Source organism: Bufo bufo, chromosome 3 (assembly GCF_905171765.1).
Source record: "Bufo bufo chromosome 3, aBufBuf1.1, whole genome shotgun sequence".
NCBI lineage: Eukaryota > Metazoa > Chordata > Amphibia > Anura > Bufonidae > Bufo > Bufo bufo.
The window spans coordinates 226,122,825-226,194,913 of record NC_053391.1 but is presented as its reverse complement, the minus strand read 5'-3'; the positions used below and the strand labels follow the sequence as shown (position 1 = coordinate 226,194,913).

The 72,089-nt window shown below is 44.4% G+C and overlaps 1 protein-coding gene and 1 long non-coding RNA gene across 2 annotated transcripts; one reads left to right on the top strand and one right to left on the bottom strand.

Annotated features, from left to right (window-relative positions):
- Positions 1-18,894: 18,894 nt before the first annotated feature.
- Positions 18,895-40,972, bottom strand: LOC120995048. The gene is made up of 3 exons (XR_005777520.1): positions 40,697-40,972; positions 32,970-32,986; positions 18,895-18,904 (listed from the first exon to the last, which is right to left on the bottom strand). It is a non-coding gene; the product is annotated as an uncharacterized LOC120995048 (long non-coding RNA).
- SNRPE (small nuclear ribonucleoprotein polypeptide E) lies at positions 35,419-40,671 on the top strand. The gene is made up of 5 exons (XM_040424013.1): positions 35,419-35,556; positions 35,859-35,885; positions 38,412-38,474; positions 38,836-38,914; positions 40,584-40,671. Exons 1-5 carry the CDS (start codon positions 35,503-35,505, stop codon positions 40,637-40,639), a joined length of 279 nt encoding a protein of 92 aa, XP_040279947.1. The 5' UTR covers positions 35,419-35,502; the 3' UTR covers positions 40,640-40,671.
- Positions 40,973-72,089: the final 31,117 nt, after the last annotated feature.

Genomic DNA, 72,089 nt, shown 5'->3' with positions numbered 1-72,089 from the left:
GTATCATTTTGGGGTACATAACACTTTTTGATCACTTTTTGTTTGTTTTTTGGGTGGCAAATAAGCAAAAAGTAGCAATTCTTGCACTGTAAAGTAACTTAATTTTTGAAAAACTGCATTTAGGCTGCAAGCTGTGACCCAACCAGAACCCAAACCTATACATATAACCAGAGTTTAAGGCCTCTTTCAGTTGCGGGAAAATGTGCCGGTGCGTTACGGGAACACCCGCGATTTTTCCGCGCGAGTGCAAAACATTGTAATGCGTTTTGCACTCGCGTGAGAAAAATTGCGCATGTTTGGTACCCAAACCCGAACTTCTTCACAGAAGTTCGGGCTTGGGATCGGTGTTCTGTAGATTGCTATTATTTTCCCTTATAAACATGTTATAAGGGAAAATAATACATTCTGAATACAGAATGCATAGTAAAACATCGCTGGAGGGGTTAAAAAAAAAAATTATAATAAAAAATAATTTGACTCACCTTAGTCCACTTGATCGCGTAGCCCAGCATCTCCTTCTGTCTTCATCTGATCTCTGTGCAGCAACAGGACCTGTGGTGACGTCATTCCGGTCATCACATGATCCATCAATATGGTAAAAGATCATGTCCTATTGCTGCACAGAGATCAGATGAAGACAGAAGGAGATGCTGGGCTACAAGATCAAGTGGACTAAGGGGAGTTAAAAAAAATTTTTTTAACCCCTCCAGCCCTATTGTACTATGCATTCTGTATTCAGAATGCTCCTATTTTCCCTTATAACCATGTTATAAGGGAAAATAATAATGATCGGGTCTCCATCCCGATAGTCTCCTAGCAACCGTGCGTGAAAATCGCACCGCATCCGCACTTGCTTGCAGATGCTTGCGATTTTCACGCAACCCTATTCACTTCTATGGAGCCTGCGTTGCGTGAAAAACGCAGAATATAGAACATGCTGGGATTTTTACGCAACGCACAGCGTGAAAATCACCGCTCATGTGAACAGCCCTATAGAAATGAATGGGTCGGTATTCAGTGCGGGTGCAATGCGTTCAACTCACGCATCGCATCCGCGTGAAAGGGGCCTAAATCAGGGATGGATTGGCTAAAGACCTAACAGGGAAATTTCCCGGTAAGCCGATGCCCAGGGGGCCGCCTGAGCCCTCCTAACGGCTGGCCAGTGGAAGTTTTTGGGATGTATTTTGTGCTGCTTGCAGTATTTTGTGATGGACTGTGGTATTTGACTATGTTGGGGTCAGAAGTCCATGGTAAAAGATCATGTGCTGACCGGAGTGACGTCACCACAGGTCAGGCTGTGCGAGCAAGTGGATTAAGGTGAGTTAAATTATTTTTATTTTATTTTTTTAACCCCTCCAGTACTATATTACTATGCATTCTGTATTCAGAATGCTATTTTTTTCCCTTATAACCATATTATAAGGGAAAATAATACAATCTACAGAACACCAATCCCAGGCCCGAACTTCTGTGAAGAAGTTCGGGTTTGGGTACCAAACATGAGCGATTTTTCTCACGCGAGTGCAAAACGCATTACAATGTTTTGCACTCGCGCGGAAAAATCACGCATTTTCCCACAACGCACCAGCCTCTTATCCAGGCCAAAAATATGACGCCCGTGTGAAAGAGGCCTAACAGACGCCTCAGACAGATGCAATACTGTGGCATTCGTCACCATAGAGTTCCATTGTAAAAAACAAAAAAGTATAATTTTTTTTTTTGCAGAACTCTGCAGGATGGTAAAGTGTAGTGTACCACGTTTTTCCATCCTGCAAAATCCAGCAAAAAACATGGTGGCTAACGTATATATATATATTTTTTTTACAATGGAAATCTATGGTGACGGATGCCATAGTATAGCATCTGTCTGAGGCATCTTTTTACATAAATACGTTTTTTTCTGTACATTAAATGTATGACAAAAACGTGATGTGAAACCACCTAGCATAAGGCCTCATGCACACAACTGTTTTTTTTTTTAAGGTCCGCAAAAACAGGGTCCGTAGGTCCGTGATCCGTGACCGTTTTTTCGTCCGTGGGTCTTCTTTGATTTTTGGAGGATCCACGGACATGAAAAAAAAGTCGTTTTGGTGTCCGCCTGGCCGTGCGGAGCCAAACGGATCCGTCCTGAATTACAATGCAAGTCAATGGGGACGGATCCGTTTGACGTTGACACAATATGTTGCAATTGCAAACGGATCCGTCCCCCATTGACTTTCAATGTAAAGTCAGGAGTCCCTTTTATACCATCGGATCTGAGTTTTCTCCAATCCGATGGTATATTTTAACTTGAAGCGTCCCCATCACCATGGGAACGCATCTATGTTAGAATATACCATCGGATTTGAGTTAGATCGTGAAACTCAGATCCGACAGTATATTCTAACACAGAGGCGTTCCCATGGTGATGGGGACGCTTCAGGTTAGAATATACTAAAAGAACTGTGTACATGACTGCCCCCTGCTGCCTGGCAGGTGCTGCCAGGCAGCAGGGGGCAGACCCCCCCTGTATTTAACTTATTGGTGGCCAGTGCGGCCCCCCTCCCTCCCCTGTATTTAACACATTGGTGGCCGGTGCGGCCGCCCCCCCCTCCCTCCCTCCCCTGTATTTAACACATTGGTGGCCGGTGCGGCCGGCCCCCCCTCCCTCCCCTGTAGTACTGTAGATTCATTGGTGGCCAGTGGCCCCCCCCCCCTCCCAATTAAAATCCCCCCCCTATCATTGGTGGCAGCGGAGAGTACCGATCGGAGTCCCAGTTTAATCGCTGGGGCTCCGATCGGTAACCATGGCAACCAGGACGCTACTGCAGTCCTGGTTGCCATGGTTACTTAGCAATTTTGGGAAGCATTATACTTACCTGCGAGCTGCGATGTCTGTGACCGGCCGGGCGCTCCTCCTATTAGTAAGTGAAAGGTCTGTGCGGCGCATTGCTTATAGCACAGACCTGTCACTTACCAGTAGGAGCGCCCGGCCGGACACAGACATTGCAGCTCGCAGGTAAGTATAATGCTTCTAAAAATTGCTAAGTAACCATGGCAACCAGGACTGCAGTAGCGTCCTGGTTTCCATGGTTACCGATCGGAGCCCCAGCGATTAAACTGGGACTCCGATCGGTACTCTCCGCTGCCACCAATGATAGGGGGGGAGATTTTAATTAGGAGGGGGGGGGGGGCCACTGGCCACCAATGAATCTACAGTACTACAGGGGAGGGAGGGGGGGGCAGCCGCACTGGCCACTAATGTGTTAACTACAGGGGAGGGAGGGGGGGCCGGCCGCACTGGCCACCAATTAATTTAAAACGGAGGTGGGAGGGGGATATGCCCCCTCCTGCCTGGCAGCACATGATCTCTTACAGGGGGCTATGATCGGCTTTTCAGCCACACTAAGAATAAACAGTGTCAGCAAGCACTAGCTGCGGCTGACACATAAAATAACCGGTTCTTATCTCACCGAGGCCAGGAACCTCGGTGACACGTACCTTCCGTCAATGACGGACCCTTGCGCCTTCCTACACTATCAAGGAGTCCGTTCGGGATCTGTCTTTTTACCAGACAAAAAAAAAAAGCTGCATTTGAGGCTTTTTTGTCTGGCCTTTCAACAGAATCTGCAACAGAGACTCCAAACGCAGCCTCCAATACAGATGTAGGCAAGTGTAGGCCTATATATTATGTATTTGAATTACCGCAACTTTCATACTCCTCCTCGGGTAAAAATACTCCTCAAAAATGGTCGAAGGAGTATTTTTACTCTTCCAGAAAAAATGTAGTGCGACCACTGGTTGAGGTGGTATAATGAGCCACAATATGGTATTGCTGGCCCTGCCTTCCATCAATTTGGACCCAACTACAAAATGGGGCCACTTTTAGTATTTTTCCAGGGCCACTTTAAGTTCCCAGTCCGCCCCTGGTTTCAATTTACCTTTCAATCCATTTGTCTAGCTCCTATGTGAGGCGGCAACACACTGAGAGTATCATGGTGCCTGATCTTCCCTCACAAAACTGAAATCCCCACAATCCCTAGCTTTCCTGCTATATAGAAGAGAAGAAGGGAAAAGGAGGCAGCGCCTCGTGTGTAGAACCTTACAGACAAATAATAATGTAAATACACTGATTGTGCTTACCATGTAGGTTTGTGACGAGTCACAACACCTATAAATCGCTTTGCTGGAATATTCCCGTCCAGCTTCAGGGGAAGAATCTGCATCTGCTGCCCAGGTCTGTGCCCTTTTTCCGTGGCTCACGGTCAATGGGATAGACAAGGATTAGTTGGGAGAGGAATTCAGACCATTTTCAATCGGCGCTGATGCAGAAAAGGACTCCGTGCTAAAACGTTACCATGGAAGGTAATCTTTTATTCAAAAGCTCAACGCGTTTCAGGGGCGAACTGCCCCCTTCATCAGGACAATAAAACTTTTACAGGTGAACATATGTTATGTCATTCTTTCTTAAACACACTTCGTTTGGGCGCGATGTGCAGAGATACAGGGGGCGGGGATGGGGCGGGTTTGGGGGCGGGAAAGAGTGGGGTGTTGCTGGGATACCGTGAAATCCCTCCCAATGGGAGTTAGCCAATGCTCGTGTTGCGAGGGCGGGAAGGAGGTGTCGCTAGGATGCAGTGACCTCCTTCCAAATCGGGGTTAGCCAATGATCATGTTTTGTGGGCGGGACGGGTCGTCAGCTGGTTGCCGGGTATGTGGTGAGCGGTGTTTATCTCAGATGTCATGACTCCGAGTGGCATGTAAGGGGCGTGTGTTAGCGCGATCACGTGGTTCTCTATTGTGACGTATGGTGGGGCGTGTCTGTTGGATCCACAAGGGGCGGTCATGTGCCTCCGATCACATGACCGGCGTTCCCTTGATTTGTTTATAGCTGCTATTGGGGAGGAGAATACACCCAGGATGATGTGACTGGTGTATTCGCTGTGGGAGGGACGTACATGCCGTCTCATAAGTTCAGTAACTGTCACTAGGAGAAATAGAAGTTAGGCCTCTTTCACACTTGCGTTGTCCGGATCCGGCGTGTACTCCATTTGCCGGAGGTGCCCGCCGGATCCGTAACACCGCAAGTGAACTGAAAGCATTTGAAGACGGATCCGTCTTCAAAATGCGTTCAGTGTTACTACGGCACCCAGGACGCTATTAAAGTCCTGGTTGCCATAGTAGTAGTGGGGAGCGGGGGAGAAGTATACTTACAGTCCGTGCGGCTCCCGGGGCGCTCCAGAATGACGTCAGAGCGCCCCATGCGCATGGATGACGTGATCCATGCGATCACGTCATCCATGCCCGTGGGGCGCCCTGACGTCACTCTGAAGCGCCCCGGGAGCCGCACGGACGGTAAGTATACTGCTCCCCCGCTCCCCATTACACTTTACCATGGCAAACAGGACTTTAGTATCCTGGCAGCCATGGTAACCATTCAGAAAAAGCTAAACGTCGGATCCGGTAATGCGCCGAAACGACGTTTAGCTTAAGGCCGGATCCGGATTAATGCCTTTCAATGGGCATTAATTCCGGATCCGGCCTTGCGGCAAGTGTTCAGGATTTTTGACCGGAGCAAAAAGCGCAGCATGCTGCGGTATTTTCTCAGGCCAAAAAACGTTCCGTTCCGGAACTGAAGACATCCTGATGCATCCTGAACGGATTTCTCTCCATTCAGAATGCATAGGGATAATCCTGATCAGGATTCTTCCGGCATAGAGCCCCGACGACGGACCTCTATCCCGGAACACAACAACGCAAATGTTGAAGAGCCCTAAGTCAACCCAATTTTCAAAATGTAGCATGTATCAATGAGATCTGGTTATGTAGTATAAAATACTATATTACAGACGCTGTGCATGCGCAGAGACAAATGGGATATAAGGCTCAACACTTCTATTTTTGACTGTATCTGATAATATAGTGGGATTAGTATTAATACATTAAAAGCAGAGACCTATAAAGAATACTTGCGTCTCAGATAAAATAGATGAATACAATAATAATAATAGTAAAAATATATATTGATAAAAATAAGAATAAAAATATTACTAATAATAATACTAAAAATAGTACTAAAAAAACAATAGATGGGGGGAATATATATATATCTACTGAAATAATAAATTGTCATATAGAGGTACATGAAAACCCCTATGTATATATACATACATGTGTATAAAAACAGTGTTTGGCCACTGAGTCTATCCAGGTGTTTCTATAGAGGCATCCATTAAAGTATAGTCTCACTCATCTCGCTTAGTCCGTATGGGCTCAAAGTGTCCAATTGTTAGATCCAATAGACCTCTCTTCTCTGTAGGATACTGAATCTGTTATATGGGTTATCCGGTATATAGTCAATGGGAGTATTCGTTAGTTTATGTTAGTTTTTTTCAGGTGTGGTTGCGCAGTGTCGGGAAATACTATGTTTTGGGCATAGTTTTTGTATGTTAAGTCTATGTTGGTTGACCCTGCAATGTAATGCTTGTGTTGTATGGCCTACATACTGGAGGCCGCATTCACATTCAATTAGGTATATCACGTAGCTGCTCTTACAGGTTAGGTGGTGTTTTATTGGGAAAGTAGTACCATTTTTTGTGGAACTGAAAATTTTTATTGTGGGTGCTCTGCTCTACATCTACAGAAGAGCACCCACAATAAAAAGCGCCTTAGCCCCAAGCAAACAAAAAAACACACAAAAACTAGAAATACAACTATTAAGGAATCTGCAGGCAGTTTTAAATGCGCCACAAGACGCTGTCTGTGCTGCAATATGATCACGCATAATAAGAACATTTTCAGTTCCACAAAAAATGGCGCTACTTTCCCAATAAAACACCACCTAACCTATAAGAGCAGCTACGTGATATACCTAATTGAATGCGAATGCAGCCTCCAGTATGTAGGCCGTACAACACAAGCATTACATTGCAGGGTCAACCAACATAGACATAACATACAAAAACTATGCCCAAAACATAGTATTTCCCGACACTGCGCAACTACACCTGAAAAAAAAACCCATAAACTAACGATTACTCCCATTGACTATATACCGGATAACCCATATAACAGATTCAGTATCCTACAGAGAAGAGAGGTCTATTGGATCTAACAATTGGACACTTTGAATCCATACGGACTAAGCGAGATGAGTGAGACTATACTTTAATGCATGCCTCTATAGAAACACCCGGATAGACTCAGTGGCCAAACACTGTTTTTATACACATGTATGTACACTCACCTAAAGAATTATTAGGAACACCTGTTCTATTTCTCATTAATGCAATTATCTAGTCAACCAATCACATGGCAGTTGCTTCAATGCATTTATGAGTGTGGTCCTGGTCAAGACAATCTCCTGAACTCCAAACTGAATGTCAGAATGGGAAAGAAAGGTGATTTAAGCAATTTTGAGCGTGGCATGGTTGTTGGTGCTAGACGGGCCGGTCTGAGTATTTCACAATCTGCTCAGTTACCAGGATTTTCACGCACAACCATTGCTAGGGTTTACAAAGAATGGTGTGAAAAGGGAAAAACATCCAGTATGCGGCAGTCCTGTGGGCAAAAATGCCTTGTGGATGCTAGAGGTCAGAGGAGAATGGGCCGACTGATTCAAGCTGATAGAAGAGCAACGTTGACTGAAATAACCACTCGTTACAACCGAGGTATGCAGCAAAGCATTTGTGAAGCCACAACACGCACAACCTTGAGGTGAATGGGCTACAACAGCAGAAGACCCCACCGGGTACCACTCATCTCCATTACAAATAGGAAAAAGAGGCTACAATTTGCACGAGCTCACCAAAATTGGACTGTTGAAGACTGGAAAAATGTTGCCTGGTCTGATGAGTCTCGATTTCTGTTGAGACATTCAAATGGTAGAGTCCGAATTTGGCGTAAACAGAATGAGAACATGTATCCATCCTCTGATGGCTACTTCCAGCAGGATAATGCACCATGTCACAAAGCTCGAATCATTTCAAATTGGTTTCTTGAACATGACAATGAGTTCACTGTACTAAAATGGCCCCCACAGTCACCAGATCTCAACCCAATAGAGCATCTTTGGGATGTGGTGGAACGGGAGCTTCGTGCCCTGGATGTGCATCCCTCAAATCTCCATCAACTGCAAGATGCTATCCTATCAATATGGGCCAACATTTCTAAAGAATGCTATCAGCGCCTTGTTGAATCAATGCCACGTAAAATTAAGGTAGTTCTGAAGGCAAAAGGGGGTACAACACCGTATTAGTATGGTGTTCCTAATAATTCTTTAGGTGAGTGTAGATTGTAAGCTCTTGTGAGCAGAGACCTCACGCCAATTATTTGAATTGTTCATTAGTGTGTTACTCTGTAATGTCTCTTTGTTTATGTGTCTGATTGTGAAGTGATGTAGGTGCTATATACAGTATCTCACAAAAGGGAGTACACCCCTCACATTTCTGTAAATACTTTATTACGGTATATCTTTACATGGGACAACACTGAAGATCTGACACTTTGATGCAATGTAAAGTAGTCCGTGTACAGCTTGTATAACAGTTTTAAGGGCACACCAAATTTAAAGAGGACCTTTCACCGATTATTACACTATGAACTAACTATACAGACATGTAGAGCGGCGCCCGGGGATCTCACTGCACTTACTATTATCCCCGGGCGCCGCTCCGTTCTCCCGCTATGTCCTCCAGTATCTCCGCTCACTAAGTTATAGTAGGCGGAGATTCCAGTCACTAAGTTATGGTAGGCGGAGTCTGCGCTTGTTCTGCTCTAGCGATGGCCAATCGCAGCGCAGAGCTCACAGCCTGGGAGGTTATTTTCTCCCAGGCTGTGAGCTCTGCAATGCGATTGGCCAGCGCTACAGAAGAATATGGACAGACTCCGCCTACCATAACTTAGGGAACGGAGATACCGGAGGGCATAGCAGGAGAACGGAGCGGCGCCTGGGGATAATAGTAAGTGCAGTGAGATCCCCGGGCGCCGCTCTACATGTCTGTATAGTTAGTTCATAGTGTAATAATCGGTGAAAGGTTCTCTTTAAATAACTCAACACACAACCATTACTGACTAAACCGCTGGCAACAAAAGTTAGTACACCCGTTAATGAAAATGGCAAAATTGTGCCCAATTAGCCATTTTCCCTCCCTGATGTCATGTGACTCGTTAGTGTTACAAGGTCTCAGGTTTGAATGGGGTGCAGGTGTGTTATCGCTCTCACACTCTCTGATACTGGTCACTGGAAGTCTAACATGGCACCTCACGGAAAAGAACTCTCTGAGGATCTGAAAAAAGGAACTGTTGCTCTACTTAAAGATGGCCTTTGCCAGAGGTGCACAACCCGTGGGCCGCATGCAGCCCCCATCCTCCTGGAGAGAAACACAGCTGATTGTGCGATCAGCTGTGTTTCTGCCCGCAGAGCTGCACGATGGAGCATTACAGCTCCTGCTCCTGCACTGTATTAGGAGCAGGAAGGGTCCCGAATGTTAATTAGAACAGGCGAGCCGAGGAGAAGGCAGAAGCAGTGTATCAGCGCTTCTGCCTTCTCCTCAAATAGGTGAGCAGCGCACTATGCAGTTTGGACCCGGCTTGGGGGCAGAGGAGTGCAGAGCTGCAGGGTCAGGAGACCCTGATCAGGGGACCTACTAAAAGGAATGACTGAATGGAATGTCCATAGACTTTAACAAGAAAGTGGAATGCCCATAGAGAATAATGGACCAGAGTGGAATGCCCATAGAGAATAATGGAAATTTAATATTTGAATTAGAGACAAAACCATTTGACATATCTAATAATTATTTAGCAGGTTTACTCTCCAAGTTCAGTGGGATTATTTAATGTTCAGATTAAGTGGAATTATCACTGTTTTCTGCAGAATGACGAGGGTGAATGACACAAAGGAATGCCCATAGACTATAATGGGAAATAAACTCATTTGCAGGTAAATCTGTGTTATGTAGAACATTAACCTTTACCGCAAGTGTTCCCTGGGTAGAGTAGCATATTGTAAAATGAAAATTACCTTGGATTATAGCTGTTTTCTATAGAATGCAAAGGTGAATGACATAATGGAATGCCCATAGACTATAATGGGAAGCAAAATTTGATTTGCAGTCTGAACCATTTAACATATCAAGTAAATCTTTAGCAGGCTTACCCTTCAAATTCAGTGGGATTATTTAAAATTGAGATTAAGTGGGATTATCATTGGTTTCTATGAAATGACAAGGGGAATGACACAATGGAATGGCCATAGACTATAATGGGAAATAAACTATGAGCTCATTTGCAGTTAAATCTGTGTTATGTAGGAAATTAACCTCTACCGCAAGTGTTCCCTGGGTAGAGTAGCATATTGTAAAATGAAAATTACCTTGGATTATTGCTGTTTTCTATAGAATGCAAAGGTGAATGACATAATGGAATGCCCATAGACTATAATGGGAAGCAAAATTTGATTTGGAGTCTGAACCATTTAACATATCAAGTGAATCTTTAGCAGGCTTACTTTTCAAGTTCAGTGGGATTATTTAAAATTGAGATTAAGTGGGATTATTATTGGTTTCTATGAAATGACAAGGGGAATGAAACAATGGAATGCCCATAGACTATAATGGGAAGTAAACTCTGAGCTCATTTGCAGGTAAGGCCGAATGCACACGGCCGTGTTCCGCGGCCGAGAGCGGTCCGTGGTATCCCGGGCTGGATTCCTGTTCAGAGCAGGAGCGCACGGCGTCATTGGTTGCTATGACGCCATGCGCTTCATGCCGCCGCTGCACTACAGTAATACACTATACGAGTGAATTACTGTACAGCAGCGGCGACATGAAGCGCACGGCGTCATAGCAACCAATGACGCCGTGCACTCCTGCTCTGCACAGGAATCCAGCCCGGCATACCACAGACCGCTCTCGGCCACAGAACACGGCCGTGTGCATTTGGCCTAAATCTGTGTTATGTAGGACATTAACATGATAATCTCAATTTTAAATAATCCCACTGAATTTAAAGAGTAAGCCTGCTACAGATGCATTTGATATGTTGAATGTTTCAGACACCAAGTCACGTTTTACTTCCCATTATAGTCTATGGGCATTCCATTGTGTCACTCCCCTTCTCATATCATAGAAACCAATGATAATCCCACTTAATCTCAATTTTAAATAATGCCACTGAACTTGAAGAGTAAGCCTGCTACAGATTTTTTTTGGATATGTGGAATGTTTCAGACACCAAGTCACGTTTTACTTCCCATTATAGTCTTGTGGCATTCCATTGTGTCATTCCCCTTCTCATATCATAGAAACCAATGATAATCCCACTTAATCTCAATTTTAAATAATCCCACTGAATTTGAAGAGTAAACCTGCTACAGATTTATTTGATATGTTGAACGGTTCAGGCACCAAGTCACGTTTTACTTCCCATTCTAGTCTATGGGCATTCCATTGTGTCAATGCCCTTGTCATATCAAAGAAACCAACAATAATCCCACTTAATCTTAATTTTAAATAATCCCACTGAATTTGAAGAGTAAGCCTTCTACAGATTTATTTGATATGTTGAATGATTCAGACACCAAGTCACGTTTTACCTCCCATTATAGCCTATGGGCATTCCATTGTGTCATTCCCCTTCTCGTATCATAGAAACCAATGATAATGCCACTTAATTTCAATTTTAAATAATCCCACTGAGCTTGAAGAGTAAGCCTGCTACAGATTTATTTGATATGTTGAATGGTTCAGGCACCAAGTCACGTTTTACTTCCCATTATAGTCTATAGGCATTCCATCACCGTTGCATTCTATAGAAAACTGTTATAATCCAAGGTAATTTTCATTTTACAATATGCTACTCTACCCAGGGAACACTTGCGGTAAAGGTTAATGTCCTACATAACACAGATTTACCTGCAAATGAGCTCATAGTTTGCTTCCCATTATAGTCTATAGGCATTCCTTTGTGTCATTCACCCTCGTCATTCTGCAGAAAACAGTGATAATTCCACTTAATCTGAACATCAAATAATCCCACTGAACTTGGAGAGTAAGCTTGCTAAATAATTATTAGATATGTCAAATGGTTTTGTCTCTAATTCAAATATTAAATTTCCATTATTCTCTATGGGCATTCCACTCTGGTCCATTATTCTCTATGGGCATTCCACTTTCCTGTTAAAGTCTATGGACATTCCATTCTGTCATTCCTTTTAGTAGGTCCCTGGGAATGTCATGGTTTGGGGCTGCATGAATGCTGCCGGCCATGGGGAGCTACAGTTCATTGAGGGAACCATGAATACCAACATGTACTGTGACATACTGAAGTAGAGCATGATCCCCTCCCTTCGGAATCTGGACCACAGGGCAGTATTCAAACAAGATAATGAACCCAAACACACCCCTAAGACAACCACTGCCTTGCTAAAGAAACTGAGGGTAACGGTGCTGGACTGGCCAAGCATGTCTCCAGACCTAAACCCTATTGAACATCTGTGGGGCATCCTCAAACGGAAGATCGAGGAGCGCAAGGTCTCTAACATCCACCAGCTCTGTGATATTATGGACGAGTGGAAGAGGATTCCAGTGGTAATCTGTGAAGGTCTAGTGAACTCCATGCCCAAGAGAGTTAAGGAAGTGCTGGAAAAATAGGAAGGTCACACAAAATATTGACTCTTTGGGCACTATTTGGCCATTTTCACTTGGGGTGTACTCACTTTTGTTCCCAGTGGTTTAGAAATTAATGGCTGTGTGTTCAGTTATTTTGAGGGCACACCAAATTTACACTGTTATACAAGCTGTACGCTGACTACTTTACATTGTATCAAAGTGTCAGATCTTCAGTGTTGTCCCATGAAAAGATAGAATAAAATATTTACAAAAATGTGAGGGGTGTACTCACTTTTGTGAGATGCTGTACTATATATATTTACACACACACACAGTCGAGTCACATTATTCTCACCACCAGCTAATATCCAGAGTAACTGCCATATGCAGCCAGACAAGATGGGAGTGAGTCAGTGAGGTCCTGGTAGGTTGTCACAGGTATCTGGAGCCATGCTGACTGCAGTGCATTCCACACCTGCTGGAGGGTGCGTGGGGGAGAAGCCATATAGCGAACATGACATACCTCCCAACTTTTGAAAATCGCAAAGAGGGATAATATGCGCAGCATGCATCATGACCCTTTTTTTCATACTAGGCGATGCCTCTAACTCCACCCAAAGCAAAATCGTGTCTCCGTCACAACTGCAGCAGCTGGGGATCGGTTAGAGGAGTGTAAGTTTCTTTATTTTTTTTACAGCACGTGGAGCCCCAGGGACAATTTTTTTTCTTGCGCTTCAATATCCATTTAAATATTAGCTCATAAATCACTGGATTGTAGATAATTTAAGGTCCAAATTGCACCAAATAATGAAGTTATGGTCTAATATACTGTTAGAAACCATACAGATTTGATACATATGCAAATTAACCTGAGATGTGTCCTGTACGTGAGATGAGTCAGGGACAGGACTCATCTCAGGTTAATTTGCATATGCATCAAATTAGTGATTTTCCTAGTCTTATGACGGAAAATATTGATTTTATAAAGACGGGAGGCTCGTATCATTGCATTAACCTTCTTTAATGCTCAAATAGCAATATATAACGTACATATATAATAGGATACTTTAGGAGAAAAAAAATGTATGTGTATATATCATATTCTGCATAGCAACAGATATTCAAATGAGGAGCTGAGTAGGGATCGACCGATTATCAGTTTTACCGATATTATCGGCCGATATTCAGGATTTTGACCGTTATCGGTATCGGCATCTATTTTGCCGATATTCCGATAACGTATGGGGAACACAGATCGTGCTGCTCTCAGCGCTCTGTGTTCCCTCAGCAGCACAGGGGAGAAGGAAGCAGTGTCTCCCTCCCCCTGTGATGCTGCTGCTGCTGCCGCCAATGAGAGGAGAGAAGACAAGAGGAGGGGAGGGGCTGTGGCCACTGCGCCACCAATGATGTTGACTTACTCATTCATTCAAATTGAACAGGAGGCGGGAGCTGGCTGCAGAATCACATAGCCGGCTCCCGACCTCTATGAGCGGTAGCTGCGATCCGCGGTAGTTAACCTCTCAGGTGCCGCAGATCGCAGCTACCGCTCATAGAGGTCGGGAGCCGGCTATGTGATTCTGCAGCCAGCTCCCGCCTCCTGTATATGAATAAATGAGAGATTTATCTTCATTGGTGGCGCAGTGTGGCCCCCCAGTATTAATCATTGGTGGCGCAGTGTGCCCCCCACCCCCGTATTAAAAACATTGGTGGCGCAGTGCGCCCCCCACAGTTTTAATCATTGGTGGCAGTGGCCACAGGGTCCCCTCTCCCCTCCTCCTCCGATCGGAGCCCCAGCAGTGTAAGCCTGGGGCTCCGATCAGTTACCATGGCAGCCAGGACGCTATTGAAGCCCTGGCTGCCATGGTAAGCTCCATGCTGTTGTGTGCACAAAGCACAGAGCAGCAGGGACAGTGTGAGGTCCTATTCACCCTGATACAGATCTATCAGGGTGAATAGGACAAGGGTTCTAGTCCCTAAGGGGGTTAAAAGTTAGTAAAAAAATAAACACCAAAATATTAAGTATAAATAAAAAAGAAATATTTACAAAAAAAATAAAAATACACATTAAGAATAAAAATATTCATTTTCAGCAGATGTGTGAAAGAATTTATTTTTTTCAAAAATGAAATTTCACAGAATATCGGTATAAATTATCGGCTATCGGCCTGAAAGTTCACAAATTATCGGTATCGGTCCTAAAAAATCTATATCGGTCGATCCCTAGAGCTGAGGTATCCAATCATGTCTTAATCCTTAGTCTATATAAACTGCTGCGCTGTGTAACTCCTCCTCTTTCAACAAGCGAATCAGAAAGAACACAAAAAACTTGGAGATAATAATCCAATTGAGGAGAACTTTAGGGACTGGAAACCATGAAATGAGAAAAGACGATCGGTCGACCATAGGAAATAAACAGGAATCTTCTTTGAAATGTAAATTTTTAGTATCCTGTAATGATAGAAAAAATAAGTGTAGGGTGGGGTAATTGGGGAGGGATGATACTCGACTCCCGTCTTTATAAAATCAATATTTTTCGACATAAGACTAAGAAAATCACTAATTTTATGGCAGACGGGAGGCTCGTATCATTGCAATTTTAAAGCTACAAGACAATATATATGACAAGCTAAATATTATTATGATATCACCGACATAGAAATGTGAGGTTGAGGTCTATAATAGAAATTTTAAAAGTAGTATCAGATGACCAGTCTGCTGTCTTAAGTATTTCAGTTAAAGAACCTCCTGATTGGGCGGCTTTAGTTGTCATTGCGCTCCGAGTAGAGTGGGCGTCTGATATAGAAGTGTCGATGCCAGCTAGTGACATGGTTTGTTTAACACATCTGGCCAGAGTGGCTGAGGATACTGGCAAATAAGGGTGGCAAAAGGAAATCAGTTGAGAAGAAAAAGAAGAACGGTAAGGTTCAGTCATTAGTTCGTAAGCCTTCAGACATCTGACTACACATCATTTTGGTTGAAGAGGAAAAGCTGGGTAAAAAATAGAGTGAAGACCAGTTTTGGTACGGCGAGAAATGGAAAAAAGAATTCCTTGCGGTGAGTATTGTCTATGTGATATATCTAATTCCCGACTGTCGGACATTTGTTTAAAAGATATAAGACATAAAAGGACAGTCGGTTTAAAAGAAAGAAATTTGAGAGAAAGATCGTTATTATCATCCCAAGATGAAATAAAATTAAGTAAAACAGACACATCCCATGTAGTCTGATATCTGGGCAAAGGAGGTCTTTTGAAACGAATACCCTTCATGAGACGGCATATTAATGGGTGTTTACCCACAGGGATAGAATCAACGGGTAAGTAGGTAGAAGAGATGGCTGAACGATAAACGTTTATCGTTCGATAAGCCTTGCCGGATTCAAAAGACTCGGAAAGGAAATTTAAGATGTGGGATAAAGCGGTAGACTGGGATCCAGATGCCGTTGTGAGCACCAGTGAACCCAAATTTTCCAGGCTGATCTGTAAGCAGATCTGGTACCTGGAGCCCAAGCTTCTGTGAGGAGATCTTTAGCAGATTGTGAAAGTTCTGAACAAGATGTTGTTGGCCGGATATCAACCAAACCACTAGAGAAAGAAGACCCGACAGAAGGAGAGGGTGGTAATTCCCCGATGGGTCTGTAAGAGTGGATTGGTGGGTTGGAAAGATCCTCGGAATGTCTATTGTCATTCCCAGTTATTGAGGAAACCATGATTGAGTGTAGCCTCCTGGTGTAGGACCTGAAAAAGAACTCTCGGTATGAGAGAAAAAGGAGGGAAAGCATATGGAATTCCTTGAGGTCATGATTGACGAAATGCATCCACCCCTAGAGCGTCCGGATCCGGACGCCAACTAAAGAAATGAGGGAGCTGGCAATTGAGTCGGGACGCAAATAGATCTATTTGGAGAGGAACCCAAAGAGCGTCTATCTCTTTGAAAATCAGTGGATCTAATCACCAATCGCTGGAGTCAGATGGATAACGGGAATTCCAATCCGCCACTGAATTGGAAATTCCTGGAATATATTCCGCCCTCAGGACAATGTTCTTGTCCAAACAAAAATGTCAAAAGTCTCTGGCAATATCCGCTAATATTTTGGATTTGGGCGCCCCCAGACGGTTGATGTATTGAACTGCCGATATGTTGTCCAATCTGAGAAGAACACAACAGTTGGATTTGTGTTTTGTGAAACACTTCAAGGCGAAAGAGCTTGCTAAAAGCTCTAGGCAATTGATATGGAGTGAAGATTCGGTTTCTGACCATCTCCCTCCTGTGGATAATGGGCCGCAACAAGCACCCCAGCCGAGAAGACTCGAATCCGATTCTATCACTAAGTCTGGATTGGAAGCGAAAAATCGCTTTCCCGTTCCATTCTTGAACATGATGGAGCCACCAAGTTAATTCTTCCTTGGCGTCTGCAGATAACGGAATCTGATCTGAATAATTCAGACATTCTCTGAGATGTTGAGACTTTAGTGTCTGGAGAGCTCTGTAGTGGAGAGGTGCAGGGAAAATTGCTTGGATTGAGGCAGAAAGTAACTGTCACGAGGGTGTCAAGAGCCACGTCTGACTCAGTTATACCCGGGGTCAGGAAGTCGCAGCGGGTGGCTGCGCGCTCTATGTATAAAGATAGTGCTGTTTCTTAATGGTAGCTTTCTGGGTTTGCCTTGCAACCCTTTTTGGCTCACTCAGGGATCCGTAGCTTCTTCTCCTCAGCTGTTTCTTGTCCAGCACTCCCAACCTCCTTATATTCCCCTCTCCCACTTCTCTGGTTGCCAGATATAGAGCTTCCTGCCTGGACTTCTATACGGACCCACTGGAGCTGAGTCGCTGTGATTCCTGATTGTTGTTCCAGAGCGTTACCCTCCGGATCCCTGTTGGGCTTTTGTTGTCTGCTGTTTTCGCCCACCTGGGATTATATGTTTTGTCTGTATTGTCTGTCCTCTCTTTGGTGTTTTCCTTTAGTGTCAGTGGTGCGGACTAGTGATCCCACCGCCCTGTTCACTACGTAGGGCTCATTTTAGGGAAAGCCAGGGTTTAGGCACGTGATCGGCGTACGGGTGAGGAACCCGTTTAGGGACGTCAGGGCAGTCAGGTGCCAGCCTCAAGGTGAGTCAGGGGTCACCACCTTTCTCTCTCCCTTGGACAGGCCTTCCCATTTCCCACCCTTTGCGTGACGCCGGTCATGACATTATATCTGGCCCTTATTTTGTGTAGGTAGAAAAAAAAATAATAATAATAAAATACTTTTTTCTTTTTCTGCCTATTTAGAATCCAGTATGGATACAATTGCTGCTTTGACAAAGCAACTTCAAGGCCTGTCTTTGGAGGTGGCAGGATTGAAGGCGTCGGTCCTCCAGCAACAGCAGCAATTGCAACAGACCGCAAGCCCAGCGGTTGCTACGGGTGACCAGGTTGTTCCGGAACCCAAGGTTGTTCTTCCTGACAGATTTTCTGGGGGAAGGGACTGTAATGACCGGCGTCACGCACAGGGAGGGAAAAGGGAAAGCCCTGCCCAAGGGAGAGGGTAAGGTGGTGATCCCTGACTCACCTTGCGGCTGGCACCTGACTGCCCTGACGTCCCTAGACAGGTTCCTCACCCGTGCGGTGATCACGTGCCTAAACCCTGGCTTTCCCTAAAATGAGCCCTAGATAGTGAACGGGCCAGTGGAATCGCTAGTCCGCACCACTGACACTAAGAGGGAAACACCAGGGAGAGGACAGACAATACAGACAAACACATACACCCAGGTGGGCGACCACAGCAGACCACAAAGGTCCAACAGGGATCCGGAGGGTAGCGTTCTGGACCAACAACCAGAGAACGCAGCAACACAGCTCCAGAGGGTCAGAATAGGTGTCCAGGCAGGAAGCTCTATATCTGGCAACCAGAGAAGTGTGAGAGGGGAATATAAGGAGGTTGGGAGTGCTGGACAAGGAACAGCTGAGGAGAAGGAGCTACGGATCCCTGAGTGAGCCAAAAGGGTTTGCAAAGCAAACCCAGAAAGCTACCATAAGGAAACAGCCCTATCTTACATAGAGCGCGCAGCCAACCGCTGCGACTTCCTGACCCCGGGTATAACGGAGTCAGGCGTGGTTCTTGACACCCTCGTGACAGTACCCCCCTCTCTACGAGAGGCCTCCGGACACTCAGGACCAGGACTCTCAGGATGAGAGGCATGAAAAACCCGAACTAACCTGTCGGCGTTTACCTCAGACGCAGGAACCCACATTCTTTCCTCGGGACCGTAACCTCTCCAATGCACCAGATATTGAAGAGAGCGGCGGACCCGATGGAGAATTAACAATTTTGGATATCTGAAATTCTAGATTACCATCCACAACAACAGGAGGGGGTGGCAGCGGTGACGGTTCTAGAGGTGGAACATATTTTTTGAGTAACGACTTATGAAAGACATTATGGATTTTAAAAGTCTGAGGTAACTCCAGGCGAAAAGCCACGGGGTTGATGATGGCTACAATTTTGTAAGGACCAATAAACCTAGGACCCAGTTTCCAAGAGGGAACCTTCAATTTAATATTCCTAGTAGACAACCACACATCGTCATTCACTCCTAGGTCCGGACCTGGCGACCATCTCTTATCAGCCATGCATTTGTATTTACCTCCCATATTTTTCAAGTTAGCTTGCACCTTCTGCCATACCGATGAAAGAGATGACGAAAACCGTTCCTCTTCAGGAACCCCAGAAGACCCCCCCTCTTTGAAAGTACAGAATTGGGGATGAAAACCATATGCACCAAGAAATGGTGACTTGCCAGTGGATTCCTGACGACGATTATTTATGGCAAACTCAGCTAACGGTAAATATGATGACCACAACTCTTGGTTTTCAGACACAAAACATCTTAGATATGTCTCCAGGTTTTGGTTGGTACGCTCAGTCTGTCCATTCGACTGAGGATGGAAAGCTGAGGAAAAGGACAAGTGTACCCCCAAACGGGAACAAAAAGCTTTCCAAAATTTAGAAATAAACTGGGTACCCCGATCCGAAACAACATCGGAGGGGACCCCGTGAAGCTTCACGATTTCACTGACGAATACCTGAGCAAGAGACTTAGCATTAGGTAGTGCGGGTAACGCAATGAAGTGTACCATTTTGCTAAACCTGTCCACTACTACCAAAATAACTGTTTCACCCGCAGACAAAGGTAAGTCAGTGATAAAATCCATTGACAGATGTGTCAATGGTCTATTGGGAATAACGAGTGGTAATAGAGACCCTGCAGGACGTGTATGTGAAACTTTTGCGCGCGCACAGGTAGAACAAGAAGACACAAAATCCAATACATCCTGACGCAACCTTGGCCACCAAAAACGACGAGACAATAGCTCCAAGGTTGCTTTACTACCCGGGTGCCCAGCAAGTGCCGAATTATGATGTTCCTTTAATAATTCGAAACGTAGGTTCAACGGTACAAACAATTTCTCTGAGGGGCAAGAGACCGGGGCGTCTCCCTGGGCCTCTAACACCTTCCCCTCCAGAACAGAGTGTACCACAGAAACAACCACTCCTCTTTGAAGAATGGGCACCGGATCACTCACATTACCCACTCCAGGGAAACAACGAGATAGTGCATCCGCCTTGGTATTCTTTGCCCCAGGACGATAGGTAATAACAAAGTTAAACCTGGTAAAAAATAGCGACCACCTAGCCTGTCTAGGGGTGAGACGCTTAGCTGATTCGAGGTACAGAAGATTTTTGTGGTCCGTAATCACAGTGACGGGGTGGACTGCCCCCTCTAAAAAGTGACGCCACTCCTCAAACGCAAGTTTAATAGCTAATAGTTCCCTATTGCCAATATCGTAGTTCTTTTCTGCTGCAGATAGTTTTTTAGAAAAGAAAGCACAAGGACGCCATTTGCCAGGAGACGGACCCTGAGACAGCACCGCCCCCACTCCTACCTCTGACGCATCGACTTCAACAATAAAAGGCTGAGAGACATCAGGTTGGACTAGTACAGGTGCCGAGGTAAACCTCTCTTTTAGAGAGGAAAAAGCAACTTTAGCAGCGTCAGACCATTTAGAAAAATCAGTCCCCTTCCTAGTCATGTCAGTAAGGGGTTTTACAATAAGTGAATAATTTTTTATGAATTTCCCTTTAGAAATTCGCGAAGCCCAAGAACCGTTGTAGTGCTTTGAGGTTCTCAGGAAGATCCCAATCTAAAATTGCCTGGACCTTCCTAGGATCCATACGGAAACCTGCAGCAGATAAAAAATAACCTAGGAATTGTATCTCCTGAACGGCGAAGACACATTTTTCAATTTTAGCATATAATTTATTCGTCCGTAGGACCTGCAGTACTTGTCTGACATGCACCTCATGTGTTCTCGGATCAGACGAATAAATTAAAATATCATCTAGGTATATTACCACAAACCTGCCGATTAGATGACTAAAAATGTCATTAACGAAATGTTGAAAGACGGCAGGAGCATTGGTCAGACCGAAAGGCATGACTAGATTTTCATAATGCCCCTCAGGGGTGTTAAAAGCTGTCTTCCACTCATCCCCCTCCTTAATACGAATCAGATTGTAGGCCCCTAAGATCAAGTTTGGAGAACCACCTTGCACCCGCAATCTGGTTAAACAGGTCAGGAATGAGAGGAAGAGGGTATGGGTCTCGGATGGTTATCCGATTTAATTCGCGAAAATCTAGGCAAGGACGCAGGCCCCCATCTTTCTTTTTAACGAAGAAAAACCCTGCAGCCACGGGTGAAGAAGAGGGTCTGATGTGTCCCTTAGCCAAGCTCTCGGAGATATAATCTTTCATGGCTTGTCTCTCTGGACCTGAAAGATTATATAACCTGGTCTTGGGTAATTTTGTGCCGGGAATAAGGTTAACCGGGCAATCATAAGGACGACCCTTTTCAGAAAAAACGTCCTCAAAATCCGAAATAAATGTAGGTAGGGTAGTTATGGAGGCGACTAAGCAATTGCTATTTATCTCCCTGGCCTGCCAATCCACCACTGGTTTGTGCGCTACCAACCAGGGAAGACCCAGCACTACCGGAGTGGGAAGCCCCTCCAGAACATAACATGAAAGCATCTCGTTATGGTGGTCCCCTACCCGAAGTTGTAAATTATGAACAATGTGGGTGAGGTTTCTCTGAGACAGAGGAGCAGAATCAATAGCGAATATGGGAATAGGTCTCTGTAGCGTACAGAGAGACAAACCCATAGTGTGGGCAAAATGGGCATCTATCAAATTTACCCCTGCTCCACTGTCTAGAAAGAAAGAAATAGTCTCCGTCTTATCACCAAAAACAATAACCGCTGGCAACACAAATTGCGATGTTCGTATGGAGGAAACGTATACCCCCCGGCTGACATCCTCCACACAGTCTGGGGTTAGTAGTTTTCCGACGGTCTTTTGTTTCTGAGGAAAGAAGGACAGACATTAATGAAATGACCCCTCTCCCCACAAAAAAAACAAACCCCAAGCCTACGGCGAGCCTCAGGAGGACGGACCTGACGAGTAGTTCCTCCTAGCTGCATAGGCTCGTCTAAGTCCGTACAGACTAACTGCTGCTTGGGAGGGGTTACCAATGGCTCCGGTTTTTCAACCTGTCCCTAAGGCGTCTATGTATTCGGATAGAAAGGGACATAACTGCATCAAGGGAAAAGGGGGTCTCATATAATGCAAGCGCATCCTTAACCCTTTCGGATAACCCAGAGCAGAACTGACTCCTGAGAGCCGGGTCGTTCCATTGGGTATCCGTAGCCCACCTACGGAAGTCAGAGCAATACTCCTCTACCGGCCACTCTCCTTGTAGGATTCTCCGTAATCTTGATTCAGCCAGTGCGACTCGGTCAGGGTCGTCATATATGAGACCCAAGGCCCCGAAAAACTCATCTACTGACCGAAGAGCCTGGGAATCAGTAGGTAAAGAGAACGCCCAGGACTGCGGGTCCCCCTGCAGCAGGGAAATAACAACCCCCACCCGCTGTTCTTCATTACCAGAGGAGTAAGGGCGCAGTTTAAAGTATAATTTACAGGCCTCACGGAATGTCAAAAACTTGTCCCTTCCCCCAGAAAATCTGTCAGGCAACAACCTGGTTACCAGTAGCAACCGCTGGGCTTGCGGTCTGTTGTAATTGCTGCTGTTGCTGGAGGACCGACGCCTTCAATCCTGCCACCTCCAAAGACAGGCCATGAAATTGTTTGGACAGAGCAGCAATTTGATCCATACTGGATTCTAAGTAGGTAAAAAACAAATTTATATTTTTTTTATTTTTTTTTACCTACAAAAAATAAGGGCCAGATATAATGTAATGACCGGCGTCACGCACAGGGAGGGAAAAGGGAAAACCCTGCCCAAGGGAGAGGGTAAGGTGGTGATCCCTGACTCACCTTGCGGCTGGCACCTGACTGCCCTGACGTCCCTAGACGGGTTCCTCACCCGTGCAGCGATCACGTGCCTAAACCCTGGCTTTCCCTAAAATGAGCCCTAGATAGTGAACGGGCCGGTGGGATCGCTAGTCCGCACCACTAACACTAAGAGGGAAACACCAGGGAGAGGACAGACAATACAGACAAACACATACACCCAGGTGGGCGACCACAGCAGACCACAAAGGTCCAACAGGGATCCGGAGGGTAGCGTTCTGGACCAACAACCAGAGAACGCAGCAACACAGCTCCAGAGGGTCAGAAAAGATGTCCAGGCAGGAAGCTCTATATCTGGCAACCAGAGAAGTGTGAGAGGGGAATATAAGGAGGTTGGGAGTGCTGGACAAGGAACAGCTGAGGAGAAGGAGCTACGGATCCCTGAGTGAGCCAAAAGGGTTGGCAAAGCAAACCCAGAAAGCTACCATAAGGAAACAGCCCTATCTTACATAGAGCGCGCAGCCAACCGCTGCGACTTCCTGACCCCGGGTATAACGGAGTCAGGCGTGGTTCTTGACACCCTCGTGACAGGGACAAATTTGTGACATTCCGTGAGGCCTGTAAGTTATATTTTAAGCTGCGCCCTTACTCCTCTGGTAATGAAGAACAGCGGGTGGGGATTGTTATTTCCCTGCTTCAGGGGGACCCGCAATCCTGGGCGTTCTCTTTACCCACTGATTCCCAGGCTCTCCGGTCAGTGGATGAATTTTTTGGGGCTTTGGGTCTCATATATGATGACCCTGACCGAGTCGCTCTGGCTGAATCAAAATTACGGAGACTCCTACAGGGAGAGCGGCCAGCAGAGGAGTATTGCTCGGAGTTCCGTAGGTGGGCTACGGATACCCAGTGGAACGACCCGGCTCTCAGGAGTCAGTTCTGCTCTGGGTTATCCGAAAGGATTAAGGATGCACTTGACTGTATGAGACTCCCTTTTCCCTTGATGCTGTTATGTCCCTTTCTATCAGAATAGATAGATGTCTGAGGGACAGATTGAAAAATCCTGAGCAATTGGTAACCCCTCCCAAGCAGCAGTTAGTCTGTACGAACTTAGATGAGCCTATGCAGCTAGGAGGAACTACTCGTCAGGTCCGTCCTCCTGAGGCTCGCCGTAGGCGTGGGGTTTGTTTTTTCTGTGGGGGGAGGGGTCATTTCATTAATGTCTGTCCTTCCTTTCCCAAAAACAAGAGACCGTCGGAAAACTACTAACCCCAGGCTGTGTGGAGGATGTCAGCCGGGGGGTATACGTTTCCTCCGTACGAACATCTCAATTTGTGTTGCCAGCGGTTGTTGTTTTTGGTGTTAAGACGGAGACTATTTCTTTCTTTCTAGACAGTGGAGCAGGGGTAAATTTGATAGATGCCCATTTTGCCCACACTATGGGTTTGTCTCTCTGTACGCTAGAGACCTATTCCCATATTCGCTATTGATTCTGCTCCTCTGTCTCAGAGAAACCTCACTCACATTGTCCATAACTTACACCTTCGGGTAGGGGACCACCATAACGAGTGTCTTTCATGTTATGTTCTGGAGGGGCTTCCCACTCCTGTGGTATTGGGTCTTCCCTGGTTGGTAGCGCACAATCCAGTGGTGGATTGGCAGGCCAGGGAGATATTGGAGTGGAGTGAGCATTGCAGAGAAAATTGCTTAAATAGCAATTGCTTAGTCGCCTCCATAGCTACTCTACCTAAATTTGTTTCGGACTTTGAGGACGTTTTTTCTGGAAAAAGGGTTGCCAGAAGTTACCACCTCACCGTCCTTATGATTGCCCGGTTAATCTGATTCCCGGTGCAAAATTACCCAAGACCAGATTATATAATCTTTCGGGTCCGGAGAGACAAGCCATGAAAGATTATATCTCCGAGAGCTTGGCTAAGGGACACATCAGACCCTCTTCTTCACCCGTGGCTGCAGGGTTTTTCTTTGTTAAAAAGAAAGATGGGGGCCTGCGTCCTTGCCTAGATTTCCGCGAACTAAACCGGATAACCATCCGAGACCCTTACCCTCTTCCTCTCATTCCTGACCTGTTTAATCAGATTGCGGGTGCTAGGTGGTTCTCCAAACTTGATCTTAGGGGGGCCTACAATCTGATTCGTATCAAGGAAGGGGATGAGTGGAAGACAGCTTTTAACACCCCTGAGGGGCATTATGAAAATCTAGTCATGCCTTTCGGTCTGACCAATGCTCCTGCTGTCTTCCAACATTTCGTTAATGACATTTTTAGTCATCTTATCGGCAGGTTTGTGGTGATATACCTAGATGATATTTTAATTTATTCGTCTGATCTGAAAACACACGAGGTGCATGTCAGACAGGTACTGCAGGTCCTACGGACGAATAAATTATATGCGAAAATTGAAAAGTGTCTTCTCCGTTCAGGAAATACAGTTCCTAGGTTATTTATTATCTGCTTCAGGTTTCCGTATGGATCCTAGGAAGGTCCAGGCAATCTTAGATTGGGATCTTCCTGAGAACCTCAAAGCACTGCAACGGTTCTTGGGCTTCGCAAATTTCTACAGAAAGTTCATTAAAAATTATTCGGCGATTGTCAAACCCCTTACTGACATGACTAGGAAGGGGACTGATTTTTCTAAATGGTCTGACGCCGCTAAAATTGCTTTTTCCTCTCTAAAAGAGAGGTTTACCTCGGCACCTGTACTAATCCAACCTGATGTCTCCCAGCCTTTTATTGTTGAAGTAGATGCGTCAGAGGTGGGAGTGGGGGCTGTACTGTCTCAGGGTCCGTCTCCCGGCAAATGACGTCCTTGTGCTTTCTTTTCTAAAAAACTATCTGCAGCGGAGAAGAACTATGATATTGGCAATAGGGAACTATTAGCTATTAAACTAGCGTTTGAAGAATGGCGTCACTTTTTAGAGGGGCAGTCCACCCCGTCATGGTGATTACAGACCACAAAAACCTTCTGTACCTCGAATCAGCTAAGCGTCTCACCCCTAGACAAGCTAGGTGGTCGCCATTTTTTTACCAGGTTTAACTTTTTTATTACCTATCGTCCTGGGGCAAAAAATACCAAGGCAGATGCATTATCTAATTGTTTCCCTGGAGGGGGTAATGTGAGTGATCCGGTACCCATTCTACAAAGAGGAGTGGTTGTCTCTGCGGTACACTCTGTTCTGGAGGGGAAGGTGTTAGAGGCCTAGGGGGACGCCCCGGTCTCTTGCCCCTCAGAGAAATTGTTTGTACCGTTAAACCTGCGTCTCGAATTATTAAAGGAACATCATAATTCGGCACTTGCTGGGCACCCGGGTAGAAAAGCAACCTTGGAACTATTGTCTCGTCGTTTTTGGTGGCCAAGGTTGCGTCAGGATGTAATGGATTTTGTGTCTACTTGTTCTACTTGTGCGCGCGCGAAAGTCTCTCATACACGTCCTGCAGGGTCTTTATTGACACTTGTCATTCCCTATAGGCCATGGACACATCTGTCAATGGATTTTATTACTGACTTACCTTTGTCTGCGGGTAAAACAGTTATCTTGGTAGTAGTAGACAGGTTTAGCAAGATGGTACACTTCATTGCGTTACCCGCACTACCTAATGCTAAGACTCTTGCTCAGGTATTCATCAGTGAAATCGTGAAGCTTCACGAGGGCCCTTCCGATGTTGTTTCGGATCGGGGAACCCAGTTTATTTCTAAGTTTTGGAAAGCTTTTTGTTCCCGTTTGGGGGTACACTTGTCCTTTTCCTCAGCTTTCCATCCTCAGTCGAATGGACAAACTGAGCGTACCAACCAAAACCTTGAGACATATCTAAGGTGTTTTGTGTCTGAAAACCAAGAGGTGTGGTCATCATATTTACCGTTAGCCGAGTTTGCCATAAATAATCGCCGTCAGGAATCCACTGGCAAGTCACCATTTCTTGGTGCATATGGTTTTCATCCCCAATTCTGCACTTTCAAAGAGGGGGGGTCTTCTGGGGTTCCCGAAGAGGAACGGTTTTCGTCATCTCTTTAATCTGTATGGCAGAAAGTGCAAGCTAATTAGAAAAATATGGGAGGTAAATATAAATGCATGGCTGATAAGAAACGGTCGCTAGGTCCGGACCTAGGTGTGAATGACTATGTGTGGTTATCTACTAGGAATATTAAATTAAAGGTTCCCTCTTGGAAACTGGGTCCTAGGTTCATTGGTCCTTACAAAATAGTAGCCATCATTAACCCCGTGGCTTTTCGCCTGGAGCTACCTCAGACTTTTAAAATTCATAACGTCTTCCATAAGTCGTTACTCAAAAAGTATGTTCCACCTCTAGAACCATCACCGCTGCCACCCCCTCCTGTTATTGTGGATGGTAATCTAGAGTTTCAAATATCCAAAATTGTTGATTCTCGTCGGGTCCGCAGCTCTCTTCAATATCTGGTGTATTGGAGGGGTTACGGTCCCGAGGAAAGAATGTGGGTTCCAGCGTCTGAGGTAAACGCCGACAGGTTAGTTCGGGCTTTTCATGCCTCTCATCCTGAGAGACCTAGTCCTGAGTGTCCGGAGGCCCCTCGTGGAAAGGGGGGGTACTGTCACGAGGGTGTCAAGAGCCACGTCTGACTCAGTTATACCCGGGGTCAGGAAGTCGCAGCGGGTGGCAGCGCGCTCTATGTATAAAGATAGTGCTGTTTCTTAATGGTAGCTTTCTGGGTTTGCCTTGCAACCCTTTTTGGTTCACTCAGGGATCCGTAGCTTCTTCTCCTCAGCTGTTTCTTGTCCAGCACTCCCAACCTCCTTATATTCCCCTCTCCCACTTCTCTGGTTGCCAGATATAGAGCTTCCTGCCTGGACTTCTTTACTGACCCACTGGAGCTGAGTCGCTGTGATCCCTGGTTGTTGTTCCAGAGCGTTACCCTCCGGATCCCTGTTGGGCTTTTGTTGTCTGCTGTTTTCGCCCACCTGGGATTATATGTTTTGTCTGTCCTCTCCTTGGTGTTTTCCTTTAGTGTCAGTGGTGCGGACCAGTGATCCCACCGCCCTGTTCACTACGTAGGGCTCATCTTAGGGAAAGCCAGGGTTTAGGCACGTGATCGGCGTACGGGTGAGGAACCCGTCTAGGGACGTCAGGGCAGTCAGGTGCCAGCCTCAAGGTGAGTCAGGGGTCACCACCTTTCCCTCTCCCTTGGACAGGGCCTTCCCATTTCCCTCCCTTTGCGTGACGCCGGTCATGACAGTAACCCTACAATGCGAGCAAGTTTTCTTAAAGATATTAGTTCTTTGGACAGTATAGCACGAATTTCTTTGCGAATCGTATGCAACTTCAGAGCTGGAAGGCTTAATAGATCTAAACCGAGTATTTATAAGGAATCCTAAGAATTCCAGTTCTTTTGAAGGAATCAGAACAGATTTTTTGTGGTTTATAAGGAAACCCAAATCTGTAAGGAGAGTTATGGTCCAATGTAGGTGTCGGTGAATGAGTTTGAGGGAAGAGGCCATGATCAATATATCGTCCAGATATATGATTAGTCAAACCCCTAGACTTCTGAGAAGTGCCACCACAGGCTTCATCAATTTGGTGAAGCACCATGGGGCTGAAGAAAGGCCAAAAGGGAGGCAAGTAAATTGCCATTTTTGGTCCTTCCATAGAAACTGGGGAAAATGGTGGAAAGAAGGGTGAATGGGGACAGTAAGATATGCATCTTTTAAGTCTATCTTCACTAGCCAGTCGTTGTGAAGTAGAAGGTCCCGTAGAAGATGGATACCTTCCATCTTGAAATGTTGAAATGTAAGGAAATTGTTGAGATTTCGTAAATTTATCACCGGTCTGTGACCACCATCTTTTTTCTTGACTAGGAATATGTTGCTTATAAAACCTGGTGTTCGGTATGGGACAGGAATTATTGCTTGTTTTTTTTTAATAATTCCTCTATTTCTGTTTGAACCAGTTGTTCGTCTATTTTGGAAAAACGTATCTGGTGAGGCAGATGTATCTGTATTGGATTTGTAATGAAATCCAGTTGATATCACATTACAGTATTGAGTACCCATTGGTCGGATGTTATTTTGGACCAGACGTGGGAAAAATATTGGGTCCTGCCCCCTAGTGGTATCATATAGATGAGAAATCTTGAGGCTTACCTGTGGGAGGGCGAGATCTGGGAAATCCTCTGTTACCACGTGCTCTCCAAGGTCTTCCTCTGGGTGGGAAGAATGGGGGAGGCTGGTAGGGTGTTGGTTGGTATTGAACCCTCTCTTGAGGCACATTGGGGCCTTTGTTGTATGAACGGCGGACTTGAGTCCAGCCGGGCTAGCGGCCCTTTCCAAAAACACGAGGATTAAAAATCCTTTTAAGAGATGTCTGGGCCTTGTCAAGGGAATTAAAAAGCCCTACATATTTATTGAGATCTTTTAAAAAAGAATCTCCAAATAAAACACCCTCACTTGAAGGATCTGGGTCATTATGTGCCAGGTGGACTAGCTGTGGATCTAGGCGCATCAATACAGACTTACGCCTTTCAGAGCATGTTGCTGCATTGGTATTCCCTAGAATACACATACAGTAGCTCTCTGTGCCCAGCCACGTAACACTTCTGTGTTAACTGGTTCACCAGTAGATGTAGATTGTTCTGCCATGTTCATTATTTTGGTCAGTGGACCTAATAAATCCAATAATTTATCTTGGATAGATTTGAAAGATCTATCTATCCCCTTTAGTGGGTGTTTTCCTGTTTTCAATAAATACTTAGAGAGTCCCGGATCAATATCTGGCGTAACGGCTGCTTTAGAAGGCAAAGAGGGGCGAGGGCACTCTGCCCTAAGTTTGTTGCGATCAACCTTATCCAAAGGTTTATTTACTAGGGATGCAACGTACTTTGCTACTTGGGGTAGCGGAGCCCAATCCCCTGATCTGGGATGTTTTATTTGGCTTGGTGTAAAAAAAAGGGTAAACCCTGAGTATCTAATATAACTGAACCAGAATTTTCTGGTATAGGGGATTCATCCAAACAATCATATTTAGCCTCCTCACTATCATAAGCATATTCCGCATCTGAGGAATTAGACGCTGCGGATGATTCCTGGCTAGAGTAATCTACATATGAATCCGGCTTATTGCGTCTAGAAGATGTATGTGCCCGCTTAAGACTATTCTTCCTCTGGAGCCAAGGGTCTAGAACGTGAGGGGAGAGATTGGTTGGACAACCATGGTGAGACGGCGTCTTAGAAATATTTATACTTTCTCCTGCCATACATTTAGTAGGAGAGTCATCATTGTCCGTAATTTTACGCTTTCGGGTGGAATTCCCCGGTCTGTGTGTGGTCGAATCGTCTGCTGACCAAAAATGTTCGGAAGGCGTCGAAGGATGGATGTTGGGTTCAGAGACCTGTTTAGCTTTTGACATCGCCATGGCCACGGATTTTTTGATATTATCATTAAGCGATGATATAGCCGATCCAAGGGCCTGTTTTATAGACTTGTCAACTAACTCTTTAATAGTATTAGCTGAAATTCCTTCAAATGCAGGTGTATGTATTTCCTGCTCCATCCTCGTTTCCACACCCTCATCAGACATGTTCTGAAGAGGTATATATAGTGTTATTTATATATATTAATGAGGTAAATTATATCTATTATAAGTATATAATGACATTTTTTTTATAAATATGAGGTAAATAATAAACCTACCGTAATCTAATAAGTGTTAAAAATCAACCCTTATGTTGTAATTAACACTAAATATTAGTTTTAGTTGGAGTAATACTATTTGGGTACTCTAGGTGGCAGGCTAGGATAGGATAGGGCGAGATAGTTATGTTTCTCCTGTCAGAATGTCCAGCCTCTGACAGGAGAGAATGCCCGCGAATAGCAGTATTATAACTGCATTGCGGTCAAAATCTCGTGAGATTTCGGGGGGGGGGGACCCGAGACGTGGAAAAATGCGCTGCCGGTATTCCTTGTGAAGCGGAGAAGGGACCGGAGGGCACTGGAAATACAGAGATAAGTAGGAAAGAGAAGAAATATATATATATATATACAGTACAAACCAAAAGTTTGGACACACCTTCTCATTCAAAGAGTTTTCTTTATTTTCATGACTATGAAAATTGTAGATTCACACTGAAGGCATCAAAACTATGAATTAACACATGTGGAATTATATACATAACAAACAAGTGTGAAACAACTAAAAATATGTCATTTTCTAGGTTCTTCAAAGTAGCCACCTTTTGCTTTGATTACTGCTTTGCACACTCTTGGCATTCTCTTGATGAGCTTTAAGAGGTAGTCCCCTGAAATGGTTTGCACTTCACAGGTGTGCCCTGTCAGGTTTAATAAGTGGGATTTCTTGCCTTATAAATGGGGTTGGGACCATCAGTTGCGTTGAGGAGAAGTCAGGTGGATACACAGCTGATAGTCCTACTGAATAGACTGTTACAATTTGTATTATGGCAAGAAAAAAGCAGCTAAGTAAAGAAGAAAAATCATTACTTTAAGAAATGAAGGTCAGTCAGTCAGCCGAAAAATTGGGAAAACTTTGAAAGTAAGGGCTATTTGACCATGAAGGAGAGTGATGGGGTGCTGCGCCAGATGACCTGGCCTCCACAGTCACCGGACCTGAACCCAATCGAGATGGTTTGGGGTGAGCTGGACCGCAGAGTGAAGGCAAAAGGGCCAACAAGTGCTAAGCATCTCTGGGAACTCCTTCAAGACTGTTGGAAGACCATTTCAGGGGACTACCTCTTGAAGCTCATCAAGAGAATGCCAAGAGTGTGCAAAGCAGTAATCAAAGTAAAAGGTGGCTACTTTGAAGAACCTAGAATATGACATATTTTCTGTTGTTTCACACTTGTTTGTTATGTATATAATTCCACATGTGTTAATTCATAGTTTTGATGCCTTCATAGTCATGAAAATAAAGAAAACTCTTTGAATGAGAAGGTGTGTCCAAACTTTTGGTCTGTACTGTATATAGGGAGTACAATTATACATATATGAGAGGACACAGTATTGTACTTAGCTGTCTTCTGATGAGCAATAAAGAAAGAGGAGGAGTTACACTGCACAACAGTTTATATTGACTAAGGATCAAGACATGATTGAATACCTCAGTACCTCATTTGAATATCTGTTGCTATGCAGAATATGATATATACACATAAAAAAAAAATTCTCCTAAAGTATACTATTATATATGTATGTTAATATTGCTATTTGAGCATTAAAGAAGGTTAATGCAATGATACGAGCCTCCCGTCTGCCATAAAATTGTTTTTTTTACACAATAAAAGCACACAGAGCTATAGGGACTGAATATTGCGGATGTGCTAGCGGCCATCTAGCAACCCATGTCCTCAGCTCTATACCCAAAATCCCGGTGACAGGTTCTCTTCAACCTGTTCTGGACATAGGGCGTACCGGTACGTCCTATGTATTTCCGATCACCGCCGCTCGGCGGGCGGTGATCGGAACCCGGGGCCTGCTCAAATCATTGAGCAGGCACCTTGGCTTAATGTGAGGAGGGGTCCAGTGAGCCCCCCGTGTCAGGGATCGCCGCAAACCGCAGGTCAATTCAGACCTGCGGTTTGCGGCTTTTACCTTATGTGGCGATCGGCGGTGCCATCGGGTCCCCATGCGGCTGTAGGGGGGACCCGATGGCATGGAAGGCAGCGCGATGCCTTCCTTAGGCATCGCGCTGCCTTCCGGTGACGAGCCTGTGAGATCCAGCCCCCTGGATCTCACAGGCCGGAAGCTGTATGAGTAATACACACAGTATTACTCATACAGCCAATGCATTCCAATAAAGAAGTATTGGAATGCATTGTAAAAGAGATTAGACCCCCAAAAGTTGAAGTCCCAAAGTGGGGCAAAAAATAAAGTAAAAGAAAAGTTGAAAAAATAAAGTTTCCCCCCCCCAAAAAAATTAAAAGTTTCAAGTAAATACAAAAAAGTCATTTTCCCCAAATAAAGTTAAAAAAAAGTTTACATATTAGGTATCGACCGGCTCTATAAAAATATCACATGACTTAACCCCTCAGGTGAACACCGAAAAAAAAAAAAAAACTGTGCTAAATAAGCCAGTTTTTTGTCACCTTACATCACAAAAAGTACAACAGTAAGCGATCAAAAAGGCGTATGCCCACCAAAATAGTACCAATCTAACTGTCACCTCATCCCGCAAAAAATGAGACCCTACCTAAGACAATCGCCCAAAAAAAAAAAACTATGGCTCAGAATATGGAGACACTAAAACATCATTTTTTTTGTTTTAAAAAAGCTGTTATTGTGTAAAACTTAAGTAAATAAAAAAAAGTATACATATTAGGTATCACCGCGTCCGTATCGACTGTCTCTATAAACATATCACATGACCTAACCCCTCAGATGAACACCGTAAAAAAATAAAAACGGTGTAAAAAAAGCCATTTTTTGTCGCCTTACATCACAAAAAGTGTAATAGCAAGCGTTCAAAACGTCATATGCACCCCAAAATAGTGCCAATCAAACCGTCATCTCATCTCCAAAAAAATTTGCCCCCACCAAAGATAATCGCCCAAAAACTGAAAAAACTATGGCTCTCAGACTATGGAGACACTAAAACATGATTTTTTTTTGTTTCAAAAATGAAATCATTGTGTAAAACTTACATAAATAAAAAAATTGTATACATATTAGGTATCGCTGCGTCCGTGACAACCTGCTCTATAAAAATACCACATGATCAAACCTGTCAGATGAATGTTGTAAATAACAAAAAAAAAACGGTGCCAAAACAGCTATTTCTTGTTACCTTGCCTCACAAAAAGTGTAATATAGAGCAACCAAAAATCATATGTACCCTAAACTAGTACCAACAAAACTGCCACCCTATCCCGTAGTTTCTAAAATGGGGTCACTTTTTTGGAGTTTCTACTCTAGGGGTGCATCACGGGGGCTTCAAATGGGACATGGTGTCCAAAAAAAACAGTCCAGCAAAATCTGCCTTCCAAAAACCGTATGGCATTCCTTTCCTTCTGCGCCCTGCCGTGTGCCCGTACAGCAGTTTACGACCACATATGGGGTGTTTCTGTAAACTACAGAATCAGGGCCATAAATAATGAGTTTTGTTTGGCTGTTAACCCTTGATTTGAAACTGGAAAAAAAAATATTAAAATGGAAAATCTGCCAAAAAAGTAAAATTTTGAAATTGTATCTCTATTTTCCATTAATTCTTGTGGAACACCTAAAGGGTTAACGACGTTTGTAAAATCAGTTTTGAATACCTTGGGGGTTTCTAGAATGGGGTCATTTTTGGGTGGTTTCTATTATGTAAGCCTCACAAAGTGACTTCAGACCTGAACTGGTCCTTAAAAAGTTGGTTTTTGAAAATTTCTGAGAAATTTCAAGATTTTCTTCTAAACTTCTAAGCCTTGTAACATCCCCCAAAAATAAAATGTCATTCCCAAAATGATCCTAACATGAAGTAGACATATGGGGAATGTAAAGTAATAATTATTTTTATAGGTATTACTATGTATGATAGTAGAGAAATTGAAACTTGGAAAAAATTTTGACTCCATTTTACCAGTGTCATGAAGTACAATATGTGACGAAAAAACAGTCTCAGAATGGCCTGGATAAGTAAAAGCGCTTTAAAGTTAAGGAGTTAAGAAAAAAAAAACTCACGTCATCCATTTGGTGGCACCAGGGTCAGGACCTGCGCTTCAGCGTGATGACGTTTCACAGCAGAATCGGCGAAACGTCATCACTCTGGAGCGCAGGTCCGGAGCTTTCAGTCAGCAGCGAGTGTTCACTGCAGCGCCATGACATGGATGAGTTTTTTTTTTTTTTTGCACAAATAGAGAAGGGGGCATTATTAATATTGGGAGGCACTAATATTACTGGGGGGCTCTAATGAGGCATTAACATTATTGGGGGGCATTATCCGAGACTAACAAATGCTCCCCCATAAGCCGTGCCCCTCACAATGAAACTACTTACATGGCTCCCCGCACCACTGCTTCTCCCCATCCGGTGTCAGGGGAGCAGCCAATGGCAGGCAGGGACGAGCCTCCACAGTATCGTGCATTTTATAGTCTTGGATAACCCCTTTAATACTAGGAGCCACATTATGACATAGCGACTTAACACCCTGTGTTGGCCACCTTCGAGGTGTGGATTAACTTGGCCAGGATTGCCCTTTACCGTTAGGAAAGGTAGCAGCCCTAACCTCAGGCATGAGAGTTTCTCGCATTGAACTCCTGTGTGTCTGACCTAAAGGGCAAGAATACGTGTTCACTGGTGACAATAAACAGTCCCAATTAAGATCATGAGAGTACGTAGCGATAACGTCGCTCCAAAAGAATCCTGGTGTCACATGACAGGATAACATGACGAACCTGTCCCATACCGATGACGTCATGAGAAATCCCTCACTTGCTGGGACGGACTGGCCAGAAAAAGGAGGGAAAAGCGTACTTCCGGGGTGTACGTCACGTGACTTCCTGTCCGCCTGTTCCGGCGCTTTTCTGACGTCACGGCGACTGGTTGGGCGCTTTCTTTGTTTCCGGTTTCTTCCAGGCGGTTGTTCTGTAGTGAAGATGGCGTACCGCGGACAGGGCCCAAAAGTGCAGAAAGTGATGGTCCAGCCCATCGTATCCTTCTCTGTTCTGGGGGATTTTGTCTGGGACTCGGGGAGCTGCTCTCTTGCTGTAGAGGGGCAGCGCCTAACGCATGTGCGGGTGTGAACGCGCTCACGTGTTAGCTGCGCTTTGTACTGGGCGGCCAGTAATAGATTGCCCGTGTATGTGCTGATTGTACAGCTGCTGGGTGTGACTGGCTGGGCACAGCAGAGTTGTGTTTGTAATCATGGAGCACTGTAGGTGTTGGGCGCTCTCTGGTGTGAGGAGCCTTGTATTATGCATCTCCGGTTTTTACCTTAACCTGTTGTGTTCAGAATCTGATCTTCAGGTATCTACAGAATGTAAGTACACACAGAATATTCATCTCTTCTCTTCCATTAAAGGGCTGTCCAGTTTTTAGATACCGATGACCAGGTTATCAATATGAGTTCAGTAGGGAGCTGACACCCCCCTGATCAGCTGGGACGATGTACATGAATGGGAGCTGGGACTGTGTACATGAATGGGAGCTGAGCTGCAGTACGCTGGGACTGTGTACATGAATGGGAGCTGGGACGGTGTACATGAATGGGAGCTGGGACGGTGTACATGAATGGGAGCTGGGACGGTGTACATGAATGGGAGCTGGGACGGTGTACATGAATGGGAGCTGGGACGGTGTACATGAATGGGAGCTGGCTGCAGGACGCTAGCACAGCCACTGCATAGTGGACAGAGCTTTCTGGTGCGTCCACTGTTTAGTTTCCTTTTCACATATTGGTTATCTGTGTGGAGGATATATCAATATCTAAAAGCTGGACAACCCCTTTAAGGCCGCCTTTACCTTGTGTTTAGGAGGTGTGTGGAGTACAAGATCATCTTGTTCTACTATTGATGCAGATCTAGGTGACCATACACATTAGGTAGAAGCGGGTTATTGGTTGGAAGGCAACAACTGTCTGATTCTTTCACAGACATGGTCACACGTTTTAGTTCATACTGGCCATGTGTTCAGTGAAATTTGGTGATGGATGGAAGATTTTTCTGGGAACGTTCTTTTAGAAAGAATTTTTTTCCACAAATTATCTTTCTTTGAAGTTTTTCATCCGATGTTCTGTCAGATGGCTAAAACGTTTGCTAAATGTCACCCGAGGAACAATCCTTTTGGTTGAAATTGTGTTTTTTTTTAACTGTAGACTAATAACTTCTTTAGGCCATGTTCACACTGCGTTTGTAATGTACATTTCATGTATGAGCGGAGACATTTCCTCATATGTGTAGACTGTCCGCGATTAATTAAACACTTTGCCTCAATTCCGATTAATGAAGATTTTGTGTCTTGCTCTTATACATGTAATATATCGAGGGCATAGCGTACATATACTTTATGCTAGGCACAGGACTAACGTATATTTTGGCACGACTTCTGCAGATACATGTAGTACAGACCCTATATTATATTCCAGACAAAGATGAAATGCATGCAGATTGCAGCAGGTCTAATAGAAGTGCTAGGCTGCCAGGGGCCATCTCTTTGTACTTTATTATACCTGACATGATGCTGTAAGGTCACGTGTGAGATTTGGCGCTGGGCCAGTACATGTAGTCTGTATTTTACCTTTCCCTATCCCTCGCCGTTTACCAGCAGCAAATGAATGACCTGCCTGGAGGCACCTAGTGCACATGTACTAGCCATAGGACAGGTGCAGGGCAGCCGCTCTTTACTTAGTGTGGGCCCGACAGGTGCAGCTCAATGAATGGGGCAATAAGGAGCAGTGCCAGGCCTGCTCAGGTGACCAGAACCTGGGACAATGCATGTGAGAATGAGCTCCATGCTTCCAGGTACACGTGCAGAGCAGCAGCAAGAACAAGCGCCCTGTCTGAAAGGTAACATGTACCGGGGAGCCACCTGCACTGAGCTTTAATCCATCGTCCAGCCCTACTTTAACATCTACTGGCCTGGCTACCTTTTTGTTTTCAACAGTCTATGATATCCCGGCTTACTTCACTTTTGTACTCAGTCTTTCAAAGGACAAAAAAATTACAGCACAGGTTACCTTTCTTTTACTGTGCAGCCTATGCGTGACATACACCACTGTAGGGTATAGAGTGGCATATGCTGGTGCTTTATTTGGAGATTTCCCCAGCATATGTGCCAAGCAGTGTGAACATGGCATCAATGTACCCAAAACTATAGTCCCATTCATATATGTAAATGTGTACCAAAAAAGCCATCATGTAGGACAACTTTCACAAATGATAAAAAGACAAAAATCCAGAAAACAAAAAAGTGACACCTTATGCAGTAAAGCAGTGCAGCACCCAAGCAAGAGAAAAATGGTGGAGATATATATGATCAGCAATGGTATAAAGCAACCTGCGATCAGTGTCAGATGTATTCACTCACTGTGGCTGTATACATCTAAGTATAGTACACACCTTAAAGGAGTTGTCTGGTTTCAGGAGAGAACTTGACAACAAGGGATCCAACTACAATAAAGAAGTGATCATTACTAAGTTGTCAGATTCTGTGCTTCCTCTCTGATTTTCCCAGCAGTGAACTGTTTACCTGTCTGGAGAGATGACATCACAGCAGCATGTGACTGCTGCATCCAGTCACTGGCCTCTTCAGTGCACCACTACTTTATTGCACATGGATCCCCTGTGTAGTCAGGTTTCCTCCTGAAATTGGACAACCCCCTTTAATAAAGATAGATGCAACATGCCACGATGGCTGCTGGCAACCAAGGGGACCCACCGCACCAGACATTTCGCAAGAAGCTTTGTCTGAGGGTGCGGTGTGAACATAGCCTAATATGGATGACCTCCAGACAGCTGTTCATACAGCGGTCTCCCTTTGCTGATGTCACTTACTGTTACTATTACAGAGATCTCGGATCCAAGTGTGGCTGTATGAGCAGGTGAACATGCGTATTGAAGGCTGCATCATCGTAAGTACTATGTCTGACCGTCTCCAGTCCATTGAGACCGTGTCGGGCACATTTCGCTGAGAGATATGACTGGCTTGGTGTATGTTTCTCATCTTATATTTCTGGCATCGCTGGGTCAGATAAATGCCAAAAGGACCACAGGTTTTCATTCCTGACCACTGGGAGGTGGGGCCCAACATGTCTGGCCCCACATAGTGGACATTTATTGCATATGTTATTCCTGTACTGCGAGTTAGTTTTTGGCTAGAAATAGAGGGAAAGCCTTCTGAAGCTTGTAGCAACATCCTGCCCATGTGTCTGTAGCCTAGTTGTCCAGCCCAGGGGTTAGTTGCTTTGATTTATATTGTCTTGTCATTTGCAGGGATTTGATGAGTACATGAATCTTGTTTTGGACGATGCTGAGGAAATCCACATGAAGACAAAGTCACGGAAACAGCTTGGTGAGTTATTCATGTGACTAATATGTGGAAAATAGGATAAAATGGTTTCTTGTGTACCAACTTTTAGTTTGCAACATAATTTTATGTTTCTATTGGCAGGTTATTATAGCCAAGTGATAAAGTACAGGGAAGATCCACTATATTGGACTGTACTTTCTCACTTGGCTATAATAGCCTGCGGTGCTTTCACTCAAGACTCTTCATTAAAGGGGTATTCACAGGATAAGGGATAACTCTTAGATTGGTGGGGGTCCTACCACTGGGGGCCCTGTACCCCCTGTAGCTTCCCTGAAATGACCGGAGTTGCCACTCCATTCATTTCTATAGGAATTCCGGAGATAGCTGAGTACAGCGCCTATGTATTATTTATTGGTTTCATACTACTCCTTGGCTAAAATACTCCTCAAATGGTAAGAGGATTAATTTTACTCTTCTAGGAAAAAAATGAAGTGCGACCTCTGCCTTAGACTGTACCCCCTGCCAAGTGACACCCTGCTAGATATGCCACATTGCAAAAAAAATAAAAAATGCCCCATTTTACAGGCATGTCTAGGTGCACTGTCATTAGTAAATGTGGGCCACTGTACTGCACCTTTGGCAGGATTTCTTATAGGGCAGCGATGGCAAACCTTTTAGAAGCCAAGGGCCCAAACTGCAACCCAAATGCAAAATACCTCAATGCAAAAGATAGGAAGTGGTGAGCTATGTATTATACCTCTAAGATAGATATTTAGATAGCAGTATAATATCCCATCGCCTCCTTTATATATACATCATCCATATACAGGGCAGTATATTACATAGCTCATCTCTTTACATTCATCCTCCAATGGAGGGCTTCCATAATATGGAGTCCATATATAGGGTTGAGGCCTACCTACGTTGACTCGGGTGTCCTAAACTGTATGGGAGTCCACCACACGCTGAGGTTGCAAGGAGGAGGGCTGTGGCCAGAAGCGTAGTAGTGTGTCTGACTTGCTGATGTCGGCACTCCTTCCTGCGTGTGGCAATGTTGCCAACAGCCCACACAGAGCTACTGGAGGGCGGGCGCGCTGCCAGCCAGGACACGTCACCGTGCCTCACATTTAAAGAGTGACTGGCTGGCCCCCAGATTGCCAGTCCAGCCTGCCTATAATCTGGCCCATGGCATCGCCACCACTGTTGTAGGGCATCTGTCAGCAGACTTGTACCTTTTTAAACTGGCTGACCTGTTGCGTGTGCGCTTGGCAGCTGAAGGCATCTGTGTTGGTCCCATATTCATAAGTGCCCGCATTGCTGAGAAAATTTTTTATTATATGCAAATTGGGCCTCTAGGAGCAACAGGGGAGTTGCCATTACTCCTAGAGTCTCTGCTCTGTCTGGAACTGCCGCTTCCTCTGCACTTTGACAGGACCGGGTGTAATTGCAGAGAGAGCTGAGTCTTGGGGTGTAATGGTAACGCCTCTATTATTCCTAGAGGTAAATTTAAATATATTAAAACATAATTTTTCTCAGCAATGTGGGCACATATGAACATGGGACCAAAACAGATGTCTTCAGCTGCCAAGTGCACATGTAACAGGTCAAGCAGTTTCATAGGTACAAATCTGCTGACAGATGCCCTTTTAATCTCTTCAAGGAACTGAATATTTGGCTATGTGATTGATTTTCTTTTTTCTTTTCCTCACAGGTCGTATTATGCTTAAAGGAGACAACATTACTTTGCTACAAAGTGTCGTAAATTAACCCCCATAAAGTTTCAAGATTTTTTTGGACATACTTTTTTTTTTTTTTCTTTTTAACTACCCCAAGTTTGACGCTCCTGAGCAACCTGATGCAAAGTTGATGTGAACTGTTCCGCTTTGTGATTTTTCATGAAGTCTAGTATTGCCGGTGTACATTCAGTTTTTTTTTTTGTTATAAATAATTTCTATTTGTAATCTATATTGTTGTCTGTTTCATGAGCTGGTGGTATGGATAGGCAACATGCCAACGTTGCTTTTAGGAACCATCATTCCATATACCTAACAGATCTAAAGTGGTGAGCTCTGGCACGTTACATATTTGCAAAGTGTTAAACCCAACATTTTCTCTTTCATACTTCATGACGGCATACCATGAGAAATGGCCGGCCTCCATCCAGGTAGAGACAGGAAGAATGAATTTGACCCTCCTCAGTGTCATCCTGTCCTTCCAGGTGGGAGACGGATTATTCCTCATGGCAGTTGCTATGGGTCTGCATCTGTGAAGGCAGGCCGAGGCTACTGGATTTATTTCTTCTATGCCTTAACCACTTGAGGGAAGCAGGCAGCACCCGTTCCCTATTTGAGTTTCTGAGGTACTGGGGAGTCTGTTGGTAGGGGACCCTGCTCCTTATCTCCCGCTCAGCGCAACAGGCGTGGAGGTCCATGTGCTGACCCGACACTCAAGGAGTTCCTCCGGTCTTGTAAGTGCTCCTCATCGTAACCCAATACTTTTGGCGCTTGTGATGCCGTCACAGGAAGTTGGATGTGTTCCACATGTGTTCCAGCAAGAACTTCCAGCATGCGTGACGCACGTAAAGGGGGCAAAGCTTAATTTGGCACGCAGATCAAGGCGGAAATCGCCCTCTGATCTGAGGTCTGTAGGTAAGAGAGATTTCAAGGGGACGGAGGTTCAGAGGCCGGACAGTATGTCTGTCTGAACTGGGAACAATCTAGATGGAGACCTCTGGGGCCTACTGTTGTAAGTTTTTTCCACTTGTGGGGGATGCTGTATATTTTTACTTATGCTAACCCCCTTGTTACCTCTGTCACCCTCTCTCCCTATGTGCATGCAGAGTGATAAGGATGGTGCTCAGAGAGCTAAATCTAGTCCTAAAAATAGGAAGTGTGTGATGTGTTTGGTAAAATTACCAGACAATTCAATAATCCGCAGCACTCGCCGGTAAATGATGAAAATAGTGGTGATTTATTCACTCAAGCAGCCAGTATACAGCGACGTTTCGACCTCAGTTGGTCTTTATCAAGCACTGCTTGATAAAGACCAACTGAGGTCGAAATGTCGCTGTATACTGGCTGCTTGAGTGAATAAATCACCACTATTTTCATCATTTACCGGCGAGTGCTGCGGATTATTGAATTGTCTGGATGAGTTGGGACCCCCAGCCAGGATCCCTATCTGCGCGCACCATTTGGCTTGTAAGCCATTTTCTGGTCAGTACCCAAATGAGTGGGATGAGTAGTGCTGCCAACCCCTGAATTTTCTACATGGTAAAATTACCAGATACATGTGATAAGAAAGTCTGCAAAAAATGTACTGCCAATATGGCTGAAGACTTGGTTCCCTCCATCAGAGAAGAGTTAAAGAGGTTATCAGAGTTAAATGTATGCTAATAAGTCTTATAGTATTATATTAAACTATTTTGTAAATCACTTACATTAGCTATTTTGCTCTGTTTAGCCAGTTCACATTTGGGTCATGTGACCCCCGACGTCATCAACCCTTCTCAGGCACTGACGTCTCGTTTACAAGCTTCTCCCTGCATGAGGGAATCGCCCGGCTCTGTAAACGAGACGTCAGAGCCTTTGGTGCCCGCCCCTCTCCTCACACAGCCTCGACGATGGTAAGCGATCGCTCATGCGCGATACTTACCAGAGCCGAGGTGATAGATTTTCTCAGGGTATGTGTCTGGGGATCGTTATTACAGCCCTGGCCCCCTCAACAAGTCCCCATTACACTGTTAATACCCCCCCTGGGAAAAAAAAGGAAATAATTGACCATCATATAGCTATAGCTACATCTAAGCTATATCTTTATCTAAGGTATAGCTTAGAATCAGCGTGACTGTTTGTTTTTTTTTATGCAAATTTAGGTTGTGCAGAGCTGGGTGAGGGGAAGGTCAGATTGTTGACGCCCACAAATATTCATGAGGAAGAGCTCAGGCATTGTTATATGCCCCCTCAGCATGTAAACACAGCAATAACAAAACCATGAAAAGGTGTAAGTATGGGTTTCTCTCAAGAAATCAAGCTTAACCAATGTATATGTATGTCCTGATGAATTTTATGAGGTTAAAAATTTGTTTCCAAAACTCGGATAGCCCCTTTAAAGGACTTCTGTCATCCCACTAAAGTGATTTTTTTTTTTTTTTTTTGGGGCTAGTTAAATTAGTTATATAGCGATATATGAAAATATAATTGTGTTACTTACATTGATCCAGCAGTTTATTCAAAAAACGAAGTTTTATCATATGCAAATTCGGTCTCTACCAGCAAGTAGGGCGGCTACTTGCTGGTAGCTGCTGCAGAAATCCGCCCCCTCCTCTTGTTGATTGACAGGGCCAGCCGGGTTCTCCTCCGGCCAGCCCTGTCGGCATTTCAAAAATCGCGCGCCTGTGTGGATTCGGCGCAGGCGCTCTGAGATGAGGAGGCTCGTCTCCTCAGAACTCCCTCAGTGCGCCTGCGCTGATGACATCACCAAAATAGAAGACGTCATCTGCGCAGGCGCACTGAGGGAGTTCTGAGGAGATGAGCCTCCTCATCTCAGAGCGCCTGCGCCGAATCCACACAGGCGCGCGATTTTTGAAATGCCGACAGGGCTGGCCGGAGGAGGAGATCCCGGCTGGCCCTGTCAATCAACAAGAGGAGGGGGCGGATTTCTGCAGCAGCTACCAGCAAGTAGCCGCCCTACTTGCTGGTAGAGACCGAATTTGCATATGATAAAACTTCGTTTTTTGAATAAACTGCTGGATCAATGTAAGGAACACAATTATATTTTCATATATCGCTATATAACTAATTTAACTAGCCCCAAAAAAAAAAATCACTTTAGTGGGGTGACAGAAGCCCTTTAAGGGATGCCTGGTCCCACTACCTCAAAGCGTAGGGAACCTAAAATGGTTTGCTCTAATTCCTTGTCAGATTCAGAGCAAGACTCAGAGTTGGGCCTCTTGCAAACAACTGGCTTTTTTTCAGCTTTTTGCAGAACGGAGCAGCTGGACCCTGATAGAACAGTACTATCCTTGAAATGAATGGTTCCGTATACAGAACTTAAACTGAAAAAAGTTTGTGTGGAAGAGGCCTTAGAGAGTCGTGACTCTATTGATTCCTCTGGATCTGATACGGAATTTAAAAGTTTTCTTTTTTCCCTCAGAGGATACAAAAGAATTGATTAAAGCTGTCAGGGCAACCATAAACCTCTCAGATGAGAAAGTCCATAGGTCAGTCCAAGACGAGATGTTTAGTGAACTCGAACAAAGGAAAAAGAGAGACTTCCCAGTCCACAAAAACATGCATGAATTGCTAAACAGTGAGTGGAAGACTCCAGAGGAAGTTATTTATTCCAAAAAAAATCAGATGTAGACTTCCCTTTAGTGAAGAGGATGAAGTCTTGTTAACCTCTTGCCCAAAAGTAGATGTCTCTTTCCAAATTGGTTAAAGGGTCTAGTGCCCTTCCCTTTGAGGACATGGGGTCCCTAAAAGACCCCATGGATAAAGTGGATTCAGATCTGAAGAAAACCTGGGAATCTGCCGCTGCCCTTTTCAAACCAAATCTAGCCGCCAGATCCCTTAAAAGATCGTTAAAGCAGTTGGAATCCCTTATGAAAGAAAGTTCCCCTTATGACTCATTAAAAGACTTTCCCTCTTTTACTGAAGGCAGTGGATTTCTTGTCAGATTTCACTGCATAGTCGGTCAGGATGGCGGCAAGAACCACGGGGTTAGCGGTTGTGGCCAGAAGGGCGCTATGGTTAAAATCTTGGCCAGGTGACATCAGTTCTAAGATGAAACTATGTAGTCTGCCCTTTCACGGTAACCTGATCTTTGGGCAGGATTTGGAAAGTATTTTAGAGAAGGTGTCGGATTCTAAAAAATCCTTTCCCCGTGAAACAAATAAAAGGAAATTTCCCTTTCTGAAAGTTAAAAAAGGAAGTTCCTTCCAGTCCAAAAGATCTGATAGAGAAGGACAGTGGTCCAGAGGGAAAGGTCAGAAGATTGGGAGAGTCCACCTGATGTCTCCTGATCTACAATACTAAGGCCGTGAACAAGGTCCTAGTGGACCGAAACGTTGGCCGTTTTTCAAAAAGATCCAATTCTGGGATGGACAATAAATGAATTATTTCTGATGATCTGAAAACGAGTGCCGTGGTTTCTTCCTATTTCAGAAGATTGGGAGAGGCAGAGAGTTCTTGTTTAATCCCAAAAATTCTGAAGCTGCCAAGCAATGACGCCAGGCTTCAGGTGGGAGGAAGACTAAAGCTCTTTATAAAAGAATGGGGGAAAAATTACCATGAACCCTTGGGCTCTAAATATTATCAAAAGGTTACTGTATTTATTTTCATCTTTCTCCAACCATAAACGTTTTCAGAGTAACCCCAATTCAAAAATCGGTTCTTCTAGAAGATGGTATCTTGAATCTGTTGGTTCAAAAGGCCATTATCCTGCTTCCTCCCCTTCAGCAAAAGTCAGGTTATTATTCAACAGTCTTTTTGGCCAAAACAAATGGGGGATTCCGTCTGATAATAAACTTGAAGAGCCTGAACGGATTCATAAAATTAGATATTTAAGATGAAATCCATAAAATCCACCTTAAGCCTGTTAAAAGGAGACTTTTTGCCTTCAATAGATTTGAAAGATGTGTATTACCATATTCCGGTATGCTAGAGAGCTCAAAAATTCCTTTGTATAGCAGTTTTTCTGGGGAAGGATCTACATCATTTTCAGTTCCAAGTCCTCCCCTTTGGGATTACCTCCGCTTCGAGGGTGTTTAGAAAAGTAATGATAGTAGTGGCTCACCTGAGAAGTTGGAACAGGGGCGTAACTAGAAGTGACTGGGCCCCACAGCAAATATTTGTAAGGGCCCCACCAGCGCGCTTCGCACCTCCCTCCTCCTGTGTAAACCCCACTCCTTTGGCACAGTGTAGCGGTATACTGTATGGCACAGTGTAGAGGTATACTGTGTGGCACAGTGGATGCTATATGTGTATAACATAAACATATTTCATATGAAAACTTAGTTACTTGACCCTTGGGGATCTCGGACGCCACTTCAGCACTTGGCCGGCGGAACTGATGTGTTTTATCCTAATGAGAAAGATTTCATAATAAGGATTTGGAGAAGGGGCAGAGGGATAGCAGAGCAGGGAGAGGCTGGTGCTGCTACTAGGGGGTCATACCATGTGGGAGTAATAAAGCCCACTATAATGCCCCCCCCAGTAGTAATAATTCTTATAATGTGACTGCAAAAATGCCCCCAGTTGAGCTAATGTCCCCATAGTGCCCCCATAATGTCACAGTATAAAATACCCCTATATAGTGTCCCCAGTAAATTCCCCCATAGTGCTCCTCTCCCCCCTTCCTGCTAGTGCCCCCCATAATGTACCAGTATAAAGTGCCCCAGTAGATGCCCCTCAGTGTCCGGCCTCTGATAGGCTGCCGGCCTAGTGTCCCCCATGATGCCCCCCAATAATGTGCCAGTAAGTGTCCCCATAGATGCCCCCCCATCATGTGCCAGTATCAAGTGCCTCTCTTCCCCCCCCCCCACATGTCCCAGTATCAGTGCCATCTCCCCCCCCCCAAAAAAAAGTGGCAGTATCAAGTGCCTCTGCCCCCCATTGTGCCAGTATCATAGTGCCAACCCCCCCACATGCCAGTATCAAGTGCCTCTCTCCTCCCCCCATGTCCCAGTATCATAGTGCCACCCCCCCCCCCCCCCCATGTGCCAGTATCAGGTGCCAACCCCCTCCCCCCCAGGTGCCAGTATCAGGTGCCTCTCCCCTCCCCCAGGTGTCAGTATCAAGTGCCTCTCTTCCCCCCCCCCCCCCCCCCAGGTGCCAGTATCAGGTGCCTCTCTCCCCCCCCCCCCCCCCCATGTGCCAGTATCAGGTGCCAACCCCAACCCCCCACCCCCAAGGTGTCAGTATCAAGTGCCTCTCTCCTCCCCCCATGTCCCAGTATCATAGTGCCATCTCCCCCCCCCACAAAAAAAGTGCCAGTATCAAGTGCCTCTCTCCACCCCCCCCATGTGCCAGTATCAGGTGCCAACCCCTCCCCCCCAGGTGCCAGTATCAGGTGCCTCTGCCCCCCATTGTGCCAGTATCAGTGCCAACCCCCCCACATGCCAGTATCAAGTGCCTCTCTCCTCTTCCCCATGTCCCAGTATCATAGTGCCACCCCCCCCATGTGCCAGTATCAGATGCCAACCCCCTCCCCCCCCCCATGTGCCAGTATCAGGTGCGAACCCCCCCCCCCTCCCCCAGGTGTCAGTATCAAGTGCCTCTCTCCCCCCCAGGTGCCAGTGTCAGGTGCCTCTCTCCCCCCCAGGTGCCAGTATCAGGTGCCAACCCCCCCTCCCCCCAGGTGTCAGTATCAAGTGCCTCTCTCCCCCCCCCCCATGTGCCAGTATCAGGTGCCACCCCCCCCCCCTCCCCCAGGTGTCAGTATCAAGTGCCTCTCTCCCCCCCCATGTGCCAGTATCAAGTGCCTCTCCCCCCCCCCCCCCATGTGCCAGTATCAGGTGCCAACCCCCCCTCCCCCAGGTGTCAGTATCAAGTGCCTCTCCCCCCCCCCCAGGTGCCAGTATCAGGTGCCAACCCCCCCTCCCCCAGGTGTCAGTATCAAGTGCCTCTCTCCCCCCCCCCAGGTGCCAGTATCAGGTGCCTCTCCTCCCCCCATGTCCCTGTATCATAGTGCCATCTCCCCCCCCCCCCCACAAAAAAAAGTGCCAGTATCAAGTGCCTCTCTCCCTCCCCCCCATGTGCCAGTATCAGGTGCCAACCCCTCTTTCCCCCTGTCCAGGTGCCAGTATCAGGTGCCTCTTCCCCCCCCCATGTGCCAGTATCAGGTGCCTCCCCCCCCCCCAGGTGCCAGTATCAGGTGCCTCTCCCCCCCCCCCCCCCCCCCATGTGCCAGTATCAGGTGCCAACCCCCCTCCCCCCCATGTGCCAGTATCAAGTGCCTCCCGCTCCCCCCATGGCAGTAACAGTTGGGTTTTAAAAAAAAAATGATAAACAACTTCTACTTACCTCCATGTCAGCCTCTTCCTGTGTCCCGCCCTGTATGTCCATATATGGAGTCAGTGCTTGTATTTCAGAAAAGTTTCTGCTGGGATTCGAACCCATGACCTTCTGTATCAGAGGCAAAGCACCTAACCACAAGACCATAAGAGCAGCCTTGCTGCTGACTGAAAAAAATATGAGACTTCTACTGTTATAGCTGGCTAAGTGTACATCTATACACATGACAGCTGCTCATATATAGAGATATAGCAGAGCTGAGTGTGCTGGGACAGCTGTCCTATAGAGATATAGCAGTGCTGGGTGTGTTGGGGCAGCTGTCATGTGTATAGATGTACACTTAGCCAGCTATAACAGTAGAAGTCTCATATTTTTTCAGTCAGTTTCAATGCAGCCTTTATGGCTGTGAGGGTAAATGCTTTGCTTCTGATACACTGATACATTGGAGGTTGTGGGTTCGAATCCCGGACACATCAGGAGACAGTAAGATTAGATCACATTAGACAGGGGGGCCTGGTCAGCCGCTGCTGCTGTGAAGGGGCCCTGAACATTAAGACATCGATATTTAACTAACTTGAAAATAAACTGTCACACACGCTGCCGGGGCGCCGAAGCAGCTGCTTCCCCGGTAGTTATGCCACCGAGTTGGAACATCTTAATTCCCTACCTAGACAATCTCTTAATTGTAGGAAGCTCAAAAGAAAGTCTAGAAAGCAATCTGTTCCAAACCTGTCAGACACTATCAAACGGGCTGGGTGATAAATTGGAAAAAAATCAAACCCCTGTCCATCCCAAAGTTTAACCTTTTTAGGGGTTCGCCTAGATTCCACTCTAAAGAAAACCTTTTTTCCTGCCCAGAAAGTGACAGGGCTACTGGAGAAAGTTTCAAGCTTCCAGGGGCATTCAGTGTGTACGATCAGGGAAGCTATGAAACTGCTGGGCACGCTAAAATCATGCATCCCGGCAGTAAAATGGGCCCAGTTCCACACTCTGTTACTTCTGCAGTGGTTACTAAGGAGTTGGTACTAATAGAAGTCAGGACTCGTTAGAGCAAACGATTCAAATTCCCTTATGGGTAAATCAGTCTCTGCAGTGGTGGCTAAATCCAGATCATCTGAGGAAACGGGTTTTCCTGGAATCCCAGGCACCTGCAGGTTATCACAACAGATGCAAGCCTTTGGGGATGGGGAGCTCATTGCTCTCATCTCTCTTTGCAAGGACAATAGTCTGAGGATCAGAGGACTCTCTCTTCAAACCAGAGGGAATTTTCCGTGGTTTGGCAAGCTCTTAAGGTCCGATCCCAGAATATAGAGGGGAAGGACATTCAAGTAAGATTGGACAACATGACTGTGGTAGCCTATCTAAACCGCCATGGGGAAACAAGAAGTGTAGGTCTAAGGCTACATGCACACGACCGTATGTGTTTTGCGGTCCGCAAGGATGACGTTCCGTATGGCATCTGTTTTTTTCACAAATCCTTTGTAATAATGCCTATCCTTGTCCGCAAAAAAAAATAGGACAGGTGTGCTGTTTTTTGCGGACCCATTGAAATGAATGGGTCCGCAACCTATCCGCAAAAAAAAACAGAACAAACAACGTTCGTGTGCATGTAGCCTAAGTCTGATGGCAGAAAAAATATTTTCCTGTGCAGAAGCTCATTTAAAGGGAACCTGTCACCTGGATTTTGGGTATAGAGCTGAGGACATTGGTTGCTAGATGGCCTCTATCACATCCGCAATACCCAGTCCCCATAGCTCTGTGTGCTTTTATTGTGTAAAAAAAAACCAACGATTTGATACATATGCAAATTAACCTGAGATGAGTCAGAGCTTGAAAATATGACTCTTCTCTGGTCACACAAGTAAGATATGACTCTTTTTATGTTAATTTGCATAAAAGGCGGGAAGTACAAAAATACATAATACTTATTGAATTCGTCTGCAAATGAAATTAAAAGTGTAATTTATATGTTTAGGGTAACACAATGAACATTTAGAAATGCTCAGTGAGGATAGCATAGTAGAGGTGACAGGTTCTCTTTAAAGTCCCTGTCTGCAGTACACCTAAAAGGATCCCTAAATACAAAAGCGGATTTCTTAAGCAGGGTTTCGCTGAGGGCAACGGCGGAATGGAGCCTAGAAAAAAAAAAAATTCTCCAGATTGCAGACTTATGGGGTATTCCCCAGGTGGATCTGTTTGCCAGAGCAGAAAACACGAAGCTCGAGAAGTTCTTTTCCCTAAACTCCTTCGACGGGACCTCAATGCGCCTCCCCAATGGCACTAAGCAGCAGGAGGATTACCCCTTTTTTCTCCCTGGCCAGGTGTCAGGAGGGCTGCAGCAGGACGTCGGATCCCGGGGCAAGAGAGAGGCCTTTCTGACGTCTAGGTATAAGCACTGTGGTTCGCAGGCAACCCCAGGCGACGCGGTCTCCATTTGCAGCCTGCGTTGGAGGATGCCGGCAGCGCGAGACGTGCGGGCCGAAGTCTCGCGAGATCCGGTACCATGTGACCAGGAAGTGAATCTTAAATTCCTGCTAGGGGCACAGAATAGCGTCTGTCGCGGCGTACAAAGGACCAGCATGTCTCTACCTACAGAACTGCCCTCAGAACCTCTGAAGGCCCTGAGCCCGGTAAGCCTCCTCCTATCAGGAGTATTTTTTTAATGCCATCTCTCTGCTCACTTTTGCCCTTTTTAATTCACTGGGGGCTCTGTCCTGGGTGAAGGTTCCTTTCACTAGAAAATGTTCCTTTATGAATCTTTCCTAAAGGAATTTTTTCTTTTAATTATTAGGGAAAACCCAAGCTCGGGGAATCCTCTATTAAAAAGAAGTGTGCCATCTGCAGAAAACAGCTAGCGGGCCACTCCAAAAAGATACTCTGTTAAAAATGTGCCGATAAAGTAATGGCGGAGGAAACACAGTCTCTAGTGGACAGTCTAAGATCCATCATTAAAGAGGAAGTTACCTCAGCCATCGAGACCAGGATAGCTTCCCTCCCACAGGCTCCCTCCACCTCAAAATCCATTCCAGAGACTCCTCTGGAATCTGAATTTGATTTGGATGAAGGCGAAGTGTCCTCAGATTCGGATTCATCTGATGATAATTGTGGGAGGCCCCTATGTTCAGTTGAAGATACTGACTCATTACTAAAGACTATTAGAGCGGCCATGAATGTTGCGCAAATTAAAGAGCCTCAATCTATCCAAGATCATATGTTTAGGGGACTGGCAGACAAAAAGACGTATTTTTCCTGTACACGAAAATATTAAGAGATTAATTGCTAATGAATGGAAAGACCCGGAGAAAAGATCGGGAGTCTCCAGGGTTTTCAAACGCAAGTATCCCTTCAGCGAGTCAGACTCAGCCAACTGGGATAAAACCCCACGAGTCGATGCTCCAGTCGCCAGGATTTCAAAAAAACTCCTCACTTCCCTTTGAGGATGTGGGACTCTTAAGAGATCCTATGGATAAAAAATGTGAGTCAATCCTTAAAAAATCTTGGGACGCTTGTACCGCTATGTTATGACCCAGCATTGCGGCCACTTGTAATGCCAGAACCCTCTCACTGTGGTTTGGTTTCTCTTCAACTCGGACAAATCTTCTAAACAGCCTGGGCAATGATGCCAGGAGCCGAGTGGGGGGAAGACTCCAAAAGTTTCTCCCGGCCTGGGAAAAAATTGCAAAGTTTCCGTAGGTTCTGGACCTGATATCCTCGGGGTACAAAATAGAGTTTGCTTCCCCTCCACCAAAAAGATTCTACATAAACTGGAAACTTTGCATAAAAGATCAATCCCTTCTGGAAGCGCAAATTCAATCCCTGCTCTTAAAACAGGCAGTGGTGACAGTGCCCCGGGGTCAGGAAGGAGAAGGCTTCTATTCACCGGTCTTCCTGGTGAAAAAAACAAATGGCTCCTACAGAGCAATCATAAACTTAAGAGACCTAAACAGACATGTTTCTTATAAAAAATTCAAAATGGAAACGATAAAATCCACAATCAATCTGTTGTATCAAGACTGCTATATGGTGATAAACCAACACTGTTTCCTTATTTCAAACGAGTAGGTGATCCATAATCACTCATTACAAAACCAATAAAAGATATATGGATCTATAAGTACCAAATCACAACTCAAGCAACGAAATTTTATACAAAATCACAGATGTTTTTATTGGTACAAAATAAAGTTGTGACCACTGGCCACACAGACATTTAAGAACACTTAAAATGCCATACAGACCGCAGATATGTGGTAGTTACAATAATTATGCGTAAAGTGCAAGTGCTAAAATTACTTTACAGCAAAGGAGATTGGTCAGTGCCTAACACCGAGTATAGTCCTGTCTATACTATATTGCAAAAGGTCAATGATGGACCGTAGACTAAAAGGACCTAATACTCAAATCAATAACTCTAAACAAATAATAACATAAATGAGAAAGCATACTGACCAAAATCTCTACCACGGCACTGACAGTCTGTGCCCCCTATATATATGGTGACCCTAGACCTGGCTGACGCCTATTATCACGTCCCAATCTACAAAGAACATCAAAAGTACTTGAGGTTTGCGATCTATCTGGGCAGCCGTCTTGTTCATCTTCAATTCCAAGTACTTTCATCGGCCCCTCGGGTGTTCACGGAAGTATCAGCCTACGTCCATCAACAGGAGATCCTGTTCATCCCCTATGTGGACGACTTCCTGATAGCTGTTCAGGCTCCGGGAAACCTCAGCGACTTACAGGTAGTCAGGAATACGCTTAATTCCCTGGGGTGGATGTTAAATAGAGGTGGGACGAATCCAATTTTTTTCAAATCCGAATCCGAAAAGGTTCTCGAATATATCGAATCTTTCGAATCTCGAATCCTACGAATCCTGTACATAATTGTGTGAACGGTGTAAGAAACAAAGTCAGACCGCGTCAGTTTGTCTGAACCTCCACCTCCCAGTCACGGTCGCACCCTATATGACCGCGATCGTTACGCCCCTGCTCCTATCACTACAGAACATACAGGGTAATACAGCGCCACATACCTCTTACATCCAGTGACGTCTCCTTTGATGTAGATGTTCTCTTTCCTCATCTTCTCCTTTCAGACCTTCAGACCAGACCACCATTTTTCAGCCATTTTTCGTCTCTGCAGTTTGACAAAAAAAAATATTATATAAAGAGTATGGTGGCTCTCTATCGCCTTTCACTGTGGATGGGTGCTACTAAGCCTGATGACTCACCCGGTCAAATAAATTAAAAATGTATATAGAAAGGCTGAGCACTCTCCCAATGGACCACAATACAGACTATTCAAAATTAATTATATTTATATTTATTACACCGATATATAGATCAGAAATTAAAAATACACCTTAAAAAATACAATACAATATAAAAATTATTTGAATAAAAAGTGTTCAAATAAAAAGCGTTCAAATAAAAGCATTAATGATGGTATACAAAAGATTAATGTATGCAACCTAAATAATATGCTGATTGGAAGAAAAAAGGAGTCGATATCTATTCAATATGTTCAATGTGAAAATAATTTTCGACCATAAGAAAATAAATGTTCGAATGAAAATAGGAACAAGTTATTTCCTTTCGGATAAATGTCCAGACTGGAATATGGTATTCAATATGAACTTGCAATAATAATGTGTTCAATATGTTCAATGTGAAAATAATTTTCAACCATAAGAAAATAAATGTTCGACTAGGAATAGGAACAAGTTTTTTCCTTTCGGATAAATGTCCAGACTGGAATATAATATTCGATATGAACTTGCAATAATAATGTTGATTAAATATTATTCAATCAATATTCCCTGTATGGCAATGCGAAAAGGAGGAACATTCACTCTTGCGAAATGCCGTCTGGCTATAGCTCACGGTGGCGTCCCACATGGCTAATGGAGTCAGATTCGGCTGGTACCTGTTAATGATGATTCAACAGGAGCAATATGAACGGAGTAGCCCTCTGTGTAAAGGTTCTTTAGTAGGAGAGTCTTTAAATGCAGCTCTATCACTTCAAGGGTTTAAATGTTCGCTATATGCCATATGAATCCATCAGGGTAAAAGAAGTCGATTCCAGTAGTTGAAGTCAAAAACGTCCATCAGCTGATGTGCGGGTCTTTTGAAACCAGACGCGTTTCGGGGTCTTTTCCTCGCCCCTTCCTCAGTGGTACCACACAGGCCAGAAGGGGCGAGGAAAAGACCCCGAAACGCGTCTGGTTTCAAAAGACCCGCACATCAGCTGATGGACGTTTTTGACTTCAACTACTGGAATCGACTTCTTTTACCCTGATGGATTCATATGGCATATAGCGAACATTTAAACCCTTGAAGTGATAGAGCTGCATTTAAAGACTCTCCTACTAAAGAACCTTTACACAGAGGGCTACTCCGTTCATATTGCTCCTGTTGAATCATCATTAACAGGTACCAGCCGAATCTGACTCCATTAGCCACGTGGGACGCCACCGTGAGCTATAGCCAGACGGCATTTCGCAAGAGTGAATGTTCCTCCTTTTCGCATTGCCATACAGGGAATATTGATTGAATAATATTTAATCGACATTATTATTGCAAGTTCATATCGAATATTATATTCCAGTCTGGACATTTATCCGAAAGGAAAAAACTTGTTCCTATTCCTAGTCGAACATTTATTTTCTTATGGTTGAAAATTATTTTCACATTGAACATATTGAACACATTATTATTGCAAGTTCATATTGAATACCATATTCCAGTCTGGACATTTATCCGAAAGGAAATAACTTGTTCCTATTTTCATTCGAACATTTATTTTCTTATGGTCGAAAATTATTTTCACATTGAACATATTGAATAGATATCGACTCCTTTTTTCTTCCAATCAGCATATTATTTAGGTTGCATACATTAATCTTTTGTATACCATCATTAATGCTTTTATTTGAACGCTTTTTATTTGAACACTTTTTATTCAAATAATTTTTATATTGTATTGTATTTTTTAAGGTGTATTTTTAATTTCTGATCTATATATCGGTGTAATAAATATAAATATAATTAATTTTGAATAGTCTGTATTGTGGTCCATTGGGAGAGTGCTCAGCCTTTCTATATACATTTTTAAAAAAAAATATTAGTTTACTACTTTTCCATCATCCTCCCATCTTCTGGACAAATCATCCTAACACCCCCAATACTGTTCCGCTGTGCTCCCCAATACTATACTGCAGAAACAGATAATACCCCTGGTAATACTAGTACCACACAGAGCCCCCCATATAAAATACCCCTTCTTTGTGGCCTCAGTAGATGCCCCCATAGTGCCCCCCAATAATGTGCCAATAAGAAGTGCCCCCACAGTGCCACCCAATAATGTGCCAGTAAGTGTCCCCATAGATGCCCCCCTAATCATGTGCCAGTATCAAATGCCTCTCTCCTCCCCCCATGTGCCAGTATCATAGTGCCATCTCCCCCCCAATGTGCCAGTATCATAGTGCCACCCCCCCAATGTGCCAGTATTATAGTGCCATCTCCCCCCATAATGTGCCAGTATCATAGTGCCATCTCTCCCCCAATGTGCTAGTATTATAGTGCCATCTCCCCCCATAATGTGCCAGTATCATAGTGCCATCTCCCCCCCCAATGTGCCAGTATCATAGTAGTGCCATCTCCCCACCAATGTGCCAGTATCATAGTGCCATTTCCCCCCATAATGTGCCAGTATTATAGTGCCACCTGCCCCCATAATGTGCCAGTATCATAGTGCCACCTGCCCCCATAATGTGCCAGTATCATAGTGCCATCTCCCCCATAATGTGCCAGTATCATAGTGCCATCTCCCCCCATAATGTACCAGTATCATAGTGCCATCTCCCCCCAATGTGCCAGTATCACAGTTCCATCTCCCCCATAATGTGCCAGTATTATAGTGCCACCTCACCCCATAATGTGCCAGTATCATAGTGCCATCTCCCCCCATAATGTGCCAGTATTATAATGCCACCTCTCCCCATAATGTGCCAGTATCATAGTGCCATCTCCCCCATAATGTGCCAGTATTATAGTGCCACCTCCCCACATAATGTGCCAGTATCATAGTGCCATCTCCCCCCATAATGTGCCAGTATTATAATGCCACCTCTCCCCATAATGTGCCAGTATCATAGTGCCATCTCCCCCATAATGTGCCAGTATTATAGTGCCACCTCCCCACATAATGTGCCAGTATCATAGTGCCATCTCCCCCCATAATGTGCCAGTATCATAGTGCCATCTCCCCACATAATGTGCCAGTATCATAGTGCCTCCCCCTCCAATGTGCCAGTAGTATTAGTGCCATCTCCCCCCATAATGTGTCAGTGTCATAGTGCCTCCCCCCCAATGTGCCAGTAGTATCAGTGCCATCTCCCCCATAATGTGCCAGTGTCATAGTGCCTCCCCCCAATGTGCCAGTAGTATCATAGTGCCATCTCCCCCCATAATGTGCCAGTATCATAGTGCCCCCCCATGTGCCAGTAGTATCATAGTGCCTCTCACCTCTCCCCCTCACCAATGTGCCAGTAACAGATTAAAAAAAAAAAACACTTTCACTTACCTCCGCTGTGATGCAGGCCTCTTCTGGCCTGTGTCCCGCGCTGTACGGCTCAGGCGGCGCGATGGCGGCCTCTGATAGGCAGCGGGCCTTGTGCCGGCAGCCTATCAGAGGAACAGGGAAAGGAAACGCCTCTCCCTCCCCTGTCGCAGCAGCGAAGCGCTCATCTTCTAGAGTGCCCTGCCACCGGCACCAGTCTGGGCACCACCGGGATTCGTCGGATTCGTATCCGGTAAATTACGTCGGGATTCGAGTCCACGAATCCAGCAAGATTCGAGGGATTCGTGGATTCGACGAATCCCCCGTCCCATCTCTAATGTTAAACCTAGAAAAATCGGACCTTATTTCCACCCAGAGGAAAGAATATCTAGGAGTTCTCCTGGATTCCCATGTAATGACATTCAGGACCTGAGATAAAAAATCCTGACATTCCGGCCGTCACCGAAAGTCTCCTTCAGACAAATTATGACTGTCCTGGGGCTGATGTCTTCAACCATTCCCTCTACAAAATTTTCTTTTATCAACCTGGAACAAAAGCTCCCTTTCCCTGGACAGGAAAGTGTCACTTATTTCAGATCAGAACGACTCTAATCTGGTGGTTAAAGAAAGATCACCACCGACGCGAGCAGTTTAGGTTGGGCGGCTCACTGCGGAGACTTGGTTGTCCAGGGAGTTTGGAAGCAATCGGACCTTCCCATGTCTTCAAACTTGAGGGAGCTTCAAGCGATTTTCCAGGCTCTAAAAGCCTTTCAATCAACCATACATCAAAAAGATGTAAAATTTTTATCGGACAACAGTACAGCAGTGGTCTATGTAAACAAGCAGGGGGGCACGAGAAGCAAAAACCTCAGCCAGTCGACTTACCGTATGTTCTCCTGGGCACAGGTCTGGATAAATTTGATATCGGCAGTCCATCTCAGAGGAAAAGAAAATCAGCTGACAGACTACCTGAGCAGACAACCCCTAAAGTCAGGAGAATGGTCTCTGAACAAGAGGGTCTTTCAACTTCTGTGCGAAAGGTGGTGTACTCCAATCCTGGATCTTTTTGCCTCCAGAGCGAACAGACAAGTAGGACAATTCTTTTCCCTGTCCTTTTGGGACAACCCAAACGGGGTGGACGCATTCTTGAATCAGGCCTACTATATGCCTCCCCCCTCTATATCTCTAAACCCCAGACCCTAGCCAAAGTAATGGAGGACAGATGCGATTTAATCTTGGTAGCCCCATTCTGGCCAAGGAGGACTTGGTTTCCCCTGGACGCTTCCCTGGACGCTTCCTCGAATCCCGGACCTTCTTCTTCAGGGCCCTGTCCATCATCCGGATGCCCGGCAGCTGAATCTGACAGCCTGGAGACTGAGCGTTCCCTCCTAAGAGATAGGGGTCTATCTGATACGGTAATCAACACTCTTTTGTACAGCCGTAACCCGATCACCTCAAAAATCTACCTTAGGGTCTGGAAAGCCTTTTTGCGATTTTCAGAGCATTGCTGGGATCCTTTAGAAAAAACTGAAATTAAAACTATTCTAGAATTTCTCCAGAAAGGTCTTGAAAGCGGTTTAAGAGTTAGCACTCTGAAAGTTCAGGTAGCAGCCCTTAGTGCCTTTTTAGAGTCTAAGCTAGCAGAGGTACCTTTAATAAGGCGCTTCCTTAAGGGTGCCAGTAGGATAAAACCTACAGTCAGAACCATAGTTCCTCCGTGGGATCTTAACCTGGTCCTTTCTGTTCTCTTGGACTCTCCTTTTGAACCCCTCTCAGAGATACCTCTTAGCCTGCTCTCCATGAAAACCGCCTTCTTAATTGCCAACCCAACACCTCCGCTAGAAGAATAGACGAGATCCAAGCCTTGTCCTGCCGTCCTCCATATTATTTCCAATTATTTCCAGGGCATACAAGGAAAGAGGTTCTTCTCCTCCATCTCAGCTAACTGCCCATTCCACCAGGGCTGTTTCTACCTCCTGGGCGGAAAATGCTTCCGCCTCGCTAAATCAGATATGCCAGGCAGCCACCTGGTCTTGTCCAAACACATTTTTTAAACACTATAGACTGGACATATAGGCTCCAACAGGGACCTCTCCTTTGGACGCAAGGTCCTGTCTGCGGTGGTCCCACCCTAAAAGGCTTGATAGTTTCTCTGATAATGCTTCTGCTTAGTGCCGTTGGGGAGGCGCATGGAAAAGATTATAATTACTTACCGGTAATTAGATTTTCCATTTAGCCTCCACAACAACACTGGTATTTCCCACCCTTATGATTTCTTATTACAATTATCGATGTGCCTTAATTATATATTTTTTTTTTGCATGGTGCTCTGTTTCTTTCCTTTTTTGTTTGAAGGAATCTTTAATAAACTATTATGTTCAGCATAATCTTTGAGTTACTCGGATACTTCCTGGAGAAGGAACATGGGAGGAGGCTTTTAAAGGTTGGTTCTCCACGTTGTTTCCTGTCCCTGGGAGCGGGGTAACCCTCCTGCTGCTTAGTGCCGTTGTGGAGGCTAAATGGAAAATCAAATTACCGGTAAGTAATTATCATCTTTCTCCAGATTGCAGACTTATGGGGTATTCCCCAGGTGGATCTGTTTGCCTCAGCAGAAAACACAAAGCTCGAGAAGTTCTTTTCCCTAAACTCCTTCAACGGGAACATAGGGGTAGACGCGCTGTCCCAAAAATAGGACTTTCAGTTGGTATATGCCTTTCCTCTCCTTCTGCTAGTTCCTATGGTGCTAAAAAAGATCTGTCTAGACCAGGGGTGGGCAATTATTTTTTCGATGGGGCCACATGAGAAACTGAAAATATTTTGGAGGGCCGGGCCAAAAGGCTAAACTCAATACTGCATAAAATCAATTGTATTTCTTTATAAAAAGCAGTAAATATCATTGTTGGACAACTGGTACGAGTACTTGTTATAGTTAAACAATGAAAAAGTGAGGTTGCCTTACAAGAAAAAAATTTAAATTTATTAAACAAAATTTCCCAAAACAATGAACATTTTTCACTATTTGTGACTCATATTAGTGAAAGCCATTGTCCCCCTGTGAATCCAGCCATTGTCCCCATGTGAATCCAGCCATTGTCCCCATGTGAATCCAGCCATTGTCCCCATGTGAATCCAGCCATTGTCCCCTGTGAATCCAGCCATTGTCCCCCTGTGAATCCAGCCATTGTCCAATGTGAATCCAGCCATTGTCCCCTGTGAATCCAGCCATTGTCCCCTGTGAATCCAGCCATTGTCCCCTTGTGTACAGAACACCCCCCCCCCCCCCTTACAATAGTACACACCCCTCCCCCCCCCCTTGCCTTTAGAAACGTAATGCTCAGAGATGATCAGCCATGTGTTAGTCACACTGACTACACACAGCACAGGGGGAGGCGGCCGCAGCTTCATGCTTGTCGGCTCTGTGACTGTCAGTGTCAGACAGTCACAGCCGATACTATGAGAGCCGCGGGCGCTGCGCTGTTACAGAGAAGGGAATAATTGCGGCCGGCCGGGTCCCGGGTACGGCTCGCACGAGGCACCCCCCCCCCTGCTGTGTCTTACCTAGACAGTACTGCCGCTGACGCTGCCTCCCTGCCACCGCGCCATGCCACACGCAGCACGCCGAGTCGGAAGTCCTCTTCATTCGCGGAGGAGGGGTATCGTTGCTTGGCACGCCTCTGGCTCCGCCCGGGGGCCGGATTAAAAGGTCCGCCGGGCCGTATACGGCCCGCGGGCCGTAGTTTGCCCAGGTCTGGTCTAGACAGTGCCCATTTATTATTATTAATTATTGTTAAGAGCCCATGTGATCTTAATAGCTCCATTGTGGCCGAAAAAGTTGTGGTTCCCTCTTCTAAAGCTTCTTTCAGTTCAGAGCCCATGGATTCTTCCCTGGAGGCAAGATCTGTTGTCTCAGGGTCCAGTTCACCATCCCAAGGTGGAAAAATTACATCTGGCGGCTTGGAACCTGAGAAGGTGACATTGAGATCTAATGGCTTATCGGACGCCATAATTAATACCATGGCGGCCAGCAGGAAAGAGGTTACCTCCAAGATTAAGTCTGGAAAAGGTTCTGTGGCTGGTGTTCCCAATCTAAAAATTCCTCACAGAAGTTTTCCATTCAAGCTATTGTGGGGTTCTTGCAATCAGGATTAGAGAAAGGATTGTGTCAAAATACCTTAAGAGCTCTTTCACACGAGCGGATGCCATGCGGGTAATCCGCTGCGTGAAAGACAGCCAAGCCCCTCTCCGGACAGCAGAGACACGGAGCATTAACATGATTAATAATGCTCCATGTCTTTCTGTGATCTTTTTACTACAAAATCAAAGTGAAATAAAGTTGTCACCGTGATTTTGTAGCAAAAAAGGTCACAGAGAGGCACGGAGCATTATCAATCATGTTAATGCTCCGTGTCTCTGCTGTCCGGAACGGGGCTTTCCTCTCTTTCACGCAGCGGATTACCCGCATTGAATCCGCTCGTATGAAAGAGCCCTAAGAGTCCATATATATCAGCATTATGTTCTGTGTTTGATAAAAAGAATTGCGGATCACCCGTGGGTCATCCGGTTTTTGAAAGGGGCATATAGATCAAGGCCTTTCCTAAGACCTACGGTTCCTCCCTGGGATCTTAATTTAGTCCTATCTGGTTTGACTGTAGCCCCTTTGAGCCTGTCGGAAGCCTCTCTAATATATAGTATATTTAGTTAAAAACCCAATTTTTTGTGGCAATTACCTCGGCACGTAGGGTAAGCGAGATTCAGGCTCTAAAAATTGTTTTATGGTGTTTCCTGACAGAGTCGTTTTTAGATTGGATGATTCCTTCCTTCCTAAAGTCGTATCCAATTTTAACAGGCAGGAAGAAATTACAGTGCCATCATTCTGTTCAGATCCAAAATCACAAGGGGAAGAAAAGTTTGACAAATTAGACGTGCGTAGAGGCCACTATCTAGAGGCCACAAAACCTTTCAGGAAGTCAAATTACTTGTTTGTACAATTCCTAGGGGCGCATAAAGGTGATAAAGCCACAAAGAATTCCAGAATTCTATGGCTTACTCTGCCCCATGCAGAACATGCTATACTTATTTTGTTCACTAGGTGGTGGTGTAGCATCCTACAGTATTAGAATTGCATGGGCACCAATGAGCCGAAGTTACAGAATAACTTTGGTAATTGATTTTTATGTTTACTCTATTTTTATTAAGATTTTCAGGTTAAAACAATATAACATAGAATGGCCATCTATTACGTGAACAATCCAAACATAGGATCACGCAGGATCCAAGTTACAGTGTTACAGATAAAGACACAAATCAGAATTATGTATATTGCACACATACAAGTATCTATGTGACTATATATGTTAAATCAAACGTTTATGGGTGTAGCACATTATTAGCAGAAAAAGGTGTGAAAATGAATAAAAGCTGTCTTCTGCTTTCTATGTTACTTGCATTATTATTTCTGTATTGAAACTTGAATTATTGAGCCATTAATTGACATAAAACAAGTAAATAGGTGGAAAAAGAGAGAGAAAGGAAACAAGAAAAAAAGGAATAAAGAAGGGAAACGGGAGGGGAAGGTATGATTGGCAAGATTAGAGGACAAGCCAAGCTTAGGATGCCAAAAAGGTCACATCAAGCTTCTAAATCCTGGAGAATCTAGGAAAGTGAGTAAAGAATGACATCTACTCATAAATATCTCTGATCTTTCCTGTTGATCTGCTATCAACTCTTCCATGCGTAGAATGTACCTTAGCTCGTTTGTCCACTCACATACTGTGGGTGTGGACCTGGACTTCTAATGTCTGGGGATTACCATCCGCGCAGTTGACAGGAAATGTCTTAGGACCCCTTTCTTCACATGGGCCAGGGAGCCATGAATGAGAGATAGCAGAGTTATTTGAGGAGTGTTAAGTATCGTCTTGCCAGAATACTTAGCGTATATCTGCAACATTTTGTCCCAGAGCGAGCAGATTGCCGGACAGCTCCACCATATGTGTAATAGGGAACCCCTATCTTTCTCACATCTCCAGCACATCTCTGAAACTGAGGGAAACATATGATGTAACGTGGTTGACCAGTAGTACCATCTAGAGAGAATTTTGCAATTCTTCTCTTTGACCTGCGTTGCCAGCAATATTCCATAGGAGAACGTATGCATTTTCCTCACCTCCTCCTCCGTGAACTGGACCTGTAAATCAGATTCCCATTTATCAAAGTATGGTTCCCTAGCCCCACTGTAAAGGTCTAAAAGCACCCCATACAATGTGGACAAGATGCCTCTACCGTCTCCTGATTGTGGGTAAACTTTATCAAAATCTGTCAGTGGGTCCGTCATCTCGTTGGAGAATATAGCTCTAAAAAAGGAATTTATCTGGGCATACCCCAGCCAAGAAGTCATACTAAAGGTAGCGCTCTGGCGTAAGGCTTCAAATGAGGTCAATTTCCCTGAAGTCAGGACATCTCTTATTCTCAGGAAACTGTTATGTACAGTTTTAATGAGAAAGGACGAGGGGACCAATACCAGAGTAAATGCTGGATTTTCATGTAATGGAGTCATGGGTCCAGGTCTAAACGAGACCTGTGACTTGGCGATTCAGTCATCCTAAACTGCCAGGGTATGTCTTTCAAGATATGGCCAGTCTCTCTAGGTGGTCTATCTACCAAAGTTATCCAGGGTACGGCTTTGAGGGAAAGAGGTGACAGAGACTGCTCCAAGGTGACCCACAACTTCTTTGAAACCTTTGTGCATCCAATCTAAAATTCTGGTGAGCACCGCAGCGTTATGATAGATGTGAATATCTGGGAGACCGAATCCTCCCAAGTAGTGTTGAGCGAACTTGTGTTTGAAGTTCGGCGTCTAAAGTTCGGGTTCGGGTTATCGAAGAATCGCGTTATGGATCCATACCGCGATTCTTCGATAACCCAAACTTTAGATGCCGAAATTAAAACACAAGTTCGCTCAACACTACTCCCAAGGATTTATGTTTGATTAGGACCTTCTTATTTAACCTAGGTTTACTGGTGTGCCAGATGAACCTAGTGAGAGCTGATTGAATTTCTACAAAATACTTCCTCGGAGCATGAATGGGTATAGTTTGGAAGAGATATAAAAACCTCGGAAGGATATCCATTTTGACAGTGTTTATTCGACCAAACCAAGAAAGGTGTTTCAGCTTAGGCTACTTTCACACTGGCGTTTCTGGGTCCGCTTGTGAGATCCATTTCAGGGCTCTCACAAGCGGCCCAAAACAGATCAATTCAGCCCCAATGCATTCTGAATGGATAAGGATCCGTTCAGAATGCATCGGTTTGGCTCTATTGCGCCTGTATTCCGCTCTGGATGCGGACACCAAAACGCTGCTTGCAGCATTTTGATGTCCGCCTGATGATACGGAGCCAAACGGATCCGTCCTGACTTACAATGTAAGTCAATGGGGACGGATCCATTTTCACTGACACAATATGGTGCAATTGAAAACAGATCCGTCCCCCATTGACTTTCAATGTAAGTCAAGACGGATCCGTTTTGACTTAGACTTTTCTTGAAAGAATAATGCAAATGGATCCGTTCTGAACGGATACAAGCGTTTGCATTATCAGTGCAGATCCGTCTGTGCAGATACAAGACGGATCCGCACCGAACGCAGGTGGGAAAGTAGCCTTATACATATGTAGTAATAGGAAAATGAGCGAGCACTCATGCACTTGGCAACCAAATTGACATGTGCAGAAAATATTTATTAAATCCCCATAAAATACAAGTAATAAAATTTATAAGAACAATGTAGCAATAATATACAACATTACAATCACATATATTGTGGTAGATATGATCAATACTATATTCGATAAAAATATATTCGATAGAAATATTCAATAAATTGAATGGTAGAAAATTCAATGTTGAAATATTCAATAGAATATTCGATACCACTCAATAGTGTCGATAAATTCAATAATATATATCACACCAAAAAACTTCAAGTATATGCTGTTATTTGGGAAAGAGTGGGTATTATCTGCTAGAGCTCTATCCCAATTTGGGAAACTGAATGTCACTGAAAATGTTGTAGGTGTATTCACTGGGAGTGCAATATGTTCATAAAGTGTCCACAGGAATCCTGATAATGTGAAAAGTCTCTTATAGCATATCCTTTTAAGGTCGATATGAGCTTTGAATCGAAGAAAACTTTAAATCGATATTTGGCTTACCGTCTAGCGTCTGCTGTCTCCCTATTGCTTCAATGGAGCTTTAAATATTTGCCGGCTTATTCAGTCGCTCCATACAGCAAGCTAGTTGAAATTTCGCGGGAGTTCCAAATATCGCGGGAGTTGCCACTCTATTCCGCAATTTCCTTCGGTGCAGCTTTCGACGATAAGAATAGTTAATCCTTTACTGTAGAAATTTTCTTCTGTAAGGCCATACAGTATTATCGGAGGCTTTTCAATGCAGGTACATCACTTGTTTCACCATACGCGTTTCGGGTAGATTCACTCTCCCTTTCTCAGTAGTCGAGTGTCTGCTTGCTCTGCCTCCATTTTTATCCATTCCTTTAATTGCTTCCCAAATCTCGGACACCTGTTGTTCATACTACTCCCAGTTGGCCAGGGAATCCTCCCACATAATCAGGGGATAATTCTATACAGCCTTGATTTTTTTTTTTTTTTTACTTGCAGTTTCCATGCGTTTTTTTGGGGACACATGCGTTTTTTGGCCCAGATGTCCCAATTGGTGTGATATATCATTGTGTGAAATATAAACTTGATATCTGATTGATATCTGATTGCTAACACTTATAAAAATGACTTTTTATAATAAAATATTATTAAACAAATTTTCAAGATTACTATACGCCCCGCGGATAAGGGAGGTGTGGTAGTGGTGATGGACAGAATTAATTATAATAGGGAATGTCTCCGACAACTCTCAGATGGGGAGACCTATCAGAAATTGGGGGGAGACCCCCTTGAGAGATTTGAGTTGGAGCTCAGGATATACAGTATGGACGGATTGGATAATGGTACAATATCACAGCAGGAACTGGATTTCATTTTGGGCACGCAGAGGAGGCTACCATGCTTCTACTGCCTGCTCAAAGTGCATAAAAATCCGAATGATCCCCCAGGACGCCCTATCGTCTCAGGGATTGGATCTATCACATCCAACCTGTCCAAATATATAGACGTACAGTTACAGCCAATAGTCAAGAAAACCAATTCCTATATTAAAGATACTACCCAAATCATACAGATTCTGGAAAACTTAGATGTCCAGTCTGGATGGATTATGGGCACGCTTGATATTCAATCACTTTATACTGTGATTGAACATCAGCAAGGAATTGATGCTGTAAAAATGCAATTAATAAGAGATGGCTCGTATGGAGCAATAAAAAAAAAGAATTTATAATGAAAGTAATAGAGTATATCCTGAGCCACAACTACTTCTTTTTTGAGGGGGAATTCTTCCTGCAGAAGCGTGGTACCGCCATGGGGACCAGATTCGCCCCCAGCTTTGCTAATTTGTTCTTGGCTGAGTGGGAGTACAACCTCATCAAGCCGAGGCTGGGGACGGATCTGGCCCTGTGGCGCCGTTATATAGACGATGTGATCTTCATCTGGAAACAGAGTAAAGAAGAATTCCTAGAAACAATCAATATTAATAATTTAAATCTGGTCTTTACCTCAAACATACAGGAGAGCACCGAATTCTTGGATTTATTAATCACACAATCTGGTAATAAATATATATATGTGAGACATTTTGTAAATCCACAGCTAGAAATAGTTATATTGATTTTTCTAGCTGTCACCTGCCGAAATGGCTGACAAATGTTCCCTCTGGTCAGTTCCGTAGGATTAAGCGGAACTGCACAGAGGGACATACTTTTGAGATGGAAGCCATTGAGATGAAAAGACAATTTATTGAGAAGGAATATCCTGAAAACTTAGTGGAGGAGTCACTCCATAAGATATAAATGAGATAGATAATGAGAAAGATAAAAGATAAAACACAAAATAAAGAAGAAGCCATGAGAGTTGTTCTTCCATTTAATGAGAATTATAGGAAGATTCAGAAAATTATTAAAACCCATTGGCACCATGTGTTGAATGACAAAATTGTGGGACACTTACTCCCGACTGTTCCGACGATTACCTTCACTAGGGCACCCAATCTAGGTATCAAGGTGGCCCCTACCGTAAAACCGTGGAAACAGAATAAGTTGAGTTTTTCAGGAACTTGGCTGAGTTTGAAGGGTTTTTATAAATGTGGAAGGTGTATGGGTTGTAGAATGAATAAAAAAAACCCGCCTGACGACTAATGTCCCCTCGACTCAGAACAACTTTAATTGGGAGATAGAAGATTGTCTTACATGTGACTCCAGTGGAGTTATCTACCTTCTCCAGTGCCCCTGTAACAGACAATATATAGGACGTACCAAGAGGTCATTCAAAAAAAGAGTGGCCGAACATATTGCCAACATCAGGAAGGGTTATGATAAACATTCCCTATCTAAACATTATAAAGAGATGCATAATCAGGATCCATCAAGTCTGGTGTTTACGGCACTGGAGAGGGTGGAGAAACACTGGAGAGGCGGGGATTTTATCAGACAAATGTCTAGGATAGAATCCAGACGCATTTATGAATTTGGATCGCTACAACCGAAAGGCCTTAATTCGGAGTTGGAAATTTTTGGATTTATGTAGGTTGGGTGTCTCGTGGCCGACGGCACGTCACATGCTAGGCCGTTTATCGGCGCTGCGACGTGTCCTTGGCTCCGAGATACCCACCCTTCTTTCTCTATCAAATCCGAATAATTGTATCAAACTCTAGAATTCCTATGAAACTTTCAAGATTCCTCACATTTATTATTTATTGTTTTACATTCTTATATTGATATTTTAATCTTGAAAATTTGTTTAATAATATTTTATTATAAAAAGTCATTTTATAAGTGTTAGCAATCAGATATCAAGTTTATATTTCACACAATGATACAGTTGCAAGAAAAAGTATGTGAACCATTTGGAATGATATGGATTTCTGCACAATTTGGTCATAAAATGTGATCTGATCTTCATCTAAGTCACAACAATAGACAATCACAGTCTGCTTAAACTAATAACACACAAAGAATTAAATGTTACCATGTTTTTATTGAACACACCATGTAAACATTCACAGTGCAGGTGGAAAAAGTATGTGAACTCTTGGATTTAATAACTGGTTGAACCTCCTTTGGCAGCAATAACTTCAACCAAACATTTCCTGTAGTTGCACATCAGACGTGCACAACGGTCAGGAGTAATTCTTGACCATTCCTCTTTACAGAACTGTTTCAGTTCAGCAATATTCTTGGGATGTCTGGTATGAATCGCTTTCTTGAGGTCATGCCACAGTATCTCATTCGGGTTGAGGTCAGGACTCTGACTGGGCCACTCCAGAAGGCATATTTTCTTCTGTTTAAGCCATTCTGTTGTTGATTTACTTCTATGCTTTGGGTTGTTGTCCTATTGCAACACCCATCTTCTGTTGAGCTTCAGTTGTTGGACAGATGGCCTTAAGTTCTCCTGCAAAATGTCTTGATAAACTTGGGAATTCATTTTTCCTTCGATGATAGCAATCCGTCCAGGCCCTGATGCAGCAAAGCAGCCCCAAACCATGATGCCCCCACCACCATAATTCACAGTCGGGATGAGGTTTTCATGTTGGTGTGCTGTGCCTCTTTTTCTCCACACATAGTGTTGTATGTTTCTTTCAAACAACTCAACTTTGGTTTCATCTGTCCACAGAATATTTTGCCAGTACTGCTGTGGAACTGTGGAACATCCAGGTGCTCTTGTGCAAACTGTAAACGTGCAGCAATGTTTTTTTTGGACAGCAGTGGCTTCCTCTGTGGTATCCTCCCATGAAATCCATTCTTGTTTTGTGTTTTACGTATCGTAGATTCGCTAACAGGGATGTTAGCATATGCCAGAGACTTTTGTAAGTCTTTAGCTGACACTCTAGGATTCTTCTTCACCTCATTGAGCAGTCTGCGTTGTGCTCTTGCAGTCATCTTTACAGGACGGCCACTCCTAGGGAGAGTCACAGCATTGCTGAACTTTCTACATTTATAGACATTTGTCTTAACGTGGACTGATGAACAGCAAGGCTTTTGGAGATACTTTTATAACCCTTTCCAGCTTTATGCAAGTTAACAAGTTTTAATCGTAGGTCTTCTGAGAGCTCTTTTGTGCAAGGCATCATTCACATCAGGCAATGCTTCTTGTGAAGAGAAAACCCAGAACTGGTGTGTGTTTTTTTTTATAGGGCAGCTGTAACCAACACCTCTAATCTCATCTCATTGATTGGACTCCAGTAGGCTGACACCTCACTCCAATTAGCTTTTGGAGATGTCATTAGTCTAGGGGTTCACATACTTTTTCCACCTGTACTGTGAATGTTTACATGGTGTGTTCAATAAAAACATGGTAACATTTAATTCTTTGTGTGTTATTAGTTTAAGCAGACTGTGATTGTCTATTGTTGCGACTTAGATGAAGAGCAGATCACATTTTATGACCAATTTGTGCAGGAATCCATATCATTTGAAAGGGTTCACATACTTTTTCTTGCAACTGTATATAGCACCAATTGGGACATCTGGGCCAAAAAACGCATGTGTCCCCAAAAAAACGCATGGAAACTGCAAGTAAAAAAAATAAATAAAATCAAGGCTGTATAGAATTATCCCCTGATTATGTGGGAGGATTCCCTGGCCAACTGGGAGTAGTATGAACAACAGGTGTCCGAGATTTGGGAAGCAATTAAAGGAATGGATAAAAATGGAGGCAGAGCAGGCAGACACTCGATCACTGAGGAAGGGAGAGTGAATCTACCCGAAACGCGTATGGTGAAACAAGTGATGTACCTGCATTGAAAAGCCTCCGATAATACTGTATGGCCTTACAGAAGAAAATTTCTACAGTAAAGGATTAACTATTCTTATCGTCGAAAGTTGCACCGAAGGAAATTGCGGGTGGCAATTGCGGGTGGCAACTCCCGCGATATTTGGAACTCCCGCGAAATTTCAACTAGCTTGCTGTATGGAGCGACTGAATAAGCCGGCAAATATTTAAAGCTCCATTGAAGCAATAGGGAGACAGCAGACGCTAGACGGTAAGCCAAATATCGATTTAAAGTTTTCTTCGATTCAAAGCTCATATCGACCTTAAAAGGATATGCTATAAGAGATTTTTCACATTATCAGGATTCCTGTGGACACTCTATGAACATATTGCACTCCCAGTGAATACACCTACAACATTTTCAGTGACATTCAGTTTCCCAAATTGGGATAGAGCTCTAGCAGATAATACCCCCTCTTTCCCAAATAACAGCATATACTTGAAGTTTTTTGGTGTGATATATATTATTGAATTTATCGACACTATTGGTGGTATCGAATATTCTATTGAATATTTCAACATTGAATTTTCTACCATTCAATTTATCGAATATTTCTATCGAATATATTTTTATCGAATATAGTATCGATCATATCTACCACAATATATGTGATTGTAATGTTGCATATTATTGCTACATTGTTCTTATAAATTTTATTACTTGTATTTTATGGGGATTTAATAAATATTTTCTGCACATGTCAATTTGGTTGCCAAGTGCATGAGTGCTTGCTCATTTTCCTACATTTGCCTTTTAAGAGAGGGTGGGGTGATTCCCTCTATATGAGCTTGCAGCACCATACCTTAAATACTTGCTAGTGAGCCACCCCAACCTACCACTAGCCTTATACATACTTCTCCTCTGCAGTGGCAAGTAATTCAAGGTCAATAATAAGTGTAGTTGCATGGGAATTTGAATGCCTAGGTATGTCAGGCTTTGATCTTTCCATTTGAAAGAGAAATTATTTTGGATAGCTGATACCTCTATTTGTGAAAGGGAGATGTTTAATAGCTCAGTCTTAGCAAGGTTCACCTTAAAGTTGCTAAGGTGACTGAACCTGTTGAATTCCTGAAGTAAGGACGATGTGAGGGGAAGCCACATAAAGAAGATCTGCATAAAGTGGAAGCTTATGCTGCATATTACGGATCTCTACGCCTTTAATATCAGAATTGTTCCTTATTGCCTTTGCTAAATGTTCCATTGTCAAAACATAGAGAAGAGGGGAAAGGGGGTAACCCTGCCGTGTGCCGTTATTGATCTCGAATGAAGGAGCCAGAATCCCGTTGGTCCAAACACGCGCTGAGTGGTGGGTAGACAGAGCTTCCACCATCTCTACATATCTCCCACCCAGGCCAATTTGTTTTAATGCTGCCAACATAAACTGCCAGTGTACCCTGTCGAATGCTTTTTCAGAATCCACTGACATCATGTTTTTTCTGGACCTATGAAATCAGAGTAATGGTGCAGTTAGTGTTGTCCCTCACTTTTTTCCCCGGTACAAATCCCACCTGATTTTTATTAATAATCCCAGGAAGAATTTTGCTTAGTCTGCTTACCAGAATTTTTGAGAAGATCTCAATATCACAATTCATCAAAGATATTGGCCTGTAATTACTACATAAAGTGTTATCTTTGTTAGGCTTGGGTATGACCACTATGTAGGCTTCAAGGGATTGTTTACGGAAGAGACATGTTGGAAATATACTATTAAAAACTTTAGTGAGGAAGGGGAGAAGTAATTCATGGTATCTCATAAAAAGGGTAGCTGTAAAGCTGTCCGGACCAGGGCTTTTCTTTCTCTTAAGTGTTGAGACTACAGCCTGTACTTATGGTTCAGTGAAAGGCTGTACTCTGCTCTAATGAAACCCCTGGTAAAGCCGTCTCATTTACGTAGGGAGAAATACAGTCTTCAAGATCTTTCTGGGGCATATCTGCAAATAGTCCTTTGATGTTATACAAGGATTCATAATATGTTCGGAAAACATCTGCAATGTGGGAGGGGTGGTGTACTACCTGTATGGGTGCTTTTAATCCAGACATGAATGTATGTTTTAGTAGTCTCATGTCCTTACTGTCTCCTGTCTCATACCCAGGGCTTTTTTTCTGGCGGAACGCACCGGAACGGCGTTCCGCCACCTTTTGACATCGCAAGCTGCGATGTATCAGCGGGGAGGGACTGGGAGGAGGAGCTGGGGGCCGGTGCGTTCACTGTGCTCCGGCCCCCAGCTCCAGTAGAGACTTATAAAATGTTTAATTAAATGAATAATGATTCCTGCTGCCCCTCAGTAGTATAACATTCAATGTATTTGTACTCACAGCCGGCTACTGACATCGTAATCCAGGCCGGCCGGGTAGACGAGCGGCAGCGTCACTGACTGACGTCACCTGCCTGGGCCGCCTGCTTCATTCATAAAGTAGGCAGCGCACTCACGTGACGTCAGTCAGTGACGCTGCCGCTCGTCTGCCCGGCCTGCCTGGATTACGATGTCAGTAGCCGGCTGTGAGTACAAATACATTGAATGTTATACTACTGAGGGGCAGCAGGAATCATTATTCATTTCATTACACATTGTATAACTGTACTGGAGCGACAATGGGGGGTCTGTGGATGACACTGTTATGGGGTGGGGGGGGGGGGGTATATGGATGGCACTGTTATGGGGTGGGGGGGTCTGTGAATGGCACTGTTAT

What these genes read in the sequence shown, in the direction of transcription:
- SNRPE (XM_040424013.1), top strand. Translation starts at nt 35,503, where the DNA reads ATGGCGTACCGCGGACAGGGCCCAAAAGTGCAGAAAGTGATGGTCCAG. An exon ending in AAGTGATGGTCCAGCCCATC is followed by an intron (nt 35,557 to 35,858) that starts GTATCCTTCTCT and finishes TGTTGTGTTCAG; the next exon opens with AATCTGATCTTCAGGTATCT. An exon ending in TCTTCAGGTATCTACAGAAT is followed by an intron (nt 35,886 to 38,411) that starts GTAAGTACACAC and finishes TTACTATTACAG; the next exon opens with AGATCTCGGATCCAAGTGTG.